The sequence below is a fragment of the Populus trichocarpa genome, chromosome 9 (genome assembly GCF_000002775.5).
Source record: "Populus trichocarpa isolate Nisqually-1 chromosome 9, P.trichocarpa_v4.1, whole genome shotgun sequence".
Taxonomy (NCBI): Eukaryota; Viridiplantae; Streptophyta; class Magnoliopsida; order Malpighiales; family Salicaceae; genus Populus; species Populus trichocarpa.
Window position 1 is genome coordinate 4478936 of NC_037293.2, and position 67194 is coordinate 4546129.

General features: G+C 33.9%; 10 protein-coding genes across 22 annotated transcripts in view; 6 read left to right on the forward strand and 4 right to left on the reverse strand.

The window, feature by feature from the left end:
* The window catches only part of LOC7481523 (laccase-2), a 2868-nt gene extending 2828 nt beyond the window's left edge, over positions 1-40 (reverse strand). Inside the window, exon 1 of the mRNA XM_002313388.4 lies at positions 1-40. This exon is cut by the window's left edge and continues 218 nt beyond it. The gene's annotated coding sequence lies outside the window, so the exon portion shown is untranslated.
* Positions 41-1429: 1389 nt separating this feature from the next.
* LOC7481522 (zinc transporter 1) lies at positions 1430-3781 on the reverse strand. The gene is made up of 2 exons (XM_002313387.4): positions 3089-3781; positions 1430-1946 (listed from the first exon to the last, which is right to left on the reverse strand). The coding sequence occupies exons 1-2, from the start codon at positions 3711-3713 to the stop codon at positions 1555-1557; spliced, it is 1017 nt and encodes a 338-aa protein (XP_002313423.4). The 5' UTR covers positions 3714-3781; the 3' UTR covers positions 1430-1554.
* Positions 3782-6149: 2368 nt separating this feature from the next.
* Positions 6150-11278, reverse strand: LOC7481521 (E3 ubiquitin-protein ligase SDIR1). Of its 4 annotated transcripts, none has more exons than XM_052455966.1 (9): positions 11155-11278; positions 9548-9725; positions 9376-9430; positions 9211-9266; positions 8881-9109; positions 8603-8714; positions 8472-8520; positions 7532-7657; positions 6150-6650 (listed from the first exon to the last, which is right to left on the reverse strand). In XM_052455966.1, the coding sequence occupies exons 2-9, from the start codon at positions 9623-9625 to the stop codon at positions 6525-6527; spliced, it is 831 nt and encodes a 276-aa protein (XP_052311926.1). In that variant the 5' UTR covers positions 9626-9725; positions 11155-11278; the 3' UTR covers positions 6150-6524. The 4 variants fall into 4 exon arrangements, with proteins under 4 accessions (XP_052311926.1, XP_052311927.1, XP_052311924.1 ...); XM_052455967.1 differs by having other exon boundaries at positions 9211-9263; positions 11107-11270; XM_052455964.1 differs by having other exon boundaries at positions 11107-11270.
* A 7399-nt stretch (positions 11279-18677) lies between these two features.
* LOC7468627 (E3 ubiquitin-protein ligase RDUF1) lies at positions 18678-20196 on the reverse strand. Its single transcript, XM_002313385.4, has one exon. It carries the CDS (start codon positions 20116-20118, stop codon positions 19090-19092), a length of 1029 nt encoding a protein of 342 aa, XP_002313421.4. The 5' UTR covers positions 20119-20196; the 3' UTR covers positions 18678-19089.
* A 5516-nt stretch (positions 20197-25712) lies between these two features.
* Positions 25713-33086, forward strand: LOC7468626 (pumilio homolog 2). Of its 3 annotated transcripts, none has more exons than XM_024607951.2 (10): positions 25713-26894; positions 27562-29147; positions 29236-29377; positions 29555-29662; positions 30097-30309; positions 30395-30505; positions 31311-31505; positions 31683-31857; positions 32636-32721; positions 32838-33086. In XM_024607951.2, exons 1-9 carry the CDS (start codon positions 26262-26264, stop codon positions 32674-32676), a joined length of 3204 nt encoding a protein of 1067 aa, XP_024463719.2. In that variant the 5' UTR covers positions 25713-26261; the 3' UTR covers positions 32677-32721; positions 32838-33086. The 3 variants fall into 3 exon arrangements, with proteins under 3 accessions (XP_024463719.2, XP_024463721.2, XP_024463718.2); XM_024607953.2 differs by having other exon boundaries at positions 25713-26070; positions 26282-26894; positions 32636-33086; XM_024607950.2 differs by having other exon boundaries at positions 32636-33086.
* Positions 33087-39184: 6098 nt separating this feature from the next.
* LOC7468625 (transcription factor BOA) lies at positions 39185-42632 on the forward strand. Of its 8 annotated transcripts, none has more exons than XM_024608928.2 (4): positions 39185-40906; positions 41036-41137; positions 41315-41355; positions 41458-42632. In XM_024608928.2, the coding sequence occupies exon 1, from the start codon at positions 39391-39393 to the stop codon at positions 40438-40440; it is 1050 nt and encodes a 349-aa protein (XP_024464696.1). In that variant the 5' UTR covers positions 39185-39390; the 3' UTR covers positions 40441-40906; positions 41036-41137; positions 41315-41355; positions 41458-42632. The 8 variants fall into 8 exon arrangements, with proteins under 8 accessions (XP_024464696.1, XP_024464697.1, XP_052311928.1 ...); XM_024608929.2 differs by having other exon boundaries at positions 39185-40491; XM_052455968.1 differs by having other exon boundaries at positions 39185-41355; positions 41458-42265; positions 42399-42632.
* Positions 42633-49563: 6931 nt separating this feature from the next.
* LOC7468624 (pentatricopeptide repeat-containing protein At4g13650) lies at positions 49564-52852 on the forward strand. The gene is made up of 2 exons (XM_024608055.2): positions 49564-51772; positions 51928-52852. Exon 1 carries the CDS (start codon positions 49757-49759, stop codon positions 51608-51610), a length of 1854 nt encoding a protein of 617 aa, XP_024463823.1. The 5' UTR covers positions 49564-49756; the 3' UTR covers positions 51611-51772; positions 51928-52852.
* A 352-nt stretch (positions 52853-53204) lies between these two features.
* LOC7468623 (uncharacterized) lies at positions 53205-55750 on the forward strand. The gene is made up of 5 exons (XM_024608056.2): positions 53205-53346; positions 53453-53714; positions 54047-54292; positions 54389-55087; positions 55314-55750. The coding sequence occupies exons 2-5, from the start codon at positions 53453-53455 to the stop codon at positions 55355-55357; spliced, it is 1251 nt and encodes a 416-aa protein (XP_024463824.1). The 5' UTR covers positions 53205-53346; the 3' UTR covers positions 55358-55750.
* A 1412-nt stretch (positions 55751-57162) lies between these two features.
* On the forward strand, positions 57163-59286 carry LOC7468622 (L-type lectin-domain containing receptor kinase SIT2). Its single transcript, XM_024608587.2, has one exon. The coding sequence runs from the start codon at positions 57166-57168 to the stop codon at positions 59188-59190; it is 2025 nt and encodes a 674-aa protein (XP_024464355.1). The 5' UTR covers positions 57163-57165; the 3' UTR covers positions 59191-59286.
* A 7751-nt stretch (positions 59287-67037) lies between these two features.
* The window catches only part of LOC7468621 (L-type lectin-domain containing receptor kinase SIT2), a 2162-nt gene continuing 2005 nt past the window's right edge, over positions 67038-67194 (forward strand). The window contains exon 1 of the mRNA XM_002314123.4: positions 67038-67194. This exon is cut by the window's right edge and continues 2005 nt beyond it. Within this exon, the coding sequence (XP_002314159.4) occupies positions 67067-67194 (128 nt within the window). The 5' untranslated portion in view covers positions 67038-67066.

Below are 67194 nucleotides of genomic sequence, written 5' to 3' on the forward strand. Positions count from 1 at the left end.
CTCAAAACTTTGCTTCTCTTACTGGAATTATATGATCATTAGACCCAGTGGAGGGTGTTTATATAGGCCAATAGCTTATAGTTAGAGTAGTAGTGTCTGTTTGATTAGGTAACCAGATGTCTCCGATAAGACAAAAGAGAGAGAGAGAGAGAGGGAGGGAGGGAGGGAGGGAGAGAGTTACCTACTGTCGGTTCATGTTTGATTTGGAGTGTAATCAAAGTCAAATAATTAGTTAATTTAACCTGTGCTTTAGCTTTAGTTTGAATAATATGGTGGACGATAGCCTCGACTTGTTAATTACATAAATATTTACCGTTATTGGATAATCGAAAGAAATGTCAGCATGGCATTAATTTTCCTCCTTCGTAAGTAACCCTTTTTTATTGAAAATTCTTCTCGTAAAAAGTTTTCCTCAAAAACCTATGAACACAAGTCGCATGCTTGTAAATGAAATTTGACTTATTATGCCCACGTTAAGTGATGAAATGTATCTTCCACCAAAAAAGCTGGAGAACATGAGGGATAGGAAAGATCATAGTCATTCCGAAACCTATGTTCCAAGGATATATTGGGGGCTACGTAACGGTCAATAAAAATAGAAACCTCGATCTATCTTATTCAGCTACAGAATTCAAAGATCAAACCACTGGTGTGGATGACCAGGGCAATCAAAGAGATCCCATTTGCCGATGAACAGGTTGTTTTTTAGTCAATTTAACGTTCCATGCTAATGATTATATTCATAAGACTTACTCACTGGGACTGTGGGACATGTACAGTGGTTGGTGATAACCTATGTGTCAACCACACTCACGCACTTGAAAAATCACAAAGCCAAGGAAGAGAAGGACATCTGAGCCACCTTTCTTCCAAGCAACAAAAGAATGATCGATATATAGAGATTCAGTTTGTTTAATATATATAGTCACTTCTTTCTGTAAAGAGTAAAGTAATCTCTTGATCTTAAACATGAAGTTACAATTATATCGGATCAGAAGTAACTGATATATATTATGTAGGAGTTAATTAACAGTCGAGGTGTGTGAAAGATTTTACTTGTGTATCAGTTTACAACATATATAATGAATTCGAGTTTGTAGGTGCACCAACTACGCTAGCTCCTTGTAGGATAATCCTATCTCCAGATTTCTATATCTATAAGCAAGACATTATTTAGTTATGTGTCCAAGCTTGTTGGTCAACTTTTATTCAGTAAATCAAAAGATAGAAAGTTCATCAGATCAGTAACGTTTTATGCTTTTGGCGCATGTACATATGCATGGGAGAATTGAGGCGTCCATTTTATGCGAATCACATGATAAAGCCCTGACCGTTATAATGTATCAACCAAAAACACTAATGTATGCTTAAAATCCTAGTGAATTTTAAGTTCTCCAGTGGAAAAATCATATACAGGAATTGCCAGAAGTAATCAGAATATTGTGTTTAATTAACGTTGTGACTACAAACAAAGGAAAGATGAACTCCCAGTCTGCAGCCACATATATATATTTTTTCATATGTCTACATGGACATTAAGCAGAATTATTTTAATCAATCCCAAATCATAACAACTGCAATAACTCCCACCCCAAGGAACACAGCAACAAACTTGAAGAATGGAGTGTCGAAGTACAATTTAGCTTGTGGATGGAATCCTTTAGCTATGAGATGGTTGATGGCAACATAGATAAAAACTCCACATGCAAGCCCCATAGAGATACCAAAGATCCAATCAGCTTCTTGGCCCTGAGCAGTGGCATCAATGGCAATGCCTATCCCTACTCCAAGGGGGCTGGAAATAGCAAAAGCAAAAGAATATGCCGCGGTTAATAGAAATGGCCTCTTCGGGAGCATCCTAAGCAGAGCGATTCCCATTCCAATGGCTGCAAAGATTTTGTGCAATGATATAGTCCAAAGATTCCTCCATGCCTCTCCCTTAGTCCCTAAACAAAAATTAAACACATGACACTGAGGTGTCAACATTGAACAAGAAAACTCCCTCGCTAAATTTTGCAACTCGACCCTAGCTACTCAAGCTAATAACAAGTACCATTACCAAGATTTATATGTACTTGTCAAATTATGCGTTATCAGCTATCACTAAATATAAAAGGCACCTCTGCGTGTGTGTACTGAGTAATACTCATCCATTGCATGAGTGTATTGGAGCTAACAATGAAGCAATGCATGGATCATTGATAACCCTTTCATATATATAGTTTCAGTTATGAATTGATGAAGACAACTGCCTGCGCTTGCTAACATATTTAGCTCTTATAATAATTACTTATGACTGTATGAGCTCAACTACAAGAAGAAATTATTAATTAGAAGGTGTTAAGCATCGCATACATAAATATAAAAAATATCACAACAAACAACAAGAAAAGAAATAACAATATAACATATATAGTGATTTTACGTGATTCGGCTATGTGTTTAGATCTACAAGTATATAAAGAGAAGAAATTTTACTATAGTCACAAAATCTCACAATTTGACACGCTTGAAAATAAACCTAAGAACATATTTACAGGAATATGTTAATTCTAATGGGAAAACAAAAATAGTCACAAAGATTTCCATTACTAGCTAGCTAGGTCAAACCAATCCTAACCAAAGAACTCATTGTCAAATATCCTTATTAGAATTAACCACATCATAGCATAAGGAGATGGGATTCAGATTGATAAACTATCATAGAAGTTACCAAAACTAATATTAACAATGAAATCAAGCTACCAGGTCCAGATTGATTAATTAATAACTTTCCTATCAGCAAGCTTTGCTAAATATGGAAGTTGCCAAAAGATATATAACTACAGTTAATGAACCAGTGGAAGTTCATTAGCATATCCCTTTGACAGTTGTTATAGCAGTCGAGGGGACCCCAAAATCTCTAGTTTTGTAGAAAGTGACTTGACTAATTATCCAGTACACCAAACTCAGATGATACCTTCATGCATCTCATGCGGTTTCATTGCAATGAAAGAAACTAACCAATTAAGAAAAAGCAGCATGGATGAAGAAACATGTGTTTGGGCAAACTATGAACTGAAAAATCAACTTAAAGAGGTTTAATTACCTGCAACTCCAACGGCTATTCCCTCAAAAACTGAATGAAAACACAAGGCAAGGATGAGTAGTATGGTGTCCCCAAGAGACGTGGTCTTCAAGAAAATGGGATCGGCATTCATGGCCACATCTTTATCATCCTCTTGAGCTACCACTCCTTCATCCACTTGCACTCTAGCTTCTCTTTCAGCACCTGACCTTGTTACGAACATCACTATGCAATCACCAAGCATGGTTAAAAGATAGCCAGCAGAGGCTAGCATGAACGAGAAAGGGTATGTCTTGGTAGTGAGATTGCTAAGAGTATCAGCCGAATCGCTCAAGAAATGCATGAGAGAGGTCCCTAGAAAAACCCCGCCGGCAAATTGTGTGCCCAAGAGAAGGAAATTCTCGTTCCATCGATAGAAGTAGGGAGAGATACCACCTGCGAATGTGGTAACTAGCAGTATGATCAAACACCATACTTTCACCAGAATCAAGCTTTTCGAATGCAAATGTACGTTACCCTCGCTGCTGTCGTTTCCATCATGACCTCCGTGGCTACTGATTAAAGAGAATTGCAGGATCAATATCAGAGAGATCAACAGAGAGGTTGACTTGGGAGTTTTCAAACAAGGCATGAAATATTTAGCCATGAATTAATTGAGTGGATGTATCATCAACTTTCTTGATCTGATTTTGCATGATTATTTTCATTTCCCCCCCTATATATATATATAACATATATTACATGACTTTTTTTCATTTTTAAGCGAAAATATTACTTCATCCAAAAAAAAAGTGAAAAAAATATCACACATGTATATATATAATGTTATCTGTATACAATGAGATTGAATCAAACGGAATAATTAAATACAAGCAGGCGGATGATCTCATGCTTCTGCTCCATTTATTTGTAGTACAGCTTTATCTGCTGTACTACACACCAAATAAATCAAAGGACTTCCAATCTCGAATATATATGCATGTTGTACTTCACTCTTGATGGGAGTTCGAGGCATGTATAATAGTCAATACTTAGTTATCGAAGAAATATAAGAATATTAATTTGTAATTAGTACTAATTTAATTTAATGACCTAGTTGTGATGAATTGCTTGAGGCTGATCGTTGGATATATAGTTAAATGGCACTCCATTTTGTTTAATTGCTTTTATATATGTAATCCCCTCTGGGTCCAATGTTTAGCAAGTCTTCCACCAATAATTCATTAAAAAAAATTAGGCTAAATTGTACATAATCCTTTGAATTAGTGGTCGGGGCATCATTAGTCTTTGGACTAAAAATTACGTGCCAACAACAATCCAGACTAAGTGGCCGTTTGGGAGTGTGGCTGCGGGTGAGGTTCACCCGCAGCCACACATAATATCGTTTGGTAAAAGGAAAAAGCTGCTTTTCACTGGTAGGACCCACTACAAATGAAAATGAAATCGCAGGTTTTGGAGAAGCAGCATTTGGCTGCTTCTCCTGAGGCAAGAAGCTGAAACAGTGGAGCATGGCTCCACTGTAACAGTGGAGCATGGCTCCACTGTAACAGTGGAGTCATGCTCCACTGTACAGTGCGAGTGAATTAATTCACTCGCACTGTACACTTAAACTTAAATTATTATTTTTTTTTTGAAAAACCAGGAAAAATTTAGTTTTTTTTTTAATTATTATTTTGAAGAAAAGTTTAGTTTTTTTTTTAATTATTATTTTGACAAACCAGGAAAAGTTTAGTTTTTTCTTTTTATTATTATTTCGAAAAACCAGGAAACGTTTAGTTTTTTTTTTTTGAAAAACTAGTGCAGTTAAGTGATTTTACTCGTACTATTCACGTGAACATGAATAATATTTTTTTTTGTTTTTTTAAAAAATTAGTTTAAGGTGAATTAAATTTACTCGTACTGTAATCTCAATTTTATTTATGATAATATTTTAACTAATTTTATTGCATGCTTAAAAAATCATGAAAACTGTAGTTTTTATCGAATGAATTTTGTACGTAATGAAATTGTAAAATATTTTTTAAAAAATTAAGTTTTACTCGAAAAACTAGTATTTAATATTATTTAATAACACTATATAAATTAGAAAGATATCGCATGATGACGTAGCATTTGTGGAATTTGATCGCAATTCCAATTATGTTCTTGCCGGGTCCGACCCAGTTAAAAAAAGTTCAGTTATTTTAATTGTGTTTTATTCAAAAAATTAGAAGGAGATCGCTTGATGACGTAACAAAAAATGTAGTTTTTGTTGTTGCGTGCTTAAGAAACCATGAAAAATATAGTTATTGTTGGATATATTTCGTATGTGATGACATTGCATATAGTTTAATGGAATAATAAAAAATATTTGATATCAATATTATTTATTTCATGATGTAATAATAGTAGTTAAATCTACAATATTTAAATTAAAAATATTTTTAATTATTTTATAACCTCAATTTGAAAAGCATTTTTTTAACCAAACACATTAAACTACTTTTTCTTCAACCTCAATTTCAACCACAGTTTTAACCAAACACCTATTTTTTCAAACCAACCTCAACTAAAAGTACTTTTTATAAAACAACTTTTTTCAAACTACAACCAGAACAGCAACCGCAATACCAAACAAGCTCTAATTCCGTCGGTGAAAATTAGGTTTCTAGCGAAATGAAAGGTTTATTAGGATAATTTTTTAATTGAGGTCACATGAAGGGCTCCCACATCCTTCTAGCTAAGAACAACTCTGGTAATAACCATATCTACTAGCGAAACACAAGGAAGAAGAGAGGAGCTAAGAATTGAGCAGCCTTACATTCCACAACAATAACGAAACAAAACACGCAGATCCATGAGCATTTTTAAACTGTTGGGCAGCCGGAGATTTTCTTTAGCCTCTTTGTTTTTCTAAACTGATTGAAGGAAACTCGTGTGTACATGCAAAATGACATGAACATGAAACAGTAAAACACAGTCATCGGTCCCCGCCACCCAGCACAGTGTAGACTGTGGGGCAACCTTGAGTTTAGCACCGGGTCGAGGCTTTTCTTATAGTATTATTTGTGATGTGTAGACTGTCCAACGATGGGCTTTGAGATTGACAAAGTTTTGAGCGATGTAACTTTCACAAACGTTTTATATTACAGATAGGTTGGATTCATAATGCATCACGCCTGAGCAGGAACATCGTCATCAGCCATGCTCAACAGGGGTGACCGCGTCACAACTTTTCTTTTGCTTTCAGATCAATGCTCAACAGTTGATTTTTGCTTCTTTCTAATCCATAATATGCAGAGCTAAGAATGAGGGAGCAATACAAGCTAAATTTCCCTCTGGTCAAGCAAAGGTTAGATAAAAGCCCATCCTATAAATTATTTACACAGGCATAAGAGAAATTCATTTTCATGCAATCACAGATTGAGACATGAGAAAAGTTTTCCTACACAGATTCATTGATTTACTTGGGCAGTCATTAAACCATGTCCGACCCATCAGATTCACTCTCTCTGCTTTCTTGCCATCCGGAACCGATCAGAAATTTACACACTGGGCACGTGCCTTGTTGCCGCAGCCATGGATCGATACAGTTGGTATGAAACTACAAACGAGGAGAAAACCAACATAGATTTAAAGTCATCAATACAGCATACAAATTAAATGGAATGCTTGTTAATGACTTAATATGCCAAGCATTTACCACCAGAAGATATTTAAAACAGTTGATTCAGGGTTAGCTAACCATACAGCAACCATTGAAGAAGTTACACCGAGACTCAGTGAGAGAATACGAGACACAAAGGCAATGGTAACAAAACACTCAGCATAGATTTTTGGTATTCAGTTAAAAGAAAAGGATTTTCAAAGAATAGCAACTTTAGCTAAAATTTTGAGGAATATCTGGTTCACTCACATTACAATGGAAGGCAACGTCGTTGCTTATTCATTAGCAAAAGACAGCGTGAGCAGATCAGATGATTTAGTTGCTTGGTTCTGATGCAAGTTTGGTTTCATCTGTGGTTTTTAGGTTTTCCTTGTCCTAACTTTTGTGTAATTTGCCATTTTCTTGATAGCTTTTATATATATATATATATATAAGATTTTCAAAGAATAGACAAATGCAGGTCATAAAAACTTTGCAAATTTAAAGATCGAACTTCAATTTAAAGACAATTAGACTGTGATATATCTTAATAGTTTCAGAAATTCTTCCAAGATAATAACCCAAAATAGCATCTAATATAACAAAGTTGCAGTTGGGCTAGTCTGTAAGTCAGCAATTAAAAAAAAAACTTATTTTTAAGTCAGTTATAGTCATAAATTTGGTAAGGGAGGGAGGGTGAGCATGCCAGATTCATAGGTGATTCATGTAAAGCATGTGAGACCTCAAATAATTAAAAGGACAGTTGATAATATAAGTTGTTGAATGAAGTCTAAAATTTTTGGCAGACAATGATGGGACTTGGGAGCCAGAGGAAAAACCTGGTGCAAACATGGCAAGCTACGAACTAGTTCCCCCCTGTTAACTTGCTCCAAACAAATAGTGCAAGTCAATTCATCTTCTGAAGTTTTCATGTTCCCATCTGCATTTTTCGAGTCTTGCTTTGTCTGCTTGTAAAATCAAAAGCAAGATTCTAATTGACATCCATAAAAGTGAACAGAATAACTATTAAGAATGCTTTTTAACTCCACAAGCATGAAAACCATACATAAATGAGTTGTTCCATCTACGGCCTAAAGTTATTCTGTTGCTCATTGATCAAATAACAAAAAGTGATGAACTACAATGCGCATGGAAAAGTTGGATCATTTGTTTCTGGTCAAGTCCAGAACTACTGTCACTGGGAAAGGAATATTTTAATGCAATTCAGGTTGGCCATTAAAAGCAGTGATTTGACTTTCACTGTGGTCCATTTGATTATTCATGATGTTGATCCAAAGACTAAGATGGCAAGATAGCTCATCACAATTTTGGATCAAGTTCTTTAGCAATTTATGTATTCCTCTGCTTTCAATGTTCTTAAACTGAACTACCAATTTTATGTAGAAGTCAAGATTAAGTTTCCATAGATTAACCCTCAGTGACTCAATCCTATTCCCCTCATGTCTGCTGCAGCTCAGGGCAGGAACACACCATATGCTTTTGACCAAACCCAACACAAATACATCATCAGAACTGAACCAAAATGGCATCCCGCAAAAGGCAACTTAAAATTATTCATTGAGAATTAATAAATGAGAAGCGGCAAATGAATGCTTGTTTATATGTGAAGTTTTATGTTCTTTCATCTGTCCTCTTGGTACGTGATTAGAGATTCACAAATATGATGACCACACAAGCTAAATGAATGATCAACCATAATGACTCATCAGAACACATTTCCATTGACTATGAAACTAAACTTCGGTGCAAAAAAAGTACCTCAGCTGGAGCTGAAGAAGATGAAGCATGCTGCAGAGATGCACTAGTACTGTCGATGACAAAATGGAAATCATGTCAAAACCCTGCAAGTGTTCAGGGGGCAAGGATTAATGCGAAGCATGCCAACTTACTTCTCCTGAACAGGGACCTTATACTTGTGAACTGGCAAGGCATTTATCTCTTCCTCGGTCATTGAGGTAGTAGAAGCATTACCAGAGTCCAGTGCTCTAAGAGTATCATAATCTGCCACAGGAGGGAAGGATAACCGTCAGCATGTGCACATTCAAAATACACACAGCAACTAAATCACAGACCTACTTTTGTCTTGAACATCTCCAGGTGCATCTCCAACTCTCAGGAGATTACAAAACCTTATATATGGAAGTACACATCATAGAAAGCATCATACCTAAGTCATCAAATTCACGGTCAAGAAGAGCAAGCTGGAGCCTTAGTCCCTGCAACCGTCCTCTTGTTGCAAAAGCTATTGATGGCGGCATATGCAAACGCAGTTCAGTGTGACCCATCAAGCCACTGGCTGCTGCAGCATGAGCTCGTGCCTGAGCTTGAAGTTGTTGACAAGTTGCATACATTCTCAAGCTTGTGGCCATCAAAAAGACACCCACAACCAGCCAAAGCTGCAAGCATAGATAGACAGGACCAGTGAATTCTCTGTTAATATTTCAGATATATCAGAAACACCAGTAAGGCCCATGCCTCTAGCTCAATGAGGGCATACCAGGAAGTTTGGTGACATCTGATGAGAGTTTAAAATCATGAACAGCAAAAGAACTGCTGAATGAACAGGTCAGATTTGGGTTAAAAATGATTTTTACTAGGGTGAAGTTAAAGATGTGTATCAATAAGATGGAATAACAATAGACCAGAGAGGTAAGAACATTACCCGTGACAAGAAAAGCAAGTGAATTGGAGTTAACTGGTCGAGCTGCATGAATACGCTGATAGGAAGAGGATAATTTAGTCAAATTGAATCTCTCATATTGCATATTTAAATATCTTATCTCAGCAGCAAAATACAAGTACCCAAAAGCATACATGCAAACAAGTGAACATACCACTGCAGGTCTTTCAGGAATGAAGCCTGAAAATCCACTTTCAATATCTCCTCTCGAGCCTCGAAACACAAAACTCATGGTTGCGAGAGCTTTCAAAGAACCACGCTTGTCTAAAGAAGTGACAGATAGTGCCAAAACAAACTTAAAATCTACCAATGCCTCCAATTGTCCTTGAAACCTTCAAAATTTTCCAAATTGAAATGGATATAATACTGCAACTTAAATTAAAGTACAATGATCCCTTAATTGTAACACGTAATGATCATGATAACTCTCCTACAAAATGAACAGGATAGTAAAACACATTTCTGCATAATACAATATTTCACACTTTTTTCAGCGGAATAACTCCATATGACAGTTTATTGGTGCTAGTAAACTCTCCAAGCAAAACCATTGTTCCAACTGGTAAAGGAAAATGCTAGCAGCAGTGTAACTACCTCAAAATACAAATATGAAATTTGGTTCTACTGGCTTGTCTTATTTAAACATCCTCAAAAATTACACGTTAACCAACTTATTTTGGATTCTATTTCTGGGTAGAGTAAAAAAATTGAGTGTGTTTTCAAGAGAAACTTTTTTTGATGGTGAGTTTTCTTGTGTGTTCTTAGTTTTTATTTCCCATCAATGTTCTCATCAACACTAAACCAACAATGTTTACAATATAATACGATGCTCAATAGAGCATAATGAATGGACTATCTGGGAAGAAATCACGTGCATCGAAGACGCAGAGGCTCGTTTGTGCTTGTATGGTAAAAATAAGATATTGTTCTTGGCAACGTAGTATGGCCAAACATGATCAAGTAGAATGACAAAATTAATGAAAGGACTTTAAAACTAAACAGCTGTTTAATTGCAGAATCAAAGTTAAGGATCATGTCAATTGATCATAACTGAAGAAAAACAATTTTCTCAAAGACAGATTAACAGAAGCGATGAATGGCTAAGGATTAATTTTTTAAACAATCATGCTATCCATCTTGTCTTGTACATAGAGCATTTATGAAAATTCCCTAGCAATCATCCACATAAGCAGCAGAATATGATATTTACTTAATTGAGAAACTAAACTAATATGCCCCCCTGAACCTGCATTTTATATTTTACATGCACTGACATGCAGACCAAAATTTTATGACTCCACTGTTAATTCTACAAAGCATTGAAAGAGTCTAAAATATAGAAACCATCTCCAATTATAAAATTTACAGACCAGTGCACGAAATTCGAACTTTCTCAGAGATAAATGAGAAGAAATTAAGCACATTTTTTGTCATGGAATGAAGAAAATAGTAAAAATTTAAGAAACCCCAAATTTATAAATCATCTTTAAAAATTGCAAGCTAAGAGGAAGATCAGATGAATTACATGATCTCCCAAAACAAAGCTGTAAAAACCCAGAAAGTTGCAGTCTATAAGAAAAACAGAAAAAAGAAATTCAAAATCTCTCTTAATAAAAACCAAAGTAAAAGTTTTTGGAATGAAATCTTAGCGAGGGATCATGATTAAGCAAACATGAAAACAGAAATGCAGAAGAATAAGAGAGATGGACTTACAGCACTAATACAGAGAGAGAGAGAGAGATCAGAGAACAAAGTTGAAACCTTGGAAAATAGAGAGATCTTATAGTTAAGAACTATGGAGGAGATAATGCAGATCTCTTAGTTAGTGGGGTATTAAAAACAGTGGCTTGCTATCATTGCAATAACGCCTTCTTAATAACTCCTTGTCCGAAATGTAGTTGTCGATGTTGTGTTTTGTCTTCGTCCCATTCTCAGGAGACCTCTAGTGCCTGCCACGTCGATTTTGATTTCGTCGAAATAATGCCACGTAAATTCTTGTTTATATATATATATATATTATTTTTATTTTTATTTTATAAATGATAAGGGTATTTTGGTACCAAGATAACAACCGCATTCATCGAAAAATAGATGCAAATCTACTTGCCACCGGTTGTTTTTTAAAAAAATAGTGTATATTTTAAAAGTATATTTTATAAAAATATATATATTAAATTAAAAAAAATTTAATAATTTTTATAGCTTTGATGTATTAATATCAAAAAAAAATTTTAAAAATTATTTAATATATTTTTAAGTAAAAGTAGATTATACTATAATACCAAATACTTTAAGATATGATTTAGGAGTTCGGTTGCATCATATTTTTAAAAAAATTTGAATTTTTAATAAAATATAAATTAATATTTTTTTATTTTTTAATATAATAATATCAAAAATATAAAAATATATATCTTTTATATATTTTTTAAAAAAATAATTTTAAAAATATAGTTGATTTTTGTTTTTCTTCTTAACCTTTTATGGTTTTTATTTTATTTTAACCAATGAAAACGAGGTTTGATAGAATTGTAAAATTTATTTTTAAAAACCATTTATAAATTCAAAAAAAAATGAGAAGTTCGAGAAGAAATCTTTTGAACTTTTTAAAATATTACAACGTAAAAGTATTTCAACAAAAAAAAATTACTAAACATAGTTTTTTTTACAATTATGACAAAAACAACTATCAGCAACAAGCATAGCAAAAACTACAGTAAAAAGTAGCAATTTTTTCAAACGAATCCTTAGAGCCAAGAAAGAAAAATGCTCCCCGAGAATCTCCACCTCCCTCGAGGCCAGATGTCGTCCATGTACTAGCGGAGGTCTCTCTTTCAGCACAAATCATCGGTGGTCTGGGAATAGAGACCCCGAGCCCATGACATGTCTCTTGACTCTTGAGCTTGTGATGTGAACCCCGAGCTTAAGGAGGCGGACAGCTGGTCGGAGAACTGTCCCACCACCACAAGTTTTTTCACCAAAGAAATGGCCTTAGTCGTGTTCCTTTGATGACCCATGGGCCTACCTTCCTCGGTCTACCACCTAATACTTGTCGTCCTAGACTTGACTTGGTGATCCAATTTAGTAAATACATTAAATCTTCACATTTCAGGGCCTTTAGGTTGAGTTTGGTACGGGAAAAAAAAAAGGGACAAAAACTTGTTTTGTGTGAGAAATAAAAACAGATATAATTGATGGATAATAATATAAATTATATAAATTATATTTTAATAACCTTACTTAACAGTTTAAATTTTTAGGTTGAATTAGTTTTTTAATATAATATCAAAATCTTGATGACCAAGTAATCATGAATTCGAATATCATCATTCTATTTATTTGATAAAAATTAAACACGAAGTGGTATTAATATATGTAAGTTTAAAGCTCAAAATATTTTCATTTAAAAGAGTGTGTTAGAGAATAATATAAGTTATATATTAAGATCTCATCTAACAATCTTGAGCTTTTTAAATTAAATTATTTTTTAATAATTTTAAAATAAATATATATATTCTCAAAACATGAAGAACGAATAGATATATATATTTATTCATTTATTTTTGTATCGTAGCAGTAACAAAACATAGTCTCATTCCCTAGCTATTCTATTATCCATTGGCAATTAGTAAAGAAAACTTAAATTAAAAAAGAAATACTACATACTTTAAAAAAATGAAGGATTTTTTTCTTTAAATTATATCTAAAAATAACTATTAATGAAATGTTCCTGGTTACTTCATAATCACCTTGAAAATTCTCACGAATGACATTTTCTTTACTCTTTATTGTCTCAACAGTTTCCTTTTAAAAATGGAAAGACTACAGTGGCTTGACTGGAAATCGGTGCAACTTGTCTTTGGTTGGTAGGTGAAAGGGACAAGAACCTCTTTTTAATTTATTTACCCCAGGCTAAATTGTTTCTAGCTAGCGGTGCAGATCCAGCTGGCCCATATTAATTACTGAATTCAAGGATGACGATCGTCTTACATTTAAAAAAAAAATATATATATATATATATATATATATATATATTAACTAGATGTCTGTTACCAGTTTACATATACCTTAATTAATCATATAAATCCTAAAAATGATGATCTTATAAATCTTTAATAAAGAATTTTAACCGATAAACTTTAAAAACAAATATAAAATGATTATCGTTCACATTTAGATATGCCTGTTGTGGACAATTGTAGCTGTTGGAAATACTTTTACTTAAACTATAATTTCAAAAATTATTTGGTTATAGAAAATATTTATGGAGTTCATCTTACATTGTAGTAAAAACTTGAGTTTAAAACAAAGCATGAATTTTAATTTTTTTTCTTGAATATATTTTTTTCAAACCACAAAAACTAATTTTAATTTTGAGCATTTTATTTTATTTTATTTTACTAAAATATTTTATTTTATTTTATTTTTATATCAAATTTAGTTTTAATTCTTTTAATTTCTTTTTTTTTTGTTTTTCATTGCTTTTTTATTAATTGTTTTCCTCATTTACATTCCTCAATGTTTGTTTAAATAAGAATTTTGCTTCTTTATTTTTTAAGGCTTGCCCTTAATAAGGTCACTTCAGTTTCATGACCCAGATAATAGATCTCAAAATTAGCTCAGGTCGACTTTCATCTTTTTTAATGTATTTTTTTATATTTTTGGCCGGTGTTTTTTTCGCTTTCTTGTTTATAGGGTCATCTCAATTTCATATTCTAGGTCGTGTGTTTGATTTGTTGACCCGAGTTTATTCGAGGCTTTTTTTTATTTTATTTTTTTTGTCTTGACAAGTTTTTTAAGTTTATATTTTTAAATTGACTTATAATAAATTTATTGATTGGACTTGGATTCAGGGCTTTAAAAGTTTTGAAATTTTTAAGATTTGACCATATTTAGGATGTTTGTCAAAGTTTACTTGGTTTTTACACATGTTTTCAATTTTATCACTTATAATTTTTCTATATTTAAAATTTGATCCTTATTCTTTTAATTGATATTTATTTTATTTGAGATTATTTTTTTATTTTTTTCATTAAATTGCATCCTCCTTTAGTTTATTCTATCAAATTTTATCTTTATTTTTTTTGTTGCTTTTACAGGTTTTTTATTAATAATTTTCTACCGATCACATCATTTGAAATTAAATTGGTTGAGAATTATGATTCTTCATTGAATATGGGTAAAAAATTTTACGGAACGCGGCTTTTAGATATTAAATCAGGTTTAAGAGGTTTGCCCTGTCTTTTTTCTTTTTCCTAGATTGATGTTGTCTTATTTTTTATCATTTTCTTTTAACTTTTCTTTTGTTATTTTTTCATTTAATTTTTTTAGGTTAGCCCTCAACAAATTTTTTTCCATTTCACTCCTACCACTTTTTAATATATAAATAATATATTATATTACAAATAATTTTTAATTTCACCTCCTATAATTTTTTAATCTTTCAAGTTTGATCTTAATTCTTTTAATTGTGTTTTTTTATGTTTGCTATAATTTTTTTAGCCCCATTCTTTTTTTTTGTTCCTTTTCTTTTGCAAGCTTTTTTTATTAATAGTTTTTTCAACAATTTTATCCTTTAAGGTTAAATTGGAGGATGTTTAAGTTTTTTTATTGAACTCAGATCTATAATTTAATAATTTCAAATTTTTTTATCAGAATAAATTTAGGAGGTTCACTTATATTTGCTTGATTCTCCTTTTTTTTATGCTGATTTTTTTTTGAAGTTTGACTCTTTTTTTTTTCTAGTTTTCTTTCTGTTAGGTTAGTATTTGGTTGTTTAATAATCCAATTAAACTTGGGTATGGATTTTTATTAGTTTTTTTATTAGTTTATTTAATGTTTTTTTTTTGTAAATATTTAAATTGTTAATTTAACTAATGACTTGAGACTTAAAAATTTTTTAACCTATCATTTTTTTTACATGAAAAAAATTTATTCAGCAGCAACAAGCTTCCAACATGTATAGTTAACAACCTAACTGTCATAAAGTGATTCTACCTCAGTTTCCCTATCCTTTACAACCCTAGCACGCAGGAGTTTTTAAATAAGTAGCCTTCTTGGAAATTCAGGATCAAAATAGGTAAATAAGGATGTTATGTGGGAATCAAATTTGATGATTTAAAACAAATTGATTTTTTTCATGTTTTATAATTTAATATTAAATTAGTTGAAAATTAAACTTGTATCTAAGATTTCATAGATTGCAAGTTTAGAGGATCATCAAAGTCTAGAAATTTCACTCAGGCTTGCTTGGATCCCACTTTTTTATAAATTCATGTTCTTTTAGTTTTATTATTCAATATTTATTTAATTAGAGATTGAACTCCGTTATTTTTTATAGAGTTTTTCTTTGATTTTGAAAATTATTTGAGTTATCTTATGTCTTTTTATTTGTCGTTCTTTGTTAAATTTAATTTTTTTTAAAGATACATTATTTTTTAATAAATTAAATTAATGAATTAAATACAAATATGAAATACTCGCTCTATAATATTTAATTTAATATAAATAAAAAGATCGTATCATGAGATTTCAATATTCATCTATTAATCACCAAAAAAATTTTCTTGTCACTTGAATATTTTTTCTAGTGAAAAACAAATATTGAGTGATTGAGTGGAGTCTAGGTTTATCATGAGATCATATGGAAGATGGTACCCCTACCTCCTCCCATTAGGCATCCATGGTGAGCTAGGAGTATATCTAGGATTGAGATAGGTGACCCGCGCCACGTCGCGGGTTTACCTTTTATTTTCACAAAAAAATTAGGTTTTAATGCCGACAGGATCTAAAGCTATTCTGGGTTCTACAGAAGGTAGAACTCAAGTCTATCTTGAGTCCTACACCGCCCATGAACCAAGGCTATCTTGGGTCCTGCACATGACAGGACCTAGGGCAATTTGGGTCCTGCACCCGGCTCCTGTACACTAAAGACTAAACGCTATTTTGGATCCTCTATCTTCGGTCTTGCACCTGGTACGGACCCAAGGCTATTTGGATCTTGCACACAGCCGAACTCAAGGCTATTTGCGTCCTCATTAGCCAGGACCTAAGGCTATTTTGGGTTATGGAGCCTGCAGGACCTAAGGCTATATGAGTCCTATCCTGGCCAAGACCCGAGGCTATTTGGGGTACTGCCCCGGCTGAACCCGATGTTATTTTGGGTCCTGTCCCGGTGGGTTCTACACCATTGTGGACCCAATATAACCATTTATAATATTAATAATAATATTTTTCTTGTATGTTAAAGTTCTTATATTTTTTAATTATTTTTCAAAAAATATGTGGTTTTTCTTCAATGGTAATAATTTTTTTTTTTCAATTTACTAATAATAATAACAATAATAATACTAATAATAATTTATAATTCTACCCTTCAAATCAAATCTATTATTGTTTTTTAATAATAATAACAATTATTATGATATTAATAATACTATTTTTTATATTAATACTTTTAATTATAGTAAAAATAATAATATTTATAACACAAATAATACTATTTTTAACTTTAATACTTTTAATTGTAATAAAAATAATAATATTTATAATAAAAATAACAATACTTTTAATATTAATACTTTTAATTATAGTAATAAAAATATTTATAAGATAGATAATAATATTTTATCATATTAATAATAATATTAAACTTATCTGATCAAAATTTATACAATAATATTTTTTCAAAATTTTTTTTAATAATAACAATAATGATAATTGTTATTATATTTTTTTTCAATTTTCTTCTATTCTTAATATTAATACTTTTAATTACAATAATGATAATAATATTTAGAATATAAATAATGATATTTATCATATTAATAATAATATCAAACTTGCCTGACCAAAGTTTCTATAGTAATAATTTTTTTTGAAAAATTTATTAACAATAATAATAATGATAACTGTTATTATATTTTTTTTATTTTTCTTCTTTGCAGGGTCTGCCAATCCATTCGGCGGGTCTCTAAACCCAAGGGCTGTGAGAACAAACCTCGGCAGTCGGGTCTGCAGACCCTGCCTTGCGGGTATGCACACTCTAGGCTCGCAAGTTTGCAGATCCCAGGCTTGCTAGGCTGCAGACCCGCTCGCCCCGAGGCTGTAGCTAGGCACGCGGGTTTGCCCCTAGCGCCCAAGGTTGGGCAGACCCCGGGCTAGGTGTTTGCATGCTAGGGCCTCAACCAACCCTAGCGCCTAGGCAAACTCTGCGTCAGGTGTCTGCTGCCTGGGGCCATGGCCAGGCGTGCGTAGGCGGGCCAGCTTCCTGGTTTGGCAGCTTTAGCGCCAGGTGTCGACAACCTGAGTTAATTAATTAATACTTTTAATTACAATAAAAATTATAATATTTAGAATACAAATAATAATATTAAACTTGTCAATTTTAAAGTTTATACAATAATATTTTTTTAAAATTTATTTTTAACAATAATAATTATTATAATTGTTATTATATTTTTTTTCTATATGGGAGGATAAAAAATAGAAGTTATCTCAGTAGCAAACCGCTAATATATAAATCTCCTCTTCCACTTTCTGCACTCTATTTAGCATCATCGTTGTTGTTTCAGGCAAAGCTATTATCCTCAGCTTCAACCAGCTCACCATATTAACATGTTGCACCGTGTTTTTTTTAAAAAAAAAAGTTTATTAAAATTTAATATGATTTATATATTTTGATTTGTATATACTGATATTAAAAATAATTTTTAAAAAATAAAAAAAATCATTGATATAAATTTTAGTATAAAGAATTATTTGAAAAAAAAACCACTACCAACTGCTATCCTTATTCGTGCAAAGTTACATACATCCTTCAAGGATTTACAACCTCATCAATGTAATACTTGGATTTAACTTCATCATCATTGCTCAAAGCTCCAAATTGAGACCACTCACGACACTGTGAAGTTGAACAAAAGGCAAAAGAAAGCCGAAAATGTAAGCACATGCAAGCAAAAGCTGGTGCTTTTTTAACCAATCTGGCCAGAAATTCCAGACACTCGTCATTTTACAAATAAAAAATGGATCAGAAATGCCCCATGAAAGCATTAAACTAGTAGTGCCATAATTAATTTGACCAGCAAATATGACTGATCCGATCTCATGCTGCTTTTAAGCTCTTCTTGGTAGAACAATAATATTTTTGTGCCGCGAGGCAGGATCGGATTCAAATGACAACTGAGCAAAATTCAGTCACCAATCCCAGCTAGATATACAGCAAGCACTCAACAACAGTGTGATTTGCATGAGAAGAGCAGTAAGAAAACAAAGACAAGAACTTAATAGAATGAATGCCAAGGTTAAAATTTAATTGATTGCAGTAGATAACAAGGAAATGCTTTAAGACTAAGGCCTTTCGCTCTTCTACTACATTGCGGATTAACACCTACACCTTCAGTTCAACTATCTTCTAAATTTCAGAAACAACAAAACTGAATAATTTATCCTTTTGCTGCAAATACAAAGAATTTTTCAATATGAAGAGATAAGAAATCTCTGCTCTCTTTCAGTAAATGAAAAAAAAAAATTAATTCTTAACCTGTTTTAAGTGCCAAGTAGACAGATACATTTATGTGAAGGATAAGAAGAAGCAATCAAGTGATATCACCGCATACAAGCGCCTTCCTCAACTTCCACATCCAATCCTCTTCTCCTCCTTGTCACGCGACTTGAATAACTTCTATCAATCGATCAAGGTTCTTCAGATCCATCACGCATTCTTGACGACGAATTAGGCCTAATCCTCCTTAAAAACGAAGCCATACCACGAAAAACTCTCCTAAAACCCCCAGTACCACTAGTACTCTCTCTTCTTCTACTCCTCCTAGTCACCCAAGAATCCCAATCACGAGACGGCCAACTGCTCCCGTTAAGCCCACCATTCCCACCACCATCCATCTCCGTAAAAACACCCGGAAATTCTCTCTCTCCACCTCTCCTTCCCCCACTAAACCTCCCAACAGCAAACCCACCACCAGGCAACCTCCATACAGTTAGCCCCACAAGCTCCCCTTCCACCTCCTCCTCTCTGGAATTCTCCACAGGCAACTCGTGCCTGCAAACGGGACAAGAGTTTCGCATCGCAAGCCAAGGAAAAATGCAATCAGAATGATAAATATGCTTACAAGGCATCTCACGAGCTTCGTTTCCTATCTCGAACGCCTCTTTACACACTGCACAGTACGTCTCCGAAATCACATGCGTTTCGTTTATTTCTACACTCGGCATTGATTCAATCACGACTTTCGATGCCGGCGGGTTAGGAACCGACCGGCCTAAACTGTTTATCTCTATCTGTGATAACTGGTCTAGTAAACGGTCAAAACCTGAACCCATTAAAAACTCAGACATCATCTCCGGTACGGGTCGGAGACCCGTACCGATTCCATCGTCATAGTAGAACTCGTAGGCGCTTCCATCTTCGTTGTCTTCAGCAGCGGCGGCAGGGGTGGTTCCGCGGAGGACGACCACTGGGTTAAACGAAGACCGGTCGCCGGCGTTGCGGCGGTTTCGGGTAAGGTTGGAAACCCGGCTACGGTTTTGACGGATATCAGAGGTGGAGTTGGATTGGATCTCTTCGACGAACCCACCGTCGCAGTGAGGACACGTGATGTTGCTTGTGTGGCTGTGTTCTTCGTCTTCGTTGTGAGGTGAAACGGTGACGAAGCGTGAGCATCTGTAACACCAATACGACGTCGTCGTCGTCGTCGTTGAAGCCATGACCAGATAAGCGAGTATCTAGAGAGAGAAACAGAGCAATAATTATTGAGACAGGAAGAAGGGAGAAATGGAGAAGGGGAGGAATGGGTTTATAAAGGGAAGAAGCGTGGACGGTGCCTTGAATATAAATTAGAGGGTTGATGTGCAAATCTAACACATGATGTTAGCGCGTGAATTCCACGGAGTTAAGCGCTTTCAATAACCGGGGGCCCTTTAAGCGCCCCTGGTATTTTATTTTGTTTCAATGTCGTCCCTTTCTCTTACGAAATTTAAAATGGGACCCCAACCTAACCTGAATATCATTATAATATATAATTTTTCTTTTCTCGATTAAAAATCTAAATAATCCATAACCCAAATAACTTGAATTGATGATCCATAAATATACCATCATATTGAATTCTAAGATTCCAAATCATAGAAGCACCAATTTCAATCTGTATCTCTTCTTTGTGTCAGTAAAATATTTGTATATAAATTCTTTTATTTTATTTTATTTTCTTTTCTTTTCTATCCTCCATGAGAAAATTTGATGTTCTATTAATTAAATCATTTCCTATTTTTAATAGATTATTATTCAATTGTCCATAAAAATTACATAAATAAAATTGATTGTAAAACTAAAATCTCTAGGGGAATTTGAAAAACAAAATCTTAGATTTTAGGGTATTTAGAGTGTGATATTAGTTGTTTTTTTTAAATAATTTTAAAAATATATTAAAATAATATTTTTAAAATTTAAAATTTTATTTTTTAAATTAACGTATCAAAATAAAAAAAATAAAACAAAAAAATTATAAAAACATGATTAACTCAGCCAAAACAGCACGTAAACAAGTCACCGGGAATTAAGTTAAACTTCTTCACACGTGCGAGTAAAGGGTGGGCGGTGATGGGCAAGGGCGGGGGGAAGGAACTGTGCTTCAAATTTAAAACGAAGATAAGATGAGACAAGGGGGCGCGTAGGGTTTGACCGGAGAAGCAGAAGAGAACGCCCAGTTTGAAAATTCAAAGCTAAAAGGAAAGTCACCAGTCACCTGTTGATTTGAGGCGTTTCGCAGAAGATTCAAAACGCCGTTTGTCTCGTTACTCTCCACTGTCGGATGGATTGGGCCCTACTTGTCCAAAACCGAGGACTCTGATTTTTATTTTATCCTGCCATTAGATTTTATTTAATTATTGCTCCAATTTTAATCCTTCCCTGCGGACTGATTCGGGTGGTAAAAACAAATTGTTCCAATTCATAAGGAATTAGGTGTGTTTAGTTACTAGGTGTATGAACATTTCCTGTGACTTTTATTGTTTTTTTCCTCTTATTTTCTGAACTTCTTAAGGGCATATGTTTGAATCTCTGCGGCATAGTTTTGAAACCGACCTGGCCTGGTGGTGACTCGGATCCAGCTGACTTGGGATTGAAACTAGACCGGGTTGAAAAAAAAATAAAAGAAGGAAAAATCTGGTGTGACCCGGTTGACTCGGTGACTCAGTCAAAAACTCGGTTGCAACCCGTTGATTTTTTTTACTAAAATGACATCGTTTTGATTTAAAAAAAAATAACCAGAATAACCCGATAATCTAGTTAAAATTCAAAATCCAAACCTTGAACCAGGTTGGATCTGAAAACCATGTTATGCGGGTTAGAAATCCCGAATGATTTTTGGTGACAGCTACAGATAAAAAGACAAAAAAGAGAAAAGAAAAAAGAGGCGAGCTGTCTCTCATGAATCCCATGGATTAGGGTGCCTGTATTTCTGTTTAGGTGCATGCGTTTAAAGCAAGTAATTATTGGGCTGCTAGATGCTATGGACTGTTACTTATCGTGTGACACAAATTAGGTTAAAAATTAAATAGAAGTGAATTAGATGGTTTTCTTGTGATGCGTTACAGGTTAGATTACATTTTTAATGTAAAAAAAAATATTTAGTCATTGCTAGTATTTTTTTTTAGTAGAAAAATTATGCAGGGTTTGATTTGAAACTATCAAACAACCCAAGTCAACATGGTTAATTTATCAAACTCATAACTTATATTATAATATCGAGATAATCCTGTAAAAAATAAATTAAATAAAAGACCAAGTTTATCTGCCAAACTCGAAACGCATGTCATGAGATTAAGATAATCCTATAAGCAAATTGAAAGAAATTATGAAGCTCGATTCTCAATCAGTCCATTGTTGAAGAATAAAATTAAAAAAAAATCAACCTAAAAAACAACACAATAAAACGACTAAAGTATACCTGATTTATCCCAAAAAACCTATGATTCATGTCAAGAGATCAAGATAATATCATAAAAAATAAAGTAAAACAAATCATAAAGCCTAGTTCATAATCAACCCAATATTAAATAATTAATTAAAAAAACTAATTAAAAAAACTCAAATCATTAAATATTAAAGTAAACACGTAAAAAAATAAATTATAACAAGTCATGAAATTAAATTGTCAATTAAAAAAGACCATTGCAATAAAATATGTTTTATAAACATCGCCTTTTTTATTTTATTTTTATTTTTTTGTCAATGTAAATGTTGATGTTAATTTTTAATTGATAGTGTTAATTAATAATAATAGTAGTGGTATGCACAATTGGCATCTGGATATATTTTTTAAAGTGAACAAAATTGACAAGGCTTTCCTAATGCCCGTCTCTTTGACTAGTGAGATCTCTTTCTTCGCATCATCTTCCACGTCATTTTTCTAGACGGTAAGGCACCCTCAACGCAAATTTATTTATTTTTTAAGGTGTTTTTAATTTAAAAATATATTAAATAATATTTTTTTATTTTTAAAAATTATTTTTGATATTAATGCATTAAAATAATTTAAAAATATCAAAAAATATTAATTTAAAATACTTTTAAAACATAAAACAAACAAGACCTGAATATCCAATTGATATTGTATTGTGTCATTTCCCACCCAATCCATCGTGCGATCGTCTTGTGTGAAACCTTACGCTCCAAGTTGAAAGTGAAAAGTGGCTGAGAAAAAATAAACATTGACTCGGTAAGAATGTCGTGGTTCTATAAACCTCAAATATAATCACGTTTACCTTGTTCATCGGTCAAAAAGCATTATAATGTATTTATTCATGCGTTGACGCTGTACTTTTAAAAAAATCTAAATTTTTTAAATTTATTTGGGATTATTTTGATGTAAAAATTAAATTTTAAAATAAAAATATATTATTTTAATAAATTTTAAAATAAAAAACACATGAAAAAATAATATTTATCGTAATAACAATGTGCTGTGGAGTTCACTCCTGTCTTATAGCCATCCCCAATTTTCACCTGCGTGAGATTTCATGCTGCTAGGTTCCATTGAAGGCTTGGCCCATTAGAGTATAAAAACCACTCCAAACCAAGCGAAACAGTTAAGCCCATTTGTTTTATTAACAATAATAAATAAAAATTCTTAAAGGAAGCGGGAATTTATTGTACCTTTTCTTGTAAACTGCTATTTATTAAAATGATATTTTTATTTAATTTTTTAATTTTTTTCTTAATTTTCATTTTATTTTTTAATATTAAATTTATTAGAAATTAACATTTCGTGACTTTTGATGAAGTTATCTTCGTCTTATTATTTAGATCATAAATTTAATGGGTTAATCCTGGTTGACTCGAGTTATTTTTTTTGTCATTTTAAAAAAAATTATTCATCAACATTGAATTGATTGAGAATTGATCTTCATAATTTGTTGCAATTTGTTTTTTATTGGATTATTCTGGTCTTATGACCCGGATCACGAGTCTGGTAGATTAATCCGGATTGTCTCGGGTCATTTTCTTGGATCCTTTTATAGTTGATTTTTTTTTCTTAGCTTCAACATTCAATGTTGAGTTTATTGGAAACTGATCTTTATACTGTGTTTTTTATTTGCTTTTTATGAGGTTATCACGGTCGTGAAAAAAAACCGATTAAAACTGATTAAAATTTTAAAAAAAAATGACCGGTTCGGTTTGGTTTTATAAGCTTGAAACCGAAAAAACTGAACCGAAGCTAAACCAAAAAAATTTGAAAAAACCGAGCCAAACTGGTTTGAACCGGTTTTTTCCTAAAATGACCGAACCGAATCGAAACCGGTCGGTTTGAACCGGTTTCAGTTTTTTTTCAAAAAACCAGTTTTGGTTACTTTTTTTTGATAAAAACCAAACCGAATCGAAAATAATCACCTCAAAACCAACATCTCCAAGCCTTCTTGACCTTAATTATATTGTGATATTTTAAAAATCCATCTTTTATCCGGCAAAGCTCTTGAGAACCGATTGCCAGTTATTTATTTCTTGGAAATCTAATAACCAAAATAAATAAGTTTTTATATCTCATTTTGAGAATTAAAAAAGAAAATAAAAACGAGAATGATATTAAACAACATGAACATTTGCCTATAACCAACCCCATCATGATACGAGACCTGCCCAACATGTCAACGTTAATGCAATAAATAAATAAAAGGAAACCCTAGGCATTGAACGTCGCCATTCACATAGGAAATAGGTAGCCAAAATCAAATGGGCTTTGCTTCTTTCTAGAAAAATCGGAGTGAAAAGATCTTTAACCCATCATCGGACGAGGAAAAATAGAAAGACTTCTCGTTTGCTGTTTCTTAACGAAAACAAAAATGGTAATGAATTCATCAGAAAAACAGAAAGGAAACATGTCTACTACACATACAAACCATTGATAAAAAGGGAAGTAAAGATGGTCGAGAGATATTTTAACTCAACCTACCTGTACTTTCCCTCTTTAACTTACTTTTCAATTTTAATTAATAATGTCTAAAATAAACAAATAAATAAACAGAATTAAAGTAGGGGTGAGTAAAAAAATTAAAAAACCGATTAAATCAAGAAAACTAAAAAAAAAACAACAAAAAAAACAGAACCATAAAAAAAAACTGATTAAAATTTTAAAAAAGACCGGTTTGGTTTCAGTTTTATAAGCCTGAAACCGAAAAAACCGAATCGAACCGAACCCAAACAAGAAAAAACCAAGCCAAACCGAAAAAACCGAGCCAAACAGGAAAAAACCAGTTTGAACCGGTTTTTGTCCTAAAAAACGAACCGAACCGAAACTGGTCGGTTTGAACCGGTTTTGGTTTTTTTAAAAAATTTTGGTTTGGTTATTTTTTTAATAAAAACCGAATCGAACCGAAAATAACCACCGCTAATTTAAAGTGTGTTTTGGGCGTTTCAATAAAAGTTTTTTAAAATTTTAATTATTTTAATATATTTTAAATTATTTGAATATTTTAATATTAAAAATAAATTTTAAAATTTATTTTTTAAAATAAATAAATATATATATTTAAAAATAAATATTTTTAAAACCAACCATTTAAATCCTGTTTTGGGACACAGTGGAGAGGACCAAAAACCAAACATCATTATCTTTATTTCTCCGACTACCAACTTCCCTCCATCGGTCGGTTATCACTTGGTCAATTGCCCACATCTTTAGGACTTGACAAAATAATATTTTGTTTTTTCCCTTTTCTTTTCCTTTTTTTTTTCTCCTTTTCTTTGTAGGTTTCAAAAACCCAAAAAAAGAATTTTTTTAAAAATATATATAAATATCTTACTGTATTTAATCAACTCCTGTGGTGGTGATATTGGATACTCAATTCACTCCAACATTAGAACAAAACCCTAAGGGTTCTTGTAAGAACCAATCGCCGCCAGATTGATCTTCTCCTTCAATAGAAGTATAAAACACTTTTCCTCTCTTGTTTCTTGAAGAAAAATTTCTTCTCTTTCATTATCTCTCTTCCACATACAATATTTGTTGCATGTAAACATGGTGCACAAAGTTGTGTACTTTGTTTCATGAAATTGATTATGTAAGACAGGAGAGGAAAAACCCATCCTTCTATGTTGCTGTTTTATGCTTGAAAATGGAACCTTTTTGCAGTTAGGACTGGGTAATTATATTCATCCATAAGGTAGGTGTAAAAGTTTTGATCTTTTTTCTAGTTAAAAAGTTACCATCTTCAAGCTGTAAGTAGGGTCTTGGCTATTTCAAGCGTATGCAAGTTTTAATTTTCGAGACTGTTTAGGGTGTGATTATAAGTTGTGGGTGTTGATCAGTTTTTGAGTTGTTATAGTGGGTAATGGTCAAATTGGAGTCTTGAATATGTTATCTGAATTGGGCAGGAGACCGATGATAGGAGCTAATGATGGATCATTCGGTGATGATTTAGAGAAGGAGTTAGGGTTATTGTTGCGTGAGCAACGTAGGCAAGAGGCTGATGATCGTGAGAAAGAGCTCAATTTGTACAGGAGTGGCTCTGCGCCTCCAACCGTGGAGGGTTCATTGAATGCAGTCGGGGGCTTGTTTGGTGGCGGAGGCCATGGTGGTGCCTCTTTCTCAGACTTTGCTAGCGGAAAAAATGGGAATGGGTTCATAACCGAGAAGGAGCTTAGGTCTGATCCAGCTTACTTATCTTACTACTATTCGAATGTGAATTTGAACCCAAGGCTTCCGCCTCCTTTGCTGTCGAAGGAGGATTGGAGGTCTGCACAGAGATTGAAGGGTGGAAGTTCTGTTTTAGGCGGGATTGGAGATAGGAGGAAAGCTAGTGGAGCTGACAATGGTAATGGTAGATCAATGTTTTCAATGCCACCGGGGTTTGAATCGAGGAAACAGGACAGTGAGGTTGAGTCAGAAAACGTTTCTGGCTCCACCGAATGGGGAGGTGGTGGGCTGATTGGTTTACAAGGATTTGGATTTGCCAGCAAACAGAAGAGCCTTGCTGAAATCTTTCAGGTTAATTTCTATGATTTTGCTTAAGTCATGTTTCCTTTTGTTTGTGAATTTCTATTTTTTTTGTGTGGTATCTTCTTTTTATCTTTATGGCATCAAGAATATCATTGGATTATTTTCCTTGAAATTTCAGATGTGGTATTCATTACTTCCTATTAAGGTTTGACACGTAATCTGATTTGTGCATGGAAGAAATAAAGAAGTGTTTTGCTGTCCTTTTCTGATTGCCTACTTTTAATGTTATTGAAAATCAGTTTTGTTTTCTTGGGCTATTTTATCTGTGTTTGTTGAGTTCTCTATGGCTTGCAATCATTTTGCATTCAGTTTGTTAGTGTGCAAAAATGGTATAGGTGATGTATCAAGAATCTGGCCATGACAAATTGATACAATAAATAGTTATTTTTATTCTCAAATACATGCGAAGTAGTCAATGAACTGCTCAGTATGTTTAACTTGTGAAGTCTGAGGAGCTTTTGGTTGTAATGTGGGATTTAGTTATGTCTGTGAATGTTCAGAGGCCATTGTGAGGCCTATGCAAGACATATACTTTGAACTTGAGCTTTGGATTGTGATTGAGTTTCAAGTGCATCATATATGGCCTAAAAGTTGCCTCCTTTGGATTGTTCACTCCGCTATTATTCTTATGATCTGGTGTCTTGTATCCATGCAGGATGACTTGGGCCGTACAACTCTTGTGACAGGCCCCCCATCTCGCCCAGCTAGCTGTAATGCGTTTAATGAAAATGTTGAGACCATAGGTTCAGCTGAAGCGGAGTTGGCTCATTTGCGCCGTGAATTATCATCTGCAGATAATTTACGATCGAGGGTGAATGATCAGGGCTCATCTTCTGTTCAAAATATTGGCCAGCCATCTTCTTATAGTTATGCTGCTGCTCTTGGTGCCTCCTTGTCTGGGAGAACTACTCCTGATCCTCAACATGTTGCCAGGGCTCCTAGTCCTTGTCCTACACCCATTGGACAAGGGAGAGTTACCACATCTGAAAAGAGAGGCATGTCTAGTTCAAACTCATTCAATGGCATCTCATCTGGTATGAGGGAGTCTGCAGAATTTGCAGCTGCCTTTTCTGGCATGAACCTGTCAACAAATGGTGTAATAGATGAAGAAAGCCATTTGCCATCACAGGTTGAACAGGATGTTGACAACCACCAGAATTATCTCTTTGGTCTCCAAGGTGGTCAGAATCATCTGAAGCAAAATACTTACTTGAAGAAGTCTGAATCTGGGCATTTACACATGTCTTCTGCTCCTCAATCTACCAAATTGTCATATTCTGATTTGGTTAAGAGCAATGGTGGTGAGCCAGACCTCATCAGCTCATCCTTGATGGCTGATAGGCAGGTTGAACTGCAAAAGTTGGCTGTTCCTAGTGGAAATTCTTACATGAAAGGATCACCTACCTCCACCCTTGGTGGTGGAGGTGGCTTGCCTTCACAGTATCAGCATCTAGATGGTATGAATTCATCACTTCCAAACTATGGATTGGGTGGGTATTCCATAAATCCAGCACTGGCATCCATGATCGCTAACCAGCTTGGCACAGGTAACCTGCCTCCATTATTTGAAAATGTTGCTGCAGCATCTGCTATGGCCATGCCTGGAATGGACTCAAGAGTGCTTGGAGGAGGTTTGGGGTCTGGAGCAAATCTAACTGCTGCTTCATTGGAATCTCATAATCTTGGGAGAGTGGGGAGTCCCATGGCAGGAAGTGCTCTTCAGGCTCCTTTTGTTGATCCGGTGTATCTCCAGTACTTGAGGACTCCTGAGTATGCTACTACCCAGCTTGCTGCTATTAATGATCCCTCAGTTGATAGGAGCTACTTGGGTAATTCATACTTGAATTACCTTGAAATTCAAAAGGCTTATGGTTTTCTGTCATCTCAGAAATCACAGTATGGAGTCCCATTAGGTGGTAAATCTGGTAGTTCTAACCATCATGGTTATTTTGGGAATCCTGGCTTTGGTGTTGGTATGTCATATCCTGGAAGTCCCCTGGCAAGTCCTGTCATTCCAAATTCCCCAGTTGGACCTGGGAGTCCCATAAGACACAATGAGCTGAATATGCGTTTTTCTTCTGGAATGAGTAACTTAGCCGGGGGCATCATGGGACCCTGGCACTTGGATGCAGGATGCAACATAGATGAAAGCTTTGCATCATCCCTATTAGAAGAATTTAAGAGCAATAAAACTAAGTGTCTTGAACTTTCAGAAATTGCTGGTCATGTTGTTGAGTTCAGGTATTTATTGCACAAAAAATCATCTTATGTTCATTCATTATGTTATTGTTTTGATTTAATTCAATGATTTGTAATCACTTACGAGCAGTGCCGATCAGTACGGGAGCCGATTCATTCAACAAAAACTTGAGACTGCCACAACGGATGAGAAAAATATGGTTTATCAGGAAATCATGCCCCAGGCTCTTGCTCTGATGACTGATGTGTTTGGTAATTATGTAATTCAGAAGGTACCAGATATCTATGCTTTGTCAATATACATTTTGTTATGTTTTTATGGTTTCTTCTTATGAAAGTGTCTGTATTTGTATATAGTTTTTCGAGCATGGGCGTCCATGCTTTGTTAATATACACTTTGTTATGTTTTAATGGTTTCCTCTCATGAAAGTGTCTGTATTTGTATATAGTTTTTCGAGCATGGGCTTCCATCACAGAGAAGAGAATTGGCTGGCAAGCTTTTAGGTCATGTTTTGACACTTAGCCTTCAAATGTATGGCTGTCGAGTGATCCAGAAGGTACCGTTAGCTTTTCTACCATGTTGCAATTTAACGTTACATGATACACCCTGAAACATCTTCATTTGTGGATTGTATTATGATGGTGCCTGAAAGTATAATTCCGAGGAAAAAAATGTTTACTTCTGGTTCATGTGAAAAGTGTGGGTCAAATGGCTCAAAAAATCCTTCATTATTGGGGTTGTGGACACCAATTTGCATAATGAAGTGTCCTGCATTTGCACCTTGGTGACAACAAAGTTACCTATTCTGAAGGGTGCTTGTATTCGTGTCTTGCTTTGGCCATTGCACCATAGAATAGAGTAATTTGCCTTGATTATGCACGAATTTATGGAAATCCTTTGAAAACACTCACCAATCAACCTAAGTCCAATATTATCAAGTGCACCTACTGAAGTTGTTGATTGTAACATATTATTTTTTATATTGTTCAGGCCATTGAGGTTGTTGACCTAGAACATAAAATAAAGATGGTTGAAGAGCTTGATGGTCATGTAATGCGGTGTGTACGTGACCAGAACGGGAACCATGTCATCCAAAAGTGTATCGAATGTATTCCTGAAGATAATATTCAGTTTATTGTCACAACATTCTTTGATCAAGTCGTGATTCTCTCCACCCATCCATATGGGTGTCGTGTGATACAGGTTTGAAATGGTTTCTTGCATTTTTCAATTCTGTGGACCTTTCTGGAAGAAAAGAAAATTACATGGCCATTTCTTTAATTTGCAGAGGATACTGGAGCACTGCAAGGATGCAAAGACACAGAGTAAAGTTATGGATGAGATTTTGGGAGCTGTTAGTATGTTAGCACAAGATCAATATGGAAATTATGTGGTTCAGGTTGGTTTTTCCTTTCAAGGACTCCCACTTTGGATGCATATATGCCACTACCTTTCTGATTGAGTGCTATAACTTTTATCTCATGTAAGCTACTGGGTATGGACAGTACAGTTCTCTGTTTTTCATAAAAGAATTGGTGTTGATGTTTCCTTACAATTTATGAAAAGTGGTCAAGGTATTCTTGAGAAAACAGGAAGGAAGTCTTAGCAGTTTTTAGGAATTTTAATGTGTTTTTGATACAGCTTGGCTGAATCTCCAGCTCTATTGCCTTCATGTTTCTCATCCTTTATCTCTGTCAGTGCTTTAGGAACATCCATTCCTGCTTTGGAAGCTCTATCACGTGAATGAGTTTCTTGTCATTATCCCCCTCTAAGACGTGGTTCTATTTGGTAATTAGATAAATACAGCCATCAATAGAGTGTATTCCATTGCTTCTCTTATTTCTCTTACAAAAGAGTTATGTGCACCCCTGTATTTTTTTGAACTGACCAATAACATTTGAGTGCTACATAAGCAGCATACTAATGACATTTATTTGATCCATATGCAAGCATACTGATAATATTTAAGAAAGAGATCGCTTCTTATGGAATTATGAATAAACTTTCATTTCTAAGATACAGATGCTGTCATTTCTTTTGTTACTGTTTTATGGCAGTTGGAATTTCTTCTCCGGATGCTGCTTATTAGCCATGCTGTGTGTTTGTAGAAATTACATTTCCCAATTATTGTTAATCAGACTTGTCGTGTTGTCTTATTTGTAATCTTTATTGATTTGATTGGGTACTGGCTTCTGTTTTAACAGCATGTGCTGGAACATGGAAAATCTCATGAACGATCTGCTATCATCAAGGAGTTAGCTGGGAGGATTGTTCAGATGAGTCAGCAAAAGTTTGCCTCCAATGTTGTAGAGAAGTGTTTAACATTTAGTGGTCCTTCTGAACGTCAACTACTGGTCAATGAAATGCTAGGCACCACTGATGAAAATGAGCCTCTTCAGGTTTTGCAACTTTCTATGCACTTTTGCTAGCTAGAGTCAAAGAACTTTGTAATTTTCAACTATCTATATATATTTATGTGCGCGTGTGCATTTTTCAAATTTTGCATATGCCCATACCATGATTAAGCATAATCATTTCCCAATTTCTTCTGCTAATGTTTCCCCTCATCTGTCCAGGCAATGATGAAAGATCAGTTTGCTAACTATGTTGTACAAAAAGTGCTGGAGACATGTGATGACCAACAACGTGAGCTGATCCTTACAAGAATAAAAGTTCATTTAACTGCATTGAAGAAGTACACCTATGGAAAACACATTGTTGCACGTGTAGAGAAACTTGTTGCTGCTGGGGGTAGGCATTATTTCATGCTTATGATATTAACCTGATTTTGATTTGTAAATATGTCTGTATATTTGAAGTAAATAGCACTAGTACCTTTTCACCTTCATTGGGGACCTCGGCATGGCACATACTAGTAAATTTTTGAACTTTTGTCACTCAGGATCCCTGAGAACCTTAGTGGAGCATTAGGCTCTGAAAGAGGAAGGTTAATGTGTTTAAAATAGCTGCTCCATGTGGTTTGAAGACATCTATCTGCCTCTCTCATTTGCAGTTTCAGTCTGTTTGAGAGCATGATTAGTTACCTGGAATTTACTGTTGCATCTTGAAGTTATCTGCCAATTATTTGTTCATAAATTTCACCAAACCAATAATTGACTGAGTTATTTTGCATTACTATGGGTTTGCATACATTTGCATTTGCATATAAGCATATGTTTTGCTTTGGAAAGTTGTCATTCAGTACCTGTGTATACATTCTTCAATTGACTTCCTCCAAAAAATGAGCCTATTGTTAAATGTTTCATGAACGCCCTGTTGATTGACAATATAAATGTATAACTGAGACATGGTTATGTAAAGAAAGTTTATGCTTTCATTACCATTTTCTCCTCTATAGAAACAAAACAGACCTGGTGTATGCAAGACGAAGCTGGTAATGCTTTATAGCTGTGATGCTTTATAGCTATTTTGTTCTGAACTATATCTCATGTCATATTGCTATGTGGTAGTAAGACCATACAATTTCTTCAACATCGACTAGCTCTCATTAATCTTAAATTGCTTGCAGAAAGGAGAATTGCCGCGCAGTCCCTGCACCCTGCTGCTTAGTTCTAATAGGAAAGAAAGTTGTTTGTACAGCTAACCGAAGCTAGTGTGAGCTTCCTCTCTTTCTTCCTTCCTGTTTTAGAGCTACGTATTTACCTATCTTTTCAGAGAGGTATGGGCTGTTTGAAAATAAAGCTGCTTGTACCTGAAACTGTACATTGTAGTTTAAGGTTTATACATAGAGTCGAGCAAGCTGAGGTTCAGATGTTGAATACAACCTGATGCCCCCTGCAGAGGAGTTAAATGACATACGACTTTTTAAGGGTTTAAAAATGTGGAGGTAGTCTAAACGTGATATGTACAAATGTTGCTATGTGGAGAGCTGCTAATGTTTAGGTGAGGCCAGAGTTTCATTCCCATGTATCCGGATTTGACTTTTTTTTCTTCTCTTAAAGTACATTTTTCTTTCGTTATTCAAGTGTGGTTTATGTTTGTGCGAGTGTGGTTGCTATATATCTATTATCTTGTAATGATGCTTCTGTGGTTCTCTTCTTGCGCCTGCGTCTCTTGCTAGAGAAAGAACAACCTTGTTCAGTTGTGATTTCTCATCCTTTATTTGTCTTCTGCGCTCCCCTTTTGGGCTGATCAAAGTTTGCTTGTTAGGCAGGGAAAACCAATTTTTATCTTCTTTTGAAGTTCACGAATTCTTTTAATGAGAGTAATAATAATACTACTCGAAAATAGATCGAGCATTCTCACATAATTGCTTCATGTGCTGATGGGATCTTCCTTCATGCTATCCCCCTGATTGCATTACAGTTTTGAAAGGGTTGGAGAGATGTTCACTTGCCATTAAAATGTCACTGTATCCAGTTTCAATCTGTGGAGTTTACAGACAAGCAGGGAGAGACATGTATTATATTTGTTGGTGAGAACTCTCGAACTTCAATTTTTTTTCGAGTCCAGGGGTGAAGAATCCAGTCGAATTTTAACGAAACTAACCAGCAGTTGTTTCACCTACGTTCAAGTGAAACAACTAATGTTCTAGAAGAGCAGGTTAGCTTCTGTTTTAAAAATATTGACATGAATAATATAAAAAAAAAACCTCGCAAATAATCTCAAACACACAAGCCTGCAATTTTCGTTTATAATCGCAATAATCTCAAATATATAAGAAAATTAGTCTGAAGGGACATAATTGTTCCTAAATACTGGGTAATGTAGAATCAGTTATCACCACATATGAATAAGCAATGCGACATGTTAAAAAAAAAAAAAAAAAAGATGTAGGGTGTTTGGTTGTGTAGTAATAGTTGTTTTTTAAAATGTTTTTTATTTGTAAATGTATTAAAATAATATTTTTTATTTTTTAAAAATTATTTTTGACATCAACATATAAAACGATATAAAAATATAAAAAAATAATTTAAAAATAAAATAAAATAAATATTTTAAAAAAACATTTTTGAAACAAAAAAAATAAAAATATACATGCATAGAAAGAATCAAGAAAAGCTCCCATATCTATTACAAAAGACTACTCAAGCCTACATGGGACTCCTAAATTAGTTAATCGTCAGTTTCATCATCCTCGTCGATCTTCTGCTCAAAGCCTCTTGGCCCAGACCCTGCTATCACCTTTCTGTTCTCCCCTCCCTCCTTCTTAGACTCCTGTTCCTTCTGAAGCTTCTTCGTCTCCCTTTTCTGCAAGAGATTAGTCACTCCCAGGCAGATTACCTGCAACCAAACAAGCCACCTCAATTTAGCAACAGTCCACATTCCAAAGTCAAAACTTTTATCAGCCGCAGTAAGAAAACCCATAATATTATGTGAATCTTGAAAGTAGTGATTAGAAATCACCTCAATGATGAGAATGGATAGAGCAGACTGGAATGATAGTGCCGCCTCCACCATCATTTGTGGTGGACAACTTCTGATGGAAACTCTCGAAGTGGGGCTGTATCTGAAGGCACGACGACGACTTCTTCAGGGTTGGCTTAAATTCTCCAGATTTGCATGCTCCTCAAGAACTTCCTTGACCACCAAACCAATATCTTACTGTCATTAATTTATGGTCATATTCATGCATTTAATATTACACGCATGCACGTACTATTCCGAGGAAATTCAAATATATTTTTGTTTATTTTGATACTTTATATTATTAGAACATATGATATATTGATGACAAGTTTCTTTTATTAAAAAATAAGAAATATATTAAATTAATTAGTTTACAATAGATGCATTAGAGATGTAATCCTCACATTGACCATGATACTGCTGGAAAATACACAATAATATATAACATATAATGTTATATAATAATTATACATATTAATTAGATCTCCTATTTCTTGGCTCAACCAAATATCTAATTAAACCTAATTAATTCTTTAAAGAACCCTTTTCATAAATCACTTTTCAACAACCAAATGCAGCCTAATACATGTGCTTGATGAATTAAACTAACCCTATATGTGTTTCCTTAATTTTTTCATTCATTTAACGCTATATATTAAATTTTTTTATGTTTTTTTAATTTCATCCTTTAATTAAAATTTTTAACTTGTTAATTTTTTAAAAATAATTTGGTCTTCCTTCTCATTGTGGTTTCTTCTTTATTTCTTTTGTGAAATTGTTTTTTTTTAGCCTATTAATCCAAAATTATCTATCCTCTCATTTTTTTTTTTTAAAAATTGATCTTTATTATTTTAATTGCTATTTTTTTCTTTAGAATTATTTTTTTGTGATTGAGTTTTATTTGTTAAATTTCATCATTTAAAATTTTATTTATTAAAAGCTTGGTTTTGTGGTTTTTCCAGGATTAATGCTTCTAAACAAATGGCTTGAGTATTGGGTTTTAAAAGCTAACATGGGTTTATATTGTTTTTTTTTTTACTTATTTTCTTTTTCGATCTTATTACTAAACATTGATTTTTTTAAGAAAAAAAAAGGTTTCATGGTTTTCTTTATTTTTTCTTTTATAGGGTTATCTCGATCTCATGACCTGACATGTGAGTTTAACGAGTTAACTTGGGTAGACTTACATCTTTTTATTTTTTGGATTTTGATTATTTCTCTTTTCTCATGGTTTTCTTCATTTTTCCTTTTATATGGTTATCTCGATCTCATGATCTGACTTGGGAGTTTAACGAGTTAACTCGGGTGGGTTTGCATCTTTTTATTTTTTGGCTTTTGATTATTTCTCTTTTCTTTTGGATCCTCTTGTGTGATTAATTTTTTTTATATTTTATTTTTCAATATTTAATTTGTTGAGAATTGTTCTTCATATGATCCAAGACACTGGTTTTATAAACTAACAAGGGTTGACATCAATTTTTTTAACTGATTTTTTTCCCATCTCATAATACCTTGGTTTTTTAAAAACACGGGTTTCTTTATTTTTTTCGTTTTCTTTTATGTCAGGTTATCCCGATCTCATAACCTAACTTGTGGTTTTGATGGGTTGACCTGAACATATTTAGACCTTTTTTTTACTTGCAATTGTTATTTTTTTTATCATTTTGTATGTTTATTGTTTTTTTTCAATTTTATCATTTAATATTTAATTAGTTGAAAATTAAGTTTCAAAGTTTTTCAAATCTATTGCTTCTAGTTAAATAACTCGGGTAATGAATTAACACTAGTTGATATCATATTTTTTTTGCCTATTTTTTTTGTTGTTTTCATCATCAACATTAATTTTTCTAATTCGACATTAATTTTTTTCTTTTTTTTAAACTTGCTTATATAACATCATTTTTTTTTCTCAATTTTTTTTTAATCTAGCTAACAATATATAGAGCACTAGTCACATGACTAGATATTTATATATCTTGTTATTTATAATCAACTAGCAGTGATTAGTGTTGGTAATGAATAAGGATATGTGACCGACAAAGCACGTAATCGAATTTCTTAATAACTGAACCACTGGACTGTTGAGCTTGTGAATTTTTTTTCCCATTTGATTAATTAGAGAATATATCACGATTCACGTTATTACATGAGGCGAGGCAAAGCTAATCTAAAATATTTTAGGAATGAAAATTAAAAAAAAAAACCCCAAAATAATTAATGAAATATTATGGAGAAAGACTTGTTGTATTGTGATTAGAACAATACAATAATGGTTTCCACCGCAGCAAAATCCAATGAATTGTCCATCAAGAGCAAAAGATATATTTTTTTTCTGGGTTCATTTGTTATTATAAAATCAATCAAGGTTATAATGGTCTTTTCATATTTTTCTAGTAGTGGGGCAGTGTCCTTGATGGAGTGACGGTGAATCTTCAATATGCTTTTCTTTCTTCTACTTCGGAGTATGATATCGACAGTTTATTTTTTATGGTTAATTATTGTCAATTTTTTTTGTTCACTTTATTTACTATTGATATATTTTTTAATTATTTTATTAAATTAACCTGACTTATTAACTCAATCAAATCAATAACATGAATTTCAAATCTTTTTTAATTTTTTTAAAATATTAATGTAGCTTGAGTATTTTTTTATATTAAAAAAATTCATCTCCTCTGGCAGCGTGTCTCATGCCACTATCTAATAATATACAAAAACAAGTTGGTAGCTTTTTTCATATTATTATCATTTAACACAGAGAAAATAATTAACATGTCACCATCCATTCTAAAAGAAACAAGGAAGAATTATTCCGGGACGAATGATTCTTTCAATTGGCATTACATTATTATTATTATTTTTTTAAGAAAAATGCAATTGAGAAAGTGTGTATGTGGGCCAACCAGCTCATATTGTACCATACAGAGGGGCAAAAATTTAAGATATAATTTATTATTAGAAAATTTATTTATTTAAAATAAAATATATTATATTATCTTATATTTAAACACTAAAAATATAAAAATTTAAAATATTTTGCAGGGGCCGGCCCCTGCCCATACTTATTGAAATAACTACGAGAAAATCATTGAATATCTCTCTGGTTCATTATTTATCATTTCTTCAGAGAGAACTTTAAATTATTTTATGTAAATATATTTTCTTTAATTACATTTTTATCTGTTTAAAAATAAAGAAAAATCATGTTATATTACTCTCAAAATTATGCATGGACTTATTTTAAGGGGAGATATAAATAGAAAGATGAGAAAATTATAATATATATATCATGCTAAAATTAAAGTGATTTGAATGCTTTAGCATAGATTAAAAAAAAATCCTCTAATTCTCTCTCTTTGTTTTTTTTTGTTTTTTATTTGATGATATATATATATATATATATATATATATATATATATATATTTCTCTCTTTCATATGAAATTATTGTCGGGGTAATATCAATACTTTATATGTATAGATTATAAAACGGTCTATTTTATATTTCATGAAAAATACTATGTATAAAATACGTACTTATCTAGAGAGAGCTAATTAAGAACCCAAAGCTTATTAAATAAAATATTCCTTTTTCTTGTCACCATTTGAAAGAGATGGTTGCCTTGTTTTAAATATTACACGTTCCTGTTTTATATGGTTAAGGTTGTTGTTTTTTAAAATATGTTTTTAATAATAACATATAAAATAATTTATTTTTAAAAACTTTAACACGCAAATACTAAAAAAAAAAAAAAAAAGGTTTGATCAACCATTCTCTGCTACTAATATTATTATTTTTAAATAAATGTATTTCTTTTACTTTTTTTTATAGTCTATTTAAGAGTATAATTGCGGTTTTTTAAAATATTTTTTATTAAGAAATATATTAAAATAATATATTTTTATTTTTTAAAAATTATTTTTAATATTAGTGTATTAAAATGATTTAAAAATATATTAATTTAAAATAAAAAATATAATTTGTTTAAAAAACCTTTTAAAATATAAAAACAAACAAGATGATTCATCCACCGCTACAGCTGTAAGCCAACCACGGCTGTCTCATTGGTCCATCCCTAAAGAATAATAAAAAGAGTAGTCGTAGGGCAAAGACGGTTCTAAATTAAAGTTACTCCTGAAATTACCAATACAACCTCAAAAGTGCACCCCCTTTGCCGACTTGGCATTCAACAACCAGCCTTTTTCACACCAGTTAAGTACTTTCACTCCCCCAATCTACCACTATCCACATCTTACGTGTCCGTCCTTCATTGGATTACTTCACATCTGTCAAATAGATAAGGCGAGTATCCATCTCCTTCTTCGAGCTAGGAAGTGAGAAAGTGAAGATATTTAGAGGATAAAAAATATCTGGCAAAGTCATCCACGTTGGCATTGGTGCGAGACCAATCCATCCGGAATCTCTATCAGATATTGGGTTAATTGTATATTCCACCCCTATACTTTTTAAAGTTTATCAATATGGTTCATATGCTTTTATTTAATTCTTGATTAGTTAAGAACGTAGTTGATACTTCTCCGTGATTAAAATTTTAATCTTACATTATCTCATTTCAAGTTCTTAATTTATTTATTTTATTTTTATCTGTTAAATAAAATTGTATTAAATTAAGAATAGAGAGATAGAAGAAATAAAAATAAAAGTAAAAGGACTACATTTATAATATTATAGGGATGTAAAAAATACGATTAGCCCAGTGGATATTCGCACTTTTTCTCTCGCAAGAAAACACCCTCAAAATTATTTTCCTTCCTTTTTCTTTCCTGAAAACCAAAAAATCACGTCCACCGCTTCCCTTAATTATCTCCAATTTCTTCTCTGACTCCGATCCGCTTCTGTTTCCATTTCAAAAAAAAAAAAAAAAAAAAAATATTTCTCCAAAATTTAAGCTACCATGGGGGAAGAAGTGAAAATGAGTGAATACGAAATCAACGATGGTGAAGAGAACATCAACGGAGACGATGAAAGAGTTGCAGTGTGGGAGATAGGATTACCTACACCCGATGATCTCACTCCCTTATCACAAACGTTGATTCCACCTGAACTTGCTTCGGCCTTCAGTATCTTCCCTGAGCCTCACCGTACTCCACTCGATGTTAACCGCGCTTGTCAGACCACTCTCTCCAATCTCCGCGGTCAATTAAACGCCTTATCGTCTAATAACTTCAAGTCGTTCAACGAAACGACAGGTCAAACGCACGACCCTATTGTAGTCGATTTAGATAATAAAACCGGAGCGGTGGATCGGGACGGGTCTGGATCCGAAGCGAGGAAGTTGAGGAGGGTTGATTCTGAAGAGGAAGATTCAGCTTTGAGGACCGATAATTCGGCGGAAGACCCGTCGTCTGCGGCGGCGAGGACTTTGAAACGGCCACGGCTCGTGTGGACCCCTCAGTTGCATAAGAGGTTTGTTGACGTGGTCGGCCACTTAGGGATTAAAAACGCGGTTCCGAAAACGATTATGCAGTTGATGAATGTTGAAGGTTTGACTCGCGAGAATGTAGCCAGTCATTTGCAGAAGTACCGGCTTTATTTGAAGAGGATGCAGGGGTTGTCGAGTGAAGGACCTTCTGCTTCTGATCAGTTGTTTGCGTCCACTCCTTTGCCGCAGAGTTTTCCCGAGAGTAGTGATGGCGGCGGCGGCGGAAATGGGAATTTTGGAATCCCAATTCCGATGCCTTATCATCACCCTGCCACGGCGGGTGGGATGATGCCAATGCCAGTATATGGACATATGGGGATGCAAATGGGGAATAACAACGGTCATAATAATAATAGTAGTGATAACCACCAGCATCACCAAGTTAGTATTAATGGTCATCAAAACGGGTATAATGGAAATGTTGTTCATGGTCATATGTTTCAGCAGAGGGATTGGAATGGGAATCATTATGGTTCATACACGCATCATCCACATCAAGTTGCACCTAATGACAACATGTGATGTTGGGAGGAGATATTTTTTTGGCATGCTATAGAGGAAGAGAAAAAAGAGGTTAGTGCATCCATCCTCTCCAATGTCTTCCACTATCAAGCCTGCACAAAGACTTCCTTAAGATGATAATGACAAAACATTATGCTTACAGTTCGTGCATCCACAAACCCCTTGGCTGATAATACTTGTTATAACCGGGGGAGTGACAGTCGTATATTGATGGTCCATGTGCATGTTAGCATCACTTTAACAAAAAAAATAAAAAAATTCAGGCTCTTTCATGACTACTTAATACTTCCATTGTCATGACCCTTAATCTGAAAGAGCTTATTTCGAAGATGAGAAAAAAAAAAAACTTGCTAGATGAAATATATGTTAATTTGCACCCTTGTACTGAAGTAGGCCCGTCTATAGATGCTGGGAGGTGCATTTTGCTGCATCCGTCGCCGTCCTACCTTCGTCTCAAAACTTTTAGGTCTACCTATCAGCCTATGTATTTTGAATGATGTTTTTTATACATTTGGGTTTACAATTCATTTTCCCCTCTCTTTTGTCCTTTCGATTCTATTTTGCATAATGTTGTTATGTGATGGTTTGTGTGCAGATCGATTTAGTATGGTTAGAATTTTGCTTTTCATTTTCTATGACACAAGTCAATCAGGTACCAAAAAAGAAAAGAAAAAAGCTTTTTCCAGCAAAAAATAAGGTATTTATATTTCATGATTTGATGCAGTACTTATGCTGGAGTGGTCGTTAGTCATTTTCTTTTATTTTTCTTGTATTGAGAATGAATTATATAGCCTTATCTTGCCAACTAGTGCGATCTCTTTGAGCTGATTTTGATGCCCATTGATTCAGACTTGTACTAACTTTGAGCTTGCAGGTTTGTAGCCTACCTATGTTTCAATAAGGTCCCCATTACAGGTTCCAAGATTCCCATCCCTGCTAATTGCATACTTTCTGTTATTGGACCTTTAGCTGGCTGGCTGAGAGCTATTTTTATTAAAATTATCCCTTTTTCTGTAGATTCTGGAGATTGAGCAACCTGATGTAACTCTTGTGAGTTGCTGAGATTTCCGCTCTTCACAGACATTAGAGGGTTCGCAGGAAGAAATGCGTGGAGTCATATCCAAGGCATACTTCTTCCAGTGGTGATTTAGGTTCTGCACGCGTCAGGAAAACTTGCAATCCTTCTTTGAATATATCTCTAATTGTGGTTACCTGATGGCAGCAGGAATCTCACATATTACTTATTGCCGCTTCCACATTGATAAGTCATAGCTTACATTCTTAACTTGTTCTTCAATTGATAAATGCTAATGTTTTTTTTTGTATTATTGGATATGTTGACCTTTCTTTTAGGGTAACCTAGCAAATCTTTAAAGAAACGCTACGCAAAGTCAGCCTGTCAGCTTTACCTTTTTTACCTCTCTGTTTTTACTTCTAATTCTTGTTCATTTCTAGTTGTCTTGAAAGTTTGCTGATTATCGAACTTAGCTGCGTGTACTTATATTAACGCTGAAAAATTGAACTTTTAATGGAAGCCTTTTTAAATTTTGGTGGAAATTTTCTTTATGGAAGATTCTATTTTTATTTTGAATGTTTTGTTCGCATTTCTTGAATCCCTTTTGCTATTCTGCCATGTTTAAATTATTGTTTACTCTTATGAGGTAAATTATACATTTGACTTTTCAGACGTGAAGTTGAGTTGTAGGTCTTAAATTCCTAGCTTGTAATAATGGCACTATCTCTGAGGGGGGAGTATTAACATAAGAGTCTTGTCGGATCATGGGAATATTTTGAATAGGCTTTGATCTAATGCTGGTTGCTGCAGGTACGAAGTTAATGTATGAAAATATTAATTATTGAACTAACAGGCATTTAAACCATGGGTTCATAAAGCATGCATCAAATGCTGCTGTTCAAGGATTTATAGAACTGAACTTCCTATTTTGAGTCTTTGACAGAAGAAACCACCTGTCAGACGAGGATGGTTGTTGATATACAATGGCTTCGAAACAACAGGGCAGGATCAACCCCTCATTTTTGATCCTGGACACTTTTGAATTCGTCCCCCATGGCTCTGTTAATTTCTCAGCTGTTGAAATCTGTTGAGATGTTTTATGTACTTTTTATTTAGGGAAAGGGCGGATATTCTGAATTTTTCCTGTCTCTGAAATTGCTTGCTCACAGTTCCTCTCTCTCTCTCTCTCTCTCTCACTCTCTCTCTCTGTGTGCAGTAAAAAGTTTAGTAAAGCAATGAGAAGAATGTGAATTAAATATAATTGATAATAAATAAAAATAAAAGAAAAGGGATTAAAGTTGATATAAAAATAAAATTATATCAAATTTTAAGAAATGAAACTAGAAAAAAGTAAAAAAATATTCAAAATAATATATATATATATATATAGCAATTAAAAAATTGAGAAAGAAATTTAATATAATAAATAAATAATAAGATATTATTTTAATTTTATGTAACTTCTGTAAAGTGTATTCTACTCAAAATAAAAACAAATATTTTTTTAAAAGCCAACATTGTGTTTTCTGTCAATTAATTCTTCTAATGGTAAATAAACCCAAGAAATCTTTTAAAATTACTTTTCATAAAATAAACAAGTATAAGTAATACAATCTAATTATAACAAGGCACCTTCGTATTTGTAAAAAACAAAAATGATAAAATATCACAATTTAAAAAATATTTAAGAAAATAATCCATTTAACAAGTTGCACATGATATCTACAAGTTGGGAGCCACTTGTATTATTAGCAACTCTTTTAAACTGTTAAATGCCTGACATATATTACAATATTGTTAAAGGTAGAGAATGATTCATTTATCTCTATGTTTCTTGTGTAGCTCATTTAAATTTTTTTTTATGGAATCATTTGTCTTTAGATAACTCATATAGCCCATTTTAATGATATTGTTAAATCAACTCTTTTCAATCTTAAATTAAAAGCTGGAAAATCATTAGCAAGAACTGGATTCCAATGTTTTGTTTTAAATTCTTGATGTTAGCAATGATATGAGTTAACGAATGAAAAGAAAGGTTTTTATTTGAATTTTTTTTCCTTAGCAAAAAAAAAAAAAAAACCCCTTATAATTTGGGGTTTCAACTCAGGTTTCCGAGTTCAAATAAAAAAAGAAATTGCTTCCACATCTCATGCAACAATCACCTCCTTGTTCTTATGTAATTTGTGTTTAAAACGCAAAAATTGGATAGTAGAGTTTTATATTATTATCATATGCCAGTGATAATAACATTCGGATATTAATTGGAGAATTCTAAGAAAGTGAAGTTGGAACAATCTGTTCTCTTTTAATCAAAGTGTTTCTCTTCTTTTTCTTTTGAACAACAAATTCTCTTAAAAGTTGATGGAGAATAATGTGAAAGAATCCCAACTTGTTTGTTTTTGCGGTAGGAAAACTATTTTTTTATTTAAAATTAAATTTTTAGTGTTTTTAAATCGTTTTGATGTGTCGATATCAAAAATAAATTTTAAAATATATAAAAAATATTATTTTAATATATTTTCAAGTAAAAAGCACTTTAAAAACACAATCAATATCGCAATACCAAAATCACTATCAAGGAATAAAGAGAGCTATGTATGTGACCACGAATTAAAGAAACTTTGGGCAGGGGATAAGGAATGAGGCACTTTATGCCATGAGACTTTTGAAATATGAGAGTGGGCAAATTGCTTTTCATTATATTGCGTGAAAAACAAAACTCATTTCCTTATTTTTGCCACAAATATGAAAGCAAAAGGCTGCGGATTTTGTTTTTAGGGATAGCCAAGGCCGAAAGAGAGGTGAAGGGTTTCGATTATTTCCTACTATTCTCTGCCGCAAGCAGAAAAAGGAAGAGCTTTTGCATAAATTAAAAGAAACCTAAGAGATTTGTTGATTTCATTTCCAATCCTCTCATACAACACTGTGTTTTGTCTTTTTTTTTTATAGTGTATTTAAAAATGTAATTGTGATTGCTTTTTAAAATACTTTTCATTCAGAAAAGTATGTCAATAATATATTTTTTATTTTTTTAAAATAATTTTTGAGATCATCACATCAAAATAATTTGAAAACATCAAAAACATATTAATTTAAAAAAAAAAATTTAAATTTTTTCAAAAATACTTTTAAAACACAATGTCAAACAGACCTTTTTTTTTTTACCTTTTTTTTTTATCCTTGTACACTGTTATTTTGGATTCTAGCTTTCAATTACCATGCCACGTGGTTCTCTGGATGTAAAAAAAACAAAGTTCTTATATTTTAGTTGATATTTAATTTTGCAAAAAAAAAAAAAAAAACTTGCTTCTATTGATTGAAAAATAATGAACCTACATGGACCCAAATTGACATCACCCAAACAGTTTTTCCTTTTTAAATATTCTAAACGTGCCATTTTATTTTTTTGCCTTAAGATTTTGTCAAATTTTTTTTATCCCTTTAGTTTGAAAACTATTTTTTTTTGCTTCAAAACTTTATTTTCTTTATACATCAGTCTATGATTTTGAGAGATAAGAGAAAAAGTCAGTTGTAAAAAAAAAAAAAATATTCAGTTGACTACATTTGAACAATAAAAATGGTTAATTTTGGTGTCAACATGTTCTATTCGATGAGAGAAGATTGATAATGATTGTTTTTGTTTTTCTATAAACATGCTGAAAAAGCAGATTGAAGTGTGTTTGGATTGTTTTGATTTGGTTAATTTTGGGGTTTTGAGTGATTCTTGGGCTGATAAAGTGATTTAGAGGTATTTTGGGTGTTTTAAAGTAAAAATGACTTGAAAATTAGGTTTTAGATCCTTAATTTTCTGATTATTGAAGGTGCCTTAAAAATATAACAATAAACAATAAGTTGCTTGTCATTACTAGCGACTTGTTGCCCATTAAAAAAAAAGAGCAAACGAAGTTATTTGTTCTTGAAAAAAATAAGATAAAATTCAAACATGGACTAGGCTTTTTAATTAAGACTAGACATATGAGTCTAACCTAACTTCAGATTGGATTAGACTTTCCATGACTATCTTTTGAATTGACTCAACTTGATCGCTAGTTGATGGGCTTGACAGGGTGACTGAACTTGACCATTCCATGCTTTCCTGCAAACACAAGTTGTCCTGAAAACACAAGTCCTCTATCAAATATATGGGATTATATGATGTTTAAGTCATAAAATGAAGGAGGAGAAATAATATATATGAAAGAAAAGGAGAATGGAGAGTATAGGAAGTGTGTGTGATTGTATGAACTTGTGTTGTTTTGTGTGATGTTCCTGCATGAACTTATGAATGAGATTGCGTATAAAACTTATTGAGTGAACTAGTGTAATGTCATTGTGTGGACTTTTTATATATATATTTTTTTATTTGGTGACCTGAAGTATTTATAGATCTTGGTCACAACAACTTACCTTTTGAAGAGTAGTGTAATAATAAAGAATATTTTTGTCCTTGCAGGTATCTATTGATGAGTAGAGAAAAATGAGCTATTAGTTTTTGTGTCAATTGTGAAAATGTTAACGCTCGTGAGAAATTGGTAAGGGAGGTAGGTGCCGTTTAAGAGGACATGCTTACAAGGAGATAGCCATTGATGAGAAAAACACATGAGATTAGATGTCATAACAATTTTCTTGGAAGTTGTAATTGTTGACCTTTGGGTCACAATTAATATTTATATATTTTAATGGTAATTGAATAAAATGTCCTAGGCATAGAGGAACCACACCAATCCATCCCGAACTTGGTTTGTATATTATATGGATGATCCGATTCGCAAGGACCATGATTGAGAATTGTTCGATCGTCTTTCTCTGAGGAAGGGGCGAAACATAATCAACCTTTGCCATGGGTTGATTTCAGCTACTCTTTTGGGGAGGACTAAAAGAACAAACTAAATTGAAATATTAAAGAAATATTAAAATAATAATATATTAGAAAAACTGTGTTGTATAACTTCATTCAAAGAAACTGATGCTTGGTTGAGAATAAGTTTAAACATATTTAATATGAAGATCACATCAATAAACATGAAGAATTAAATGAAGAAATCAATCAACAAGTCCAAGATGCAAAGAAGGTAAAGATTTAGTTCTTAAGGATTCATTTTAGTGCAAATTATGTAAATCTTTATATTTTACTTGATATCACAAATTAAAATAAATTCACACACTTTGCATTGCATGCACTTTACAAGGTAAAGATTTTGTTTTTTTTTATTTGGTGACCTGAAGTATTTATAGATCTTGGTCACAACAGCTTACCTTTTGAAGAGTAGTGTAGTAATAAAGAATATTTTTTTCCTTGCAGGTATCTATTGATGAATGGAGAAAAATGAGCTATTAGTTGTTGTGTCTTGTTGTGTTAATTGTGGAAAGGTTAACGCTCGTGAGTAATTGGTAAGGGAGGCAGGTGCCCTTTAAGAGGACATGCTTACAAGGAGATAGTCATTGATGAGAAAAACACATGAGATTAGGTGTCATAACGACTTTCTTGGTAGTTGTAATTGTTGACCTTTGGGTCACATATTAATATTTATATATTTTAATGATAATTGAATAAAAATGGATTAATGATATGCTTGGTTGACAATAAGTTTAAACATATTTTATATGAAGATTACATCAATAAACATGAAGAATTAAATGAAGAAATTAATCAACAAGTTCAAGATGCAAAGAAGGTGAAGATTTAGCTATTAAGGATTCATTTTAGTGCAAATTAAGTAAATCTTTATATTTTACTTGATATCATAAATTAAAATAAATTCACACATTTTACATTGCATGTATTATAGGATTGAAATGCAAAGATTCATCAGGTTTAAAACTGTTAAATCTGAATTTTAAGTTGAACCGGTTGACCGCTTGGCTATACCAAGCGAACCGGTCGACCGCTTGTTCATTAAGGATGAACACTTGGGAATCTATAGGAACTGGTCGACCAATTGGCTTGACCACTTTGAACCGGTTGACCATTTGAGCTGTCAGAGGAACAATAACGATTATAAACGAGTACTTTTTGCTAGAATTATATATATATATAGTTTGTCGGTCCAATTAAAGAATTAAAAACAAATTTTGAATATATATCACATACAAGCTATTTTAAGAGAAAAAACAACTTTAAAATTATCAATCATGGACTAATGATATGCTTGGTTGAGAATAAGTTTAAACATATTTTATATGAAGATTACATCAATAAACATGAAGAATTAAATGAAAAAATCAATCAACAAGTTCAAGATGCAAAGAAGGTGAAGATTTAGCTATTAAGGATTCATTTTAGTGCAAATTAAGTAAATCTTTATATTTTACTTGATATCATAAATTAAAATAAATTCACACATTTTACATTGCATGCACTATAGGATTGAAATGCAAAGATTCATCAGGTTTAAAACTGTTAAATCTGAATTTTAAGTTGAATCGGTTGACCGCTTGGCTATACCAAGTGAACCGGTCGACCGCTTGTTCATTAGGGATGAACACTTGGGAATCTATAGGAACTGGTCGACCAATTGGCTTGACCACTTTGAACCGGTTGACCATTTGAGCTGTCAGAGGAGCAATAACGATTATAAACGAGTACTTTTTGCTAGAATCATATATATATATATATATATATATATATATATATATATAGTTTGTTTGTCCAATTAAAGAATTAAAAACAAATTTTGAATATATATCACATACAAGCTATTTTAAAAGAAAAAACAACTTCAAAATTATCAATCCTAAATCATATTCATATTTGTGCATTAAAACCTTCATATTTTTGCACAAAAGTATAAATTTTCACACTCACTATAGTTAAACACCTTCATACATTCCAAGTGCTATTGAGTGAGCTATAGAGATATAAACTCCAATTATATTATCTACTATTTGAGAGAGTGTTGCTATATTTCAAACAATTGTAATCCTTCAAGAGTTTAAGTGAAAAACTTTTAAAGAGGGTATTTCTATAATATAGGGAAAAATCATAGTCAATGTAGGGTATTTCTATAATGACCTGCTAACAAGCTATAAGTCTGAAAAGAAAAATAATAAGAAGGTGAGTTCAACAACTCAATGAGTAGCTAATGCTAAATATACATATACGAGGTAATATACAACAATTAGGAATATATATACAAATATGACTTTAAGTTCTTACATGAAAGTTTCTCAAATAGGTCATAACAAGAATATCATAAGGTAAAGCTCATCAGAAAATCAAAATGCAATGAACATGACGCTTTGTACTGTGGAATGATAAATCACCACAAATTGGTGACTCCCCCGACCAATTAGAGTTCAAATATGATGTGTATAAAGACTAATACTACCATGTTAGCATAAGTATTTTGACTGACATGCTATAGGTTCATATCATAATAACACGGATAAATTCATAAATCAAGGCTTAACTCATGACATCAATTAAATGAGAGCTATCAATTCAGAAGTATATAATGGTTCATATCAAAGATTTAATTTCAATAAGTGATCATGCTTAATCATAAACAAAGAATAAATAACAATATAAGAATTACCAAGAAGCATAATCAATTCCATATAAACAATTCAAGTATTTATACTAATTCTTTAGCATATAAAAAATTATGTACTCATCTGACTCAAAAGTAGAAATAACACAGAAATAGACCCCAAAGACAATCCTACTAATGTTTCATAGGTAGAATATCAAGATTATCTGAATATAAAAGGAGACATTCTCAAATATATCTTGAAAAGAATATACAATCTATTTAATATATCTTGCTATGTTTTAAATCATGTTACCTTAAGATCAAAGTTAAAAAAAACTTCTTATGAGATTTGAAGAGATATGAAACCTAACATTTCTTATTTTAAAGGTTCAAAATATTTTATTTTTAGTACTAAAGAATAATTTGGATAATTTTAACTTAAAATTTGATGTTAATATTTTTCTTGATTTTTTTTTTGGCAAGACTTATAGAGTATATAGTAATAGAACATTTTATCTTGAGAAATAGATGCATGTTGTATTTAAAAAAACTCAAAACAGCAAAATTATTGAAATTTTAGATCACATTTTAATGAAAGTTATCCAAAAATAGTTTGAACTTGGAAAAGAAAAAAGAAAAAGAAAAAGAAAAAGAGAAAAAGAAAGAAAATCTTCAGGAAACGTAAAAGTCACCGCTTAGGAAAAACACGGATCAGGAAGCAAATCAGACGGAAAAGGATTATGGGCTTGAAGATGGACAGATACAGACAGGCTGACCTGAACCTGAAAATCAGCTGGGCTTTCATTTCACATTTGAACGAACGAAGGCAATGAGCTTGTGTTCTTCCGCTTCTCCCCTACGGAAACTGAAAGTATCCAAATCCGCCAACCACCTGCTTTCCCGCGCTTTAACAAGCCACAACCACCATGAGGAACACAGTAGCAGCCGCACCTTCAACAGCAACCAGAACACATCAAGCCCAGTTGATTCTGATCTCATTGCTGAATTCACGCGACATGGCTCTCTATCTAATCCTTACTTTCTCAACAAAATCGTTTCCTTTTGTGCCAAATCCGGTTCTTTCCATTTGGGAATTCAAGCCCACTCAACTATTCTCAAATTGGGTTTTATTTCAAACGTGTATATTTGTAGTGCTGTTGTTGATATGTATGCAAAATGCGGCGAAATTTCAAGTGCACGAGTATTGTTTGATCAAATGCCTCAAAGAACTGTTGTTACGTGGAATTCGTTGATTTACGGGTATTTGGCTGTCAATTGTCCGAAAATAGCTATTGAATTGTTTATCAAGATGTTAAAAGCTGCTATAAATGTGTCAGCGTTTAGTGTTTCGAGTTGTCTGGCAGGTTGCTCGCAATTAGAGGCCAGAGAAGTCGGGACTCAGGTTCATGGGCTAATTTTGAAAACTGGATTGGGTTATAATGTTGTTGTGGGAACGAGCTTGGTTGATATGTACTCAAAGTGTGGCGATGTTGATGATTCCAGGCTGGTTTTTGATCATATGGTGAATAGGAATGTAATTACTTGGACTTCTATGGTTACTGGGTATTCACAGATTGAAAAACCTGATGAAGCAATGGCTTTGGTTAAAGAAATGGTGCTTCAGGATCTCAGGCCAAATTGTGTAACCTATAACAGCTTGCTAAGTTCATTTTCTGGTCCTGATTGTTTAAGTTATTGCTTGCAAGTTCATTGTTGTATAATTCAATTAGGTTTAGAGTCTAATGTGTATATAGCAGCTACACTGGTCACCGTGTATTCAAAATGTAGTAGTAGTTTAGAGGACTTCAAGAAGGTGTGCTCAGTTGTTATGACATGTGACAATATAGCTTGGAATGCAGTCATTGCTGGTTACTCAAAATTAGGGCGTCATGAGGAAGCTCTCAGATGTTTCCATGAAATGAAGCAGGCTGGTATTGATATAGACTCTTACACGTTAACAAGCGTGGTAGGAGCAATTGGGAATAGTTCATTTCTTGAAGAGGGAAAGGCAATGCATGCTCTCATTCACAGAACTGGCTATATTTCACACTTGAATGTTCAAAACGGGCTTGTTTCCATGTATGCGAGATGTGGAGCCATCGGTGATTCGAAGAGAGTCTTTTGGTTCATGGAGGAACATGATGTGATCTCATGGAATGCACTTCTAACAGCATTTGCTCATCATGGATATGGCAGAGAGGCTGTGGAATTGTTTGAACAAATGAGAAAAACTGAAATCAAGCCGAATAGTTCTACCTTCCTAGCTGTGCTGTGTGCTTGTAGCCATGTTGGTTTTGTGGATAAGGGAATTGAGTATTTTGACACGATGAAAAGTGATATTTTGCTAGAACCCCTTAAAGTAGAGCATTATGCCAGTCTTGTAGATACTTTTGGTCGAGCTGGGTATCTTAATGAGGCGGAAGCCTTCATTAATAGCATGCCTATAGTACCAGCGCCCTCAGTCTATAAAGCTCTTCTTAGTGCTAGTCTGGTTCATGGAAATAGAGAGATTGCTGCACGTTCTGCAAAAAAGCTTCTAGAGCTCTGGCCTAATGATCCAGCGACATATGTACTGCTATCCAGTGTATTGACTGTGGACGGTAATTGGGACGATGCAGCAGATTTACGGAAACTGATGTGTGATAGAGGGCTAAGGAAGAAGCCTGGTTATAGTTGGACTTGAGAGAACGGATGCCTGGTTTTTTTCTTGCAATATCCAGCCCAGTGTCATTGCAGCAGAATAGTAGCTGGTTTTGAACAGTCATTGTCAGGCAGTGGCTGACAGAACTTTTTACCTGGTTTGCTTTTAGCATACAGGAGTGATCAGCTATTTGGGTGAGAAATGGTAAGAAATTTTCCATAAATCTGCATTTTAAACCACTTGGTGTATCTTCTTTACTGTATTATTGAGAATGCACAATGGACTTTGCAAATCTGCTATCGTAATTGGCTTAGATTATTGTACGGGGCATGAAATAATGATGGATTTACTTTTGACAGTTCTCAAATCAACTGTCTGAAAGGATGAGTCAAGGTTACAGATTTCAAGTCTCTATTCTTTTGATCCAGCCATACAGAAGAGTGCGGATGGGTGATTGTGCATGATGAACTATGGGAATGGGAGGAAGAAATAGCATGATGCACTGCCGGTGAACCAAACTGCTAGCCACTAGTTTGTTGTGCTTTAAGATTTGCCCTGCATCAGAATAGAAGCAGAACCATGAAATGCAGTGTGTCCCATGAATTACTAAAATAGCCAAGGCGGGCGCTGCACCTTTTGGCAGGGTGCGAGCCATCCCCAACACCCCCCACGCCCCTCTATTATTTTTCAAAAGTTATTTTGACCCCATATGTCTAAGGTTTATATCAATTACCCCCTCCAAAAGTTTGCTTATTTTAGTTGTCACCTTCATCCTTGTATTTTTCTCACGTTTCCCCTCATTTATTTTACTCCATCCCTGCCACTGAAGACAGTCATCGATTGTTCAACACCAGTGAGATCCAAATAGTCAAAGCATCATGGAGGTAAAAAAATTATATGGGAACATCCAGAGATTCTCGAGAAGGGAGAAAAGGAAAGAAAAATTTCATAGATGAATTACTAACGTATTCCCTAAAAAGTTTAGATTGTAATGAGATTCCATCATTTTTTTTGTTCATTATCTTTCTGCTTTTCCTTGCTCTTTCACTCTCGTTTTGGTTTGGCTGTCCCCCTCAATCTTTAGCTTTTGGTACAAGGAAGTTTCATGAGGGTCATACATTTTCATGTGATGTAAACTTTTTTTTTCTTCGTTTATTGGCAATTACATTTTTTCTTGGACAAAAAATAAGATGGAAAGTCACAATGTAGTTCCACCAGACCCCGAGCGATCTGGGATTAAAGTTGAATTGAGTTAAATAGAAACAGCTAAAGGTTTGAGAAGAATCTACATAAAAATATAGATTGGTTGTGATTTTTCTTTTCCTATAGAAGCTTGTGCTTATTTGAAGTGAATTTGATATGAGAGAAGTCTAACATGCGAAGAATTTACTTGTTCATAAATTTTGTATCTCTTCACGCCTTGGTTATTGTTTTGGATTTGATGCTCACGCTTTTGAGGTTTTCTTATAACCAAAGTTTGTGTGTTCGAGACAATGTAGTAAGTTTTCCTTGTCAGAATTGAGACAAAGCGGGGCGCAGCTAAATTGATGGCGATAGTCAGGGTTAGGATGGTTGTCGCCTTCTGTATATGATTATGATCTGGAAACAAGGAGGGCGGGCGGGCGGGGGGGCTTCATTTTTTAACCATGGACCATGGTGGCTGGTGTTTTGCTGTGGTCGATCAAGGCGACCATGCAAGAGGAAATACCTCTTTGAAGCCATAAGACTAAAAAAGGGGAAACATTCATGCAGGCTTAGTCAACTTGCTATTTCAGGAGGTGACTTTTTGTGACAAGCAATTGCAATCAATTTAACTGCATTATCTTATTGCCACATGTAAAATTGGAGCCCACAAGTCTCTCTACCTTTTGGCTTTTACCACAGATGACATGCGGCTCTTGTTCACTGCCTGTGCAAGAACTCCGGGAAAGAGATGCTTGGGCATCCCCCGTTCTCTTAAATTTCCCTCTATGTAATAAGAGATGCAGAAAAAAGGATGGACATTTGGGGAGAAACGCAACGCTGAAGGAAATGATGGCACACCCTCAATCACGTACTGGAGCAATGGCTCCAATTGCTGTCAGGCACAGACATGGTAACGGCCCTAGAACTCCAACCAGCCCAACCGTGGAAGAACTTCTACGAGGTAATTGCATAAACTCTAATATAACCATCCATGATAGAAGAAAGGGTTAATGGTTCTGTTTCTCCAAGGAGGCTTGAACTCGAGTGTAATAGGAAATGGGAATAACAAGTGGTTGAGCTATTGCTTATCGGCAGCTTAAGAATATTTTAGGATTTGTTTATGTTCAGTTCATACATCAACTCTTTCTTCAGATATTGAGAATTGATAACAAATGTGTTTTAATTTAGCTTACAACGTAATTTGTTCGTGAAAAATAAATGCTTTTAATTGATACCAAAGTCACGAAAATTCATGTTCCTGTCACTTCTGACCTATGAGGTTTGCATGAGCAGCTGAGGAAGTATCTAGGTGGTCACCACACTCCTCACCAACTTTTTGGAAGGACCATGACCTGGAGTATGATCAATCCCCCAATCACAAGAAATCAGTTATTGCTAAAGTGAAGGAGAGGGCCAAGAAATGGCGAAGCAATCTCATCAAAAAGAAGCATAGTGATGACAGTAACACCACTCCTCCATGGGGTGTTAGCCTGGATGATGATGAAGCTGAAGAAGATCCTGAATATCTTGGAGCGCCAAGTAGGAACACCATAAAATCTAAAGAGAGAAAAATTTCTTTGGAATATTTGCCTAAATGAATGTGCATTTAATTAACTCGTCTACATGATCTCTCAGTGTACGAATCAGAGATGGCTCCTGAGGGGTACAAGGAGGCAGCTAGACAGCATCCAAGAGCAGTTCCTGTGATACCAGAGAAGCATGTTTTGCCAAGTAGCGTGACCTGTGCTGCTGAAGACAAGCCAGTAACTGAAACCGTGAACGGGAAACAAGAAAATGAGAACTTTTCCAAGACATTATCCGAAATTATGGCAGAGAAGCTGGCACCAGCATATGCCACAGTATCTGATGCCACCCATGCCATAACTTCCAAGATTCAAAGCCTTGAAATTTCAACCCCTGAAGCATCAGATGCAACAGGATTAGACCCCGCGGGCAAAGGCAAAGCATCATCATCTGTAGCAGTACCAACCAAAGTAGCACCAGACCAAGTTGCATCAGATCCAGCCCGAGCCCCGACAGATGCAGCATCTGGTTACCATTTCAGAACCGGGGAGCAAAAATGGGATAAAGGAGTTTCAGTGAAGGAGTATATAATCCACAAATTTGAGCCAGGAGAAGATGACAGAGCACTTTCTCAAGTGATATCTCAAGCAATAAGTCCAAGAAAAGCTGCTGGTAATGTGAGTATGGTGGATAAGGTGAAAGATGCTGTCAACTCTCTTCTTCGGGGCTCGGAGTCCTCCCAACCTACAGTTTACCATTCAGCTAAGAACTCATCCTCAAATATCCCCATCTCAATCGATGCTCATGAAGGTAACTTAAATTTTTCCTTCATTCTCTAGTAGCGCAATTAATTAGAAATATTGGTGGAGAGAAGCTATAATCAGAATGGATTATAGGTTGTAACGTGATTTTATCATATTTACTATTGTTAAAAGGTTGTCCTGACCTGCTATTAGGGCTAAAATATTCAGTATAATTTGTTGACAAGTACTTCAGGAATAACTCCTTTTGCTCATGGGATATCTTGTCGTTGCAGTTACTGAAGAAGAAAATCATGGAAGGATACTTCAAGCCAACTGAATGGGGAATTCGATAGATAATATTTTTTTTTTGGCTATTCAGCGTACCAAATTCTATATATGACAATAAGTAGTTTGCCAATGACGGTGGCGATAATTGCTTAGAATTAGCGATAAGTAATTGGAGATTGTATTTTGTGGATCCCTGCACTGAATGTAACATTTCTTCCTATTCCTCATCTGAAACTAGTTCAGTCATCAAGGTGGTAGTTTACAATCAGCGATGTTAAATCACCTGATGGGATTTATCTCTAATGGCTCACTTTTGAGCAGCAGGTGAGCTTAATATCAGTGGCAAAGTGGATGGAATGGAATTCTGGAAAACACGAGGAATAGCTATTTTCTTTTACTACTGTTTTATGAGCATCAATTAACTGATCTCTGTTGATCGTAAGGTGCATTTTGCCTTATTTTTTGACTGTGAACATTACACACAGGGAGAGAGAACACAGTAACAAAATGTGTACATTCAATGCTGTTAAATTAAGATTATCAGTTCATTAATGCTGCTAATTACTTAATATAAACTACATAGCAGATATTCAAAAAGGGACATCATGGTGGTGGGGCTACGATTCGATCATTCTGGCAGGAAGATTGATGCCATGCACTTGTTTTTCATTATACTCACAGAAAAACTAATAGGCTTCGACTCTTAGCCGATGGTGAACTGATACGATTAAGTACCTAAAATGACCACCAAAACCAGATAACTGCCCTGGGAAAATACCAAAACCACGTTGCTCATGATCGCTGTCACATGTCCTTCCCAGATAGTAGTTTCAACTTCTATTACAGTAGTGTGAAAAGAGACCACCAGGACTGGGATCAGTTATCGTGCATGTTCCCGTGGTTTTGTAACGCCTCAACATGTTTTTCCTCGATAAAGCTGTTCCCATTTTCCAAACATGTGTCTTGACTGTGCTTCGAACATCATTTCTTGTAAAGGAATTCACCAAACCCGACAGGTGACTGTTTGTAGTATCCTTAGTAATCAGGGATGACATCAGACTAAATATTATCTTAAGCATGTCATTGAATTTATAATTGGGACTTGAAGGGGAGGAGCAACTGTCAATATTATGTGGTCATTACTACTTTATTTATTTATTTTTTTCTATGTGGACAAGTCAAAGAATTTTAAAAAAATCACCTTAATTCTTCTACTATTATTTGTCATGAAAATTCAAAGCAGACAACATTGGACTTCAGATGCCTGCATTTGTAGAAACTTGACCAAAATGGGAGGAACATCAGTTTAAATTATTGGCATCAAGCTTAGAGCAACCAAAACTCTCATTTTTTCTTCAAGTTGCCAAAATGTATTTCTTACCATAACTCATCTTCCAAGACAACATATATGTTGTTCTACTTGTTTTAAAAAACGAACCGCCTATGATTGACAAATTGCAATTTCATACTGAAACTTCTGTCCCTTAATTCGTTAGAACAAGCTCAAGCCCTGAATGTCAACTATATGTAGTTGAAGTTGAAGTGTTATAATTCATGTAGTTAAAATATTCTTGTTCTTCCTCCTTGAATAATAATTTTTTTGTTCTAGAATTGTCTTTGTGTGGGACCTATAGAGCCATTTAGCAGTCGCAAGCTGTTTCTAACTTCACTCGCACAATGTTTTATATTGTCATTACTTTTCTCAAGTCCAAGTTGTTGACGTTGCATCTGCGCAAAGCATGTTGATGTTTTGGCTGAAGGATTCGAATGTAAATGCAGCAAGGTTACAGCTTCGTATCACAGAAGTTCTTAAAAGGCTGAATACGCAAGCATCACCTCCTGTCTTTAATTTTCTCAATGGAAGCCTTACTTAGATCACTCCATTTTCTTCTAGCTCTTTTCATATCCTTAAAACACTTGGCTTTGGCTCAAGAGGTAAACCAATTCATCTACCATGGCTTCACGGGAGCCAACCTGAGTCTCAACGGGATTGCAAGTATTCACCCCAATGGCTTGTTGGAACTGACAAACACTTCAAAGCAGCAAATTGGTCATGCTTTCTTCCCATTTCCCTTCCATTTCAAATCATCTTTCCCCAACAATTCTAGGTCCCTTTCATTTTCTACGAACTTTGTGTTTGCCATGGTTCCCGAGACGCCTACGCGTGGTGGACATGGCATTGCGTTGGCTATTTCTCCATCTACAGAGTTCAAGGGTGCCACTGCCACTCAATATCTTGGTCTCTTTAATTCTACCACAGTCGGTTTATCTTCAAATCACCTGCTTGCCATTGAGCTTGATGCTGTGAGAAGTCCTGAATTTCGAGATATCGGAGACAATCATGTTGGGATAGATGTCAACAATTTGACATCCATTCAATCTGCTCCAGCATCATACTTTTCAAAACATGAACGGGAAAATGAAAGCTTGCAGCTCATAAGTGGGGACCCAATGCAAGTGTGGATAGACTATGATGAAATGGAGAACCTACTCAACGTAACACTAGCTCCTGTAAGTATCATGAAACCTCAAAAGCCTCTCTTGTCAACACCTATTAATCTCTCTCTAGTTGTTTTGGAGTCCATGTACGTTGGTTTCTCTTCATCCACTGGTTCTGTATCCAGTCATCACTATATTCTTGGATGGAGCTTCAACAAAAGCGGCCAAGCACAGAGCCTAGACACTTCAAAGCTCCCTTCACTTCCTCCTGAAAGAAATTCAACTAACAAACCATATTTACGAATTATGATCCCATTGATAACAGTATCTGTTTTACTCATAGCAAGTTTTGCAACTATGTACATTATGAGGAAGAGATATGAAGAAGTACACGAAGATTGGGAGCAGCAATACGGTCCTCAAAGGTTTCGCTACAAGGATCTCTACAAAGCAACTAAAGGTTTCAAAGTCAAAGGACTCCTTGGATATGGAGGTTTTGGAAGGGTTTACAGAGGAGAATTACGTTCTTCCAAGGTGGAAATTGCAGTCAAGAAAATCACTCATGATTCGAACCAGGGAATGAAGGAATTTGTAGCTGAAATTGCCACCATGGGGAGGCTAAGGCATAGGAACTTGGTACAGCTCTTAGGCTACTGTCGGCGGAAAGGAGAGCTTCTCTTGGTCTATGATTATATGCCTAACGGAAGCCTCGACAAGTTCCTATTTTGTAAAGTAAAACCAAACCTCAATTGGGCTCAGCGATATCAAATCATCAGGGGAGTAGCATCTGCCCTTCTTTACCTCCATGAAGAGTGGGAACAGGTTGTTCTGCATAGAGATGTGAAAGCTAGCAATGTTCTATTAGATGCCGATCTTAACGGACGGCTAGGAGATTTTGGGCTTGCTAAGTTTCATGACCATGGATCAACTCCCCAAACAACCAATGTGGTTGGAACAGTTGGATATCTTGCACCAGAGATTACTAGAACAGGAAAGTCAACTACCTGCAGCGATGTTTTTTCTTTTGGGACATTTATGCTCGAAGTAGCATGTGGAAGGAAGCCTGTAGAGTCAGAAAGACCACCTGAGGAGGTTGTTCTGGTTGACTGGGTACTTGAATGCTGGAAGAGAGGTGCCATTCTTGGGACAGTTGATCCTAGATTTGAAGGTAACCACGTGGAGGAAGAAATGGAGTTGGTCTTAAAGCTAGGCCTGCTCTGTACACATCGCACTCCAGCAGCTAGACCTAGCATGAGGCAAGCGATGCAATATCTGGATGGAAATGCTACTTTACCTGATTTACCACTGCACGGTGCAGGAATCGGTTTAGTTCCAGTTAGCAATGAAGCATCTACAGAACATGTTTTAACAATCTGTATATCATCAGATGAAATTTCTTCCTATTCCTTGTCCGACTCTGAATCAATCCTCAGTGGTCGTTGAACCAGCAATGCTTCATGGAGGATTGATTGCGTAAATATGTACATTAAGACTTGTTCCATGTGAAATATAGAGGAATGTGCCACAGAATTTTGAAGATTGTAGCATTTGTGGAATTTTTTTCCAATCACTTGTATCTTATGAGCTGTTATTAACTTGTACTGTTTTTCTTTACTTTGTTTAAATTTATTATTTGCATCAATAAGACTTTAGTTTAACATGTTCCGATTATAATGGACAGAAAAAAATGCAATGCATTAGCTAGATAATCGAGCTACGAGCTCGTAATTTACACTAAGAAAAATATCAGAAAATTCATGAAATTGAAGTGACAGCACATGCTACTTCAACTTATACTAAATGCAGTCTCCTCCATGAGAATAGAACCAAAAGATGTTGATGATTAAGCTTAGTTCAACACTAGTCTTTTTTTTTTTTTAGTTTAACATGGGTGTCCGGACCAGATTGCATACACTTTTTATTAACAAAAGTGGTGATTGGATCAAACTCTAATGGAGGCTGGTCTATATCTAAGATATGCATACCATAAGCCCATAGGTAAGGAGGCCTTGTTGGAGTTATTCAATTGTGTCAAGATTGTAAAGTTCATTTATTAGCAGAATGTTACGGACAGCTAGCACATCTACCCCCACAAACTCTCCTAAATTTTCAACAACTCATTAACCAGGTATAAGCTCTCACTCAAGGCGTTCTGGCATCTTAAGGGCAACATCACACTGCACCTCCTCAGCAAGTCCAACCAAAAAAGGCACCTTTAACCATCTAGATGGTGGCCCAGTGGTAAAAGCTTGGGACCAAGAGGTTTGCTCCCTCTGTGGTCTCAGGTTCGAGCCCTGTGGTTGCTCATATGATGGCCACTGGAGGCTTACATGGTCGTTAACTTCAGGACCCGTGAGATTAGTCGAGGTGCGCTCAAACTGGCCCGGACACCCACGTTAAACTAAAAAAAAAAGGCACCTTCCCATGAGGTAACTCCTCTAGTCCTAGCCCCACAACAACGGGATTTTCCTCCTATTAGAAGAAAATTATCTTATCAACAAGAGAGAGCGATACAGAGACCTTCCCACCTAAACAACTTGCTAGCTCCTTGAGGGGACACTCCTATCGAGATGACGCATTCCCAAAAAGTGATCACTTCACATACGACCCCTCGAGCCATCATGGGAAAGGAGTCAGTCATCAATCTCACCAGTCCTCGCTGGAGTCTTCCAACTCCCCTAAGCTATTTAGATGAAAGGCAGAGAGAAACATGACTGAGAGGTTCTTTTAGGAGGAGATCTACAGCCCCGAGAAGATGAAAGAGTCTTCCTTATCCAAACATGTATTGTGCATGCCGGTCTCTAAGGAGTACATATTCATAAAGATGGTATTTGCAATATCTATGCACATTAAATATGCAAAAAATTAGAGGGTTGCTGATGGATTGATGCATCTTCTATTGAAAACCCTTTATTTTTTTTTCTCATAAAGCCCATGTCTAGAAGGTACCAAGAGAAAGAAGATACATTATATAAAAGCTCAGTAGAGACCAAGACCCATAACATAAGGGTTTGGTAAAATTCTAAGCCCAATCCTTCCTAAACTCAGCTATGCGCTGGATCCAAACTCCTATGGGTCTAGCAAGATGTCAGACCTAATTTTCATAGGCATGGTTACGCGCCAAGCCTAAACACCTATGAATTGGTGAGATGCTAGACCCAACCCCTTTAAGCTCAGCTATTCGTTAGGCCCAAGAATTTATAGATCCAGCAAGATACCAAACCTAACCCTCTTGAGCTTGGAAACACACCAGGACCAAACACAAGCGGGCAAGGCAAGATGCCCGACTCAATCCCTTTAGGCTCAACTTCGCGCCAGGCCCAAACATCGATGAGGATGACGAGATGTCAGATCCAACCTCTTTGGGCTCGGCTGCGCACCAAGCCCAAATGCTTGTAGGTCTAGCAAGATGAAAAACCCAATCCCCCTATACTCGATTACTCATTAATCCCAAAATACCATATCATCGCCCTTTTAAGCCAATGATTCCTCTTGATACAAGCACCCAAGATGAGAATCTAGGGTCATTATCTCCCTACACCCTAGTTGTGCAAAAAATCTTCTAAAGGCTATCCATACGTCAATCAATATTAATATTGATTATAAAAGATGATCCCATCAACATTAATAATGTGATGTTTTGAAAGTAAATGGGTAGGAAAAGGCTACAAAGCCCTTAAAGGCTTAGATGTAGGAATAAATGAATGAAGGGTATTGTAGTAATTGAACAAAGAGTTGATAAATATAAATAGAAAAAAAAGAGGAAAGAGAGATCTGCAATTAAGAGTGAAAAACTGGGAGAAGAGAAGAAAAGGGAAAGAAGAAGAAGAGAAAAGAGGGAAATTAGAAGGGAAATATAAAGGAGTTGGAGAATATAAGTTTAAAGGTAAGATTATGTATAAATGTGTGTTCTTTAAGTTTTAAATTTCTGTTTTGATAAATGTTAGGTTTTTGAAGATTTTGTTTTGGGTTTAATTGATGAATTAATTTGAATGTTATAGAGTTGATTGCTGTGGGTAATTGATTATTTAGTTGGTTATGGAAGATTGTAGGTAAAGATGATGATTTTGAGTTATGATTTGTGTAAATGGTGAATTTTGAGCTAGAAATGTGGAAAGAACAGTAGGTTTTCTGTTGAAATTCTAGGTTTGAGGTTGAAGATGACAAAATTTCGGTTTGGTCCCTCAATTTGTGAAATACAGTTAGTCCCAAATTACAGATTGGTCCCCGGAGCATATTCCGAGATTCTGAACAGAATAAAATATGAATTATGGGCAGAATTCCAGTATAGTTATGAATTTTTAACACTTTCAATTTGGTCCTCCAATTTGACAAAAATTACCATTTGACCCTAAAAATTTGGTAAAATTCCAGAATGGTCCCTGGAGCATAATGAGGTATTCTGGACATAATTGAGGATTGATTATGGTCAGAATTTCAGTATAGTCATGGATTTATGACAATTTTAATTTGGTCCTCCAATTTGAAAAAAATTACAATTTGACCCAATAATTTTGGAAATATTCCAGAATGGTCCCTGGAGCATAATGAGATATTCTGGACAGAAATGAGGATTAATTATGGTCAGAAGTTCAGTATAGTAATGGATTTATGATATTTTTAGTTTGGTCCTTCAATTTGACAAAGTTACAATTTGACCCTTAAAATATGATAAAATTCATATTGGACCCTAGCTGTAATATTAGCTTTTGCATATTGGTTTGATGAATAATTGAGGGTTATTTAGTGAATTATTACCAATTTTATTATTTTTTTATTGTGAATTAGATTTCAGGAAAACCGTTTAATTTTGGGTTTTTGGGAAAATAACCACTACCAGAAAATTGATAAATACAAACGGAAATACCGAGGGAATATTTTCATCGGTAAATTTCCGAGTCCGAGGGATTATTTCCGTCGGTAAATTTTCGAGGGATTTTACCGACGGAAATATTCCCTCGGTACATACCGACGGAATTACCGTGGGAAAAAAAATTAAAACAAAGTAAAAAAAAAATGATGACATGTCATTTTTTACCGACGGAATTACCAACGGCATTTATTCCGTCCGTCGGTAAATTTATTGGTAAACTGTGAACACTGTTCATCATGTCAATTACAAAGGGAATCACCGACGGAATTTTCCGTCGGTATTTTTCAGAGAGCTTCAGAACTGTTCACTTTCCAATTGCACTGTTAATTGTTGTTCTTTACGGACAAATCACCGACGGATTGAAAAATCATCGGTGTTATTTGGCGGTTTTCTGAAAAAATTCAATTAATTTAAAATTTTCATTTAAATATTACAGACGGAATCACCGACGGATTGAAAAATCGTCGGTAATTTTTTGGCAGTTTCTGAAAAAATTTTACTAAATTGAAAATTTAAATTAAATATTACCGATGAAATTACTGACGGAATAATTAAAAAATATTAATATTCAATTATCCATCGGTAACGAGCCCCAATAAAAAGCCCGAATCCCCTTATTTCACAAGAGACATAACCATTTCTTATTATTATTCTTCTTCTTCTTCTTGTTCTTTTACTTCTTCTTCTTCTTCTTCTTCACTATATGTAAAAAACATCATGAAGGTATGTCTTCTTCTTCTTCTTCTTCACTATATGTAAAAAACATCATTTCTTATCTATTTCTTTCTCTTCTTTTCTCTTCTCATCTCCTTCTCTTTTCCTTCATGCTTGGGTATGTCTTCTTCTTCTTTTTTCTTTTATCCTCTTAGTTTTTTTTTTAATTAATATACTTAACAAAATTTTTTTTTGCTCTCCTTAGCTTCACTTGCAACTACATTAAGGTAAGATTTTTATTTTTTCTTCTTTTTTCATGATTTTTTTCACTATATTTGTTTTTTATTTTATTTTTAATTGTTTTTGTTCTTAATAATTGTATAAATGTTGTTGTGAGATTTTTTTTTCATATGAGATCAATTTTTAGTTGATTTATTTATAGGATTTTTAAATTTTTAGCAATTGCAACTTCATTTTTTTCATATGAATTTTTTTAGTTGAATTTATTTTTTTGTTTTATTTATTTGTTGCAAATTTGTTTGAGTTGATTTTCTTATTCTTTTTTCCAAGCATTTTGAGTATATATTATACAGTGTTAATTTATGTTAATTTAATTATTTTATAATTTTATAAAATGAATTTTTTTAAATGTTTTTAAATAATTACCAACGGAATTATCGACGGAAATACCATCGGGAATTCCGTCAGTAAATCCGTTGGTAATAAAAAAAATATTATTACCGAGGGATATACCGACGAAATAAAGCGGATAAATATATTATTTTATTACCAACGGATCTACTGACGGACAAAGAATTACCGATGAAAGATTCACCGACGGAGCATTTCCGTTGGTGATTCCGTCGGTAATTAATTTACCGACGGAATATGTCTTACGCCGACGGAAAAATTCCGTCGGTAAAACTGTTAAATCTTGTAGTGAACTAGTTTAGTCTAAAAACATATAGGGTTATGGAATACACCCTTAGTTAAGTGTATTAAATAGGTTAAATGTTCTTTTGAGTCATTCTTGAATATGTCTCATTTGTTTTCAGATAATCCTGATATTCTACCGACGGGTCATCAATAGGATTTCTTTCGGTATCTGCTTTTGAGTGCTGTTTGCTTTTGAATCAGATGAGTGGATAATTTTCCATATGCATGAGAAATATTATAAATATTTGATTTGTTAATATGAATTGGATCATGCTTCTTGATAATATATATGTTGATTATTATCCTTGTTATGATAAAGCATGATCAATTGTTGAATCTGAATTCTTGATATGAACCAATATATATTTTGAATTGACTTGTGAATTGATAGCTCATCATTTGATTGATGTCATGAGTTGAGCCTTGAGATATGAATATGTCTGTTTGATTATGATTATGAACCTATGGTATGCCAGTCAGAATACCCATGCTAACATGATAGTGTTAATCTTTGTGCACATCGTATCTGAACTCTAGTTGGCTGGGGGAGTCACCAACCTATGTGGACTGATCATCCCACAGTACGGAGCCTCATGCTCATTGCATTTTGATTTTCTGATGAGTTTTACCATATGATATTCTTGTTATAGCCTATTTGAGAAACTTTCCTATAAGAACATAGAGCCATAATTATATGTATATATATTTCTCATTGTTGTATTACCTCGTGTGTGTATATTGAACGTTATCTACTCACTTAGTTGTTGAACTCACCCTCTCATTATTTATCTTTTCAGGCTTATAGTTGTTAGCTGATCATTTTTGTTGAACCTTCCGAACCTGCTTTTTGGTTGTAATTTGTACCTTCCTTTTATGTTTAGTTAGTGCTCCAAAACTATAAAATTATATTAACTCTTGTATTAAGACAATTAAATTATATTATGAAGTTAGTTTGTTGTTAATGCCGCGTTGAACTCTGATTGAGTTTTGAAGGATAAGTTTGTATGTAAGTTTGGGTTTGCATATGTATGGAACCTTGGAGGGGAACCTTGCCTATGTGCCGGTCATGGATCCGGAATTCGGGTCGTGACAAATAACGTGTGTAGATTGATGTAAGACCGTCTTCTATATGTATGTGATACTCTCATCAACAATTAGTGTCATGTAAGAAGACACTTACAATCAATATTAATATTGATTATAAAAGTCTTTCTCCCACTTACAAGTGAAAAAGGAAACTTCAAAGTTATAAATATTCTATGAACGATCCAGGAAAGATGTCTTTTTTACTCTCTTACAACTTATTCTCAGCATTTATCATACATAAATTAATGACAAACTTTTTTGTTCTTAGAATTTAATGATTATTTCTTGCAACTCATTATAATAAAATCAATAACTTAATCATTGGAAAGTCCTTAAAATCTTAAAAAACAAATTGTTTTTGCAAGAAATCCAATCCTCGTTACCAATTTCACAAAATTAGAGTTACATATTGAACATTAGAAAGCCCACTTTTCTTAAAATCTGACTAGCCTTAAATATTAGAATTTTTGATAAATTTAGCATCGTACACAAAATATATAAAATTATTATTTTTAGTTAGCTATCAATATTCAACAAGGCCCAATGTTTTTCCTAAGATGGTATCATTCTTCTGTATACAGTTAAAGATGGCCTGGTATGAATAATATTTTGTTGAAATGAAATTTTCTTGTTATGTTTACGCATTTACAATCTAAGACCCCATTTCCATCGGTTCTAAGCATCAGGCTTGAACTTACTTTTATTTTGGTTTAAAATTTTATTTATTTTCTTTGACTTACTTTTATTTTGGTTTAAAATTTTATTTTCTTTGATCTTGTATCAACTTTGAAAAGCAGTTTTTCCTATTTTTTTTTTATGAGAAAAAATTAAGCTTTGGAGAGGGTTCACTTACTTATAAATGACATGGACGAAAATAAATAAATAAAAAGACAACAAGCAAAGAAAAGCAAAGATGTTCGTGAAAAGTTATCATCACAATAAGCTTAATTCCTATTTTATTTTTGAATATTGTTTTCTAATTTGATTTGTTTTTTCAACAAGTTTATAGCTTCTTAAACATGTCAGAAAACATTATAGAAAAATTAAAATCCTAAATCAACAACATAAAGTAATATATTAAACTAATAATCTAAAAAGAAAAAAAAAATAATGAAATTAACTCAAACAACACATTCCAAGCCTAGTTTGAGGATCTTATGGACCTTGACTGGTATTTATGATTAGCTGACCTTCTATAAATTTTTTTATATAAAATCATCTAGTAAAATTTAAATCCAAAAAGAAAATAGGAATTTAAATCCAACCCAATTATCACATCTAAAATTTCAGATATTTTTTTTATCGAACTATTTGTTCAAGGTGAAAAAGCCTCAAATGGAGCTTAGCTACGTGGCACTGGTGTCTAAATGAATCTACTAGGTTTTATGCATGGTAAATCCATAACAGATTGGTAAAAACTATCAGATTTTTCGGACCTCGAAGTGCAAAGTTTGTGTTCTTTTACCTTTTTGATAATAGTCGATCATTTATTATTAATTGGTACTAATTAAAGACTCCTTACTGACTTTTCCATGCAGTAATAGCCAAATAAATACTAAGTTAATCCTTTCCGCAATCAATTAGATAGAATTATTAAGGAGATATCCTATCAATCAAGTTACAACACGTTTTAACACACCAACTTTTTTTGGAATCATTTTTCCACTTGAAGCCTTCAATTTGATCAAGAATACCTTGACGTTGCTCTATTGTTTTCTTTTACCTATATATAACTACTGAAGAAGCAAAAACAATCTTCTGCACGTTCTTATGGTGATTGCATCGTTCAAATCATTGCACTTTCTACTCGGCCTGTTTGTTTCCTTGAAGCTCTTGGCCTTAGCTCAAGAGGAAAACCAGTTCATCTATCATGGCTTCACTGGAGCCAACCTGCTCCT

Bases quoted from the DNA above. Each gene is read 5' to 3' on its own strand.
- LOC7481522 (XM_002313387.4), bottom strand. From the start codon at position 3,713: ATGGCTAAATATTTCATGCCTTGTTTGAAAACTCCCAAGTCAACCTCT. The intron at 1,947-3,088 runs GTAATTAAACCT...ATTTTTGTTTAG, and splicing joins AATAGCCGTTGGAGTTGCAG to GGACTAAGGGAGAGGCATGG.
- LOC7481521 (XM_052455966.1), bottom strand. From the start codon at position 9,625: ATGAGTTTTGTGTTTCGAGGCTCGAGAGGAGATATTGAAAGTGGATTT. The intron at 8,521-8,602 runs GTAAGTTGGCAT...TGTCATCGACAG, and splicing joins AAGGTCCCTGTTCAGGAGAA to TACTAGTGCATCTCTGCAGC. The intron at 7,658-8,471 runs GTACTTTTTTTG...TTTTACAAGCAG, and splicing joins CTTCTTCAGCTCCAGCTGAG to ACAAAGCAAGACTCGAAAAA.
- LOC7468627 (XM_002313385.4), bottom strand. From the start codon at position 20,118: ATGGCTTCAACGACGACGACGACGACGTCGTATTGGTGTTACAGATGC.
- LOC7468626 (XM_024607950.2), top strand. From the start codon at position 26,262: ATGTTATCTGAATTGGGCAGGAGACCGATGATAGGAGCTAATGATGGA. The intron at 30,506-31,310 runs GTTGGTTTTTCC...CTGTTTTAACAG, and splicing joins ATGGAAATTATGTGGTTCAG to CATGTGCTGGAACATGGAAA. The intron at 31,858-32,635 runs GTAGGCATTATT...AATTGCTTGCAG, and splicing joins GAAACTTGTTGCTGCTGGGG to AAAGGAGAATTGCCGCGCAG.
- LOC7468625 (XM_024608924.2), top strand. From the start codon at position 39,391: ATGGGGGAAGAAGTGAAAATGAGTGAATACGAAATCAACGATGGTGAA.
- LOC7468624 (XM_024608055.2), top strand. From the start codon at position 49,757: ATGAGCTTGTGTTCTTCCGCTTCTCCCCTACGGAAACTGAAAGTATCC.
- LOC7468623 (XM_024608056.2), top strand. From the start codon at position 53,453: ATGACATGCGGCTCTTGTTCACTGCCTGTGCAAGAACTCCGGGAAAGA. The intron at 53,715-54,046 runs GTAATTGCATAA...TTGCATGAGCAG, and splicing joins CGTGGAAGAACTTCTACGAG to CTGAGGAAGTATCTAGGTGG. The intron at 54,293-54,388 runs GTAGGAACACCA...ATGATCTCTCAG, and splicing joins TGAATATCTTGGAGCGCCAA to TGTACGAATCAGAGATGGCT.
- LOC7468622 (XM_024608587.2), top strand. From the start codon at position 57,166: ATGGAAGCCTTACTTAGATCACTCCATTTTCTTCTAGCTCTTTTCATA.